At 40.6% G+C, this 72,089-nt stretch overlaps 1 protein-coding gene and 1 pseudogene across 8 annotated transcripts; one reads left to right on the top strand and one right to left on the bottom strand.

Annotated features, from left to right (window-relative positions):
* The first annotated feature begins 21,491 nt into the window (after positions 1-21,491).
* On the top strand, positions 21,492-68,484 carry LOC128577171 (KRAB domain-containing protein 4-like). 8 transcript variants are annotated; one of them, XR_008377511.1, is made up of 4 exons: positions 21,494-22,746; positions 23,450-23,559; positions 32,414-32,506; positions 42,355-45,268. XR_008377511.1 is itself a non-coding variant. In XM_053579250.1 (3 exons), the coding sequence occupies exons 1-3, from the start codon at positions 31,968-31,970 to the stop codon at positions 68,482-68,484; spliced, it is 360 nt and encodes a 119-aa protein (XP_053435225.1). In that variant the 5' UTR covers positions 31,651-31,967. The 8 variants fall into 8 exon arrangements, 1 of the variants encoding a protein (XP_053435225.1); XR_008377512.1 differs by having other exon boundaries at positions 21,495-22,579; XR_008377510.1 differs by lacking the exon at positions 42,355-45,268 and adding an exon at positions 68,354-68,421 and having other exon boundaries at positions 21,497-22,935.
* On the bottom strand, positions 45,836-60,289 carry LOC128577168 (KRAB domain-containing protein 4-like; annotated as a pseudogene).
* Positions 68,485-72,089: the final 3,605 nt, after the last annotated feature.

The raw sequence follows: 72,089 nt of genomic DNA, 5'->3' as shown, positions 1-72,089 counted from the left end.
GTGTAAATAGCCCACTTGCAGTTGAAACTCTCTCCTTGGGCAGCACCTGTGGCTCAAGGAGTAGGGCGCTGGTCCCATATGCCGGAGGTGGTGGGTTCAAACCTAGCCCCGGCCAAAAAAAAAAAAAAAAACTCTCTCCTTCCAGCAATTAAAGAGTTACTACAAAGTTTATTAAAAATTATTTCCCTCCATTTGGCTGCCAAAGAACTGTGGTTGCTATGTTACAAATAGTCTTGAGATAAGGTGCAGCAGAAAACCCAAGATTAATTTACTCGTTTGAAACTAAAGGAAAAAAAATGGTCCTCTTTACTTTAAAAAAAGAAAAACAGCAGCCGCTTGGCATTATTCTGCTGATCCTCAGGCGACCTTCAGGAGAAGGGCAGGCTGTGTCCCTCTGAGGGGAGGTACCCCCTCCTGGGAACATCCCAGGGTCCCCAGAGAACCTGGAGCCCCTCAGGAGACTGGCTGATAATCACTCCTAAATTCACCTTTAAGTCTACCTCCGGAGTTAAGAACATCTAATTTTAACTAGTGACTGCAGACATTAATATAATTATTCATGGTATTTTTATTATGCTTATTTATTGTGAATTGTTAGAAAAATATGTAATTGTTTTTTTAAATTCAATTGTTGTAATTTGTGTAGAACCTCTGAGGGAAAGCCAAAGAGACCGGGACCTCAGGTTGCCGGGCTATTGGCCTGTCAAAAGCTTTTGGAGGCATGAGAAGCCTCAGCCCTACTGGTCAGTCAGGGGCTCCCAGAAATGTGTGTTCGCACCCGTCACCAAAACACCATTAAAATGATGCGGACGTCCAATCAATCCCCAGGATATTAGATCACCCACAGGCCAGTTAAAAACTATATGAGAAAGTGTTCTGGTTCTGGTTTTGAAAATATGAGAGTATAAAAGTAAACTTTTAGACATTGTTCATGTCAGGCCCGTGTCTGCCGTACCATTTTATGTCATTTGTTCAATGTTTATTAAAAGATTGGTCTCGGCCTGAAACAATTTTGTATTAACTCACCTCTGGAAAATGAAGTTTAACTACTCTCCCCCACTGTTCATATGAAATCTTAAGGTTAAGTTAAACACCTAACTCCTCTAACATCACAGACTTTGTAATTTCATGTAAAAACCTTATGTCATAAATTTGTCCTGAAACAAAATAACTGTATAAAAAGTGAAAAGCAAGACAAAGATTAAAAGGTTCTAAAGTATTTGTAAAATGTCTATGCAGGTTAAATAAAACTTGTAAAGAAATTTACATGTAATTCAGTTAACTACGTATTTCCTTTAAATTATAAAGCATTGATCTGTCCTAATATATAAGACATTAGTCTGTCCTAACATATATTGTCAGTAATAATTTTAATTCATCTAAAAAGGACTGAATCCAAAGTTTATCCCTAAAAGGAAAAAGAAATATTATTCCTACTGTCTTTAGAACTTTCATTGGAAAGTTAACATGTCTATGAGTATTGCTGACCTAACTTTAAACAGAACAGAAATCAGTCATGTGGAACTGAGCTAGTTTATTATGGCTTTCTGTTTAAAATATTATTGATTCTTTCTATGTTCTGTTTTCCAGAAGTCAAATGTACTTATGAGCAGAATCTGAAACATGTATTTTTTCTCTCTTTAATTTCTCTGAAGTTTAAAAGCCATTTGTAAGTATTCTTAATTCCTGACAGTACAGTTATTTGCATAAGTTCAATAAGAATCTGTTTTATTCTATAGAATAATGAAGACACTGGTTATTTTACCAAGGCTTTGGCTGGAATAGCATTTCCAGAAGTATCCAGACTGCATTAAGGAATTGAAGTTGACTTTATAAAGTCAATGAAAAGCCCTTTGGAAAACTGGCCAGATACCCATCAGTAACATTTCCTGATCTGTGGTAAGTAATGAAGGTAACTTGCTGATGGGTCCAGGAATCAAAATATGCTTGGAGACCTCAAGAGAAGGGAAATTTACCCAATGCATATAGGTATCAAATGGCACAGATGAAACTTGGGCTCATGAAAGGTCCAACTGAGATTCCTTATAAAGAATTCCAGCAAAGCCAACTTAAAAAAAAAGCCTAGATGGCTAATAATTATTCTTACTGTACTTTATGCAAATAGTCAGACCCAGTATACTGAAAGTACAGTTTATTTTAGCAACTAAGTTAGTTTTGCTATATTTTGTTTTTAGTAAAGAGAAATATGAGAGAAAAATAATTCAAAAAAGGCTGTGACCCACCCAGCCTTATCTATAATGTTAACTCATAAAATGAGACATAACTGTTTTACTAAACTAATCTGTTAAATGGGACTAAAAGACTAGTCAAAGAGTATAAAATTATATACAGTAGTTACACTGGAAAATTTTTGCAGTATCAAATATTAATTTCCCAATGAATAATGTAACTGTATGCTCTGCTGAGTTTACTGCTGACAGAAGCCAAGTGGCCCACTTGCCTGGACCCAAAGAATGACATGTAGAGACAGTCAACATGCCCTGCTCCAGCCACATACCAGGAGCTGGCTGGTCAACGCACAGCTGAAGCCTGAGGAAACTCCTCGAGGGACTTGTCTTAATTAGACTTTTGAACTTTGAGAAAAAGGGGAAAAATATTACAGGGAAATGTATATTAGCCCACCACCATGGTACTATTAAGGCCTGAGTAGAGAACCTAAGAAGAATCATAGTCCCTAAGACCTCAGTGCTAAAATATCAGCACCTGCAGAGACAAGCTGATATTGAAACCCTAAATCAACTCCTTAGACATTAAATCACCAGCAGGTCTGTTAAAAAATATGTAAAAGTGTATAAGTATAATGTAACTAAGAGAACTCTGAGAATGAAATTAAACCTCCCTTCACAGGGTCAAGGGGAATGTTAGTTTACCTCCTATGACTAAGTGACAACTTGAGTGGGAAATTGAGGCTGCCCTGGTTAAAAAATGAGTTAAAATTATATACATGTGAGTGCTTAGAAAATAACTAAGACAGGTAACAATAAATGAGGCTTTGCCCCACCCCCACCCCATTCACAAGGTGAAACAAATGTATAAGTGTGCCCTTCTTCCCTGCTCCAACTTTGTCCCTTGGCTATTAGATCTTTGCTGCAATTTTTGCTGTCTAGGGAGGAGATTACAGTGTATGCTCCTTAATCGAGGTAGAGCCATCCAAAATGTTTAGAACTACTTTATTCATAACTTTGCTGAGACTCAGAGAATTTATACCTGGAAATGGAAGTCTGATACACACCAATTATCAGCCCTTTCCCAGCAACACAGATGAATCAAGGATTTGATTCCCCATAAGACCAATGGGGAATGTGGTAACCAACCCGGCAAGGACCCCTAAAGGCCCCCAAATGTCTCAGCCTGAGTCCCCGCACATCTCAACCCCTCCCCCTTGGGTTAATTCCTCAAACAGGTTTCAGAATAGAACAAGGAAGTTCCTTGAGTTCCCAAGAACTCCTAGCAACAGGTAAAACAATGGAAACGTTTACCCCCATAGAACAGGGAAGTTCTCCCAGTTACCCCAACTCCCTAGTCATAGGTAAAACAATGGTGAAAAGCTTATTCAAACTTAGTTTCCCAGGCCAAGTTTGTACCCATGCCAGCTGAACCCCCTGACTCACTGTAACCCCATCCTCATGCCAACCGCCACGCTGTAGCCCCCCTGAGCCAACACTGTAACCCCACCCCAGCTAACTGCCACATTTTTGCTTTTCTTTCTGCTTGCTTGCATGGCAACAAAAAGGTATAAAAGGCAACCTGCTTTTCTCTTCGGGGCCGTTGCCCCTTTGGGTGGCGACCCGCCTGCACAGGTATAATAAATCACTGCAGTCCCCTGCGCAGGTGTAATAAATCACCATCTGATTTATACTTGAAGTGGGGTCCGAGTCTTTCTTTCAGGTGGCAAATAATTACAACAACTTGCTTTGAGAATATACGGAGTTCTCTTAAGACAATGAGGAAACAACCCAACATAAAAATGGGCAAAAGATTTAAACAGACACTGCACAAAAGAGGATATTCAGATGCCTATAACAGCATGAATTAAGCTCAACATCAACAGTAAAATCCAAATTGGAGCTATAACGAAATACCACTGGTCCACTCCATTACTATGGCTTTAAAATGACAATACCAACTGCAGGCAAGGTTATAGAGCAACTGGAACATTAATACATTGCTGGTGGGAATGCAACAGTGGTTCAGCCACTTTGGAAAAATGGTTTAGCTGTTTTTTATGAAGTTAAAAATACACTTACCACATGTTCCATCAATTTCATGCGTATGTATTTCCCCCAAAGAGATGAAAAATTATGTTCACACAAAGTCCTATATGTGAATGTTTATAGCTGCTTTAGCCATAATTGCTAAAAATTGGGAACATTTAATGTCATTCAACTGGTGAATACGAAGACAAAATGTGGTGATCCATACAATGGCACATGACTCAGCAATAAAAGGAGTGCAGTACTCATTCATGCAACAACGTGGATGAACGTCAAAAGCATTATTCTGGGTGTAAGAAGCAGGCTCAAAAGTCTACATTCTGGGGCAGTGCCCATAGCTCAGTGGGTAGGGTGCTGGCCACAAACACCCAGGCCGGTGGGTTTGAATCCAGCCTGGGCCAGCTAAACAACAATGACAACTGCAACAGAAAAATAGCCAGGCATTATGGCGGGCACCTATAGTTCCAGCTACTTGGGAGGCTAAGGCAAGAGAATTGCTTAAGCCCAAGAGTTTGAGGTTGCTGTGAGCTATGATGCCATGACAGTCTACTGAGGGTGACACAGTGAGACTCTGTCTCAAAAAGAAAAAAAGTCTACATTCTGTATGATTCCATATGTAGGACATCCTAAGATATGCATAAGTATATTAACAGATTAGTGGTTGCGAGAGATTAAGAACAGAGTAATTAACTGTAAAGGGACAATATGAGGTTATTTTGTGGGGAGGGTAATTAGAATTATTCTGTGTATCTTGACTGGTAAAAGCTATATGACTGTGTTTGTCAAAACTCATAGAACTATACACCCAAAAGAGTGAATTTTACTGTAGGTAAATTAAAAAATATTGTACACAGCTATGATTTAATAAAAAAAAAAATCAAATTAAAAAAACCTACATATACCTGGCTCTTTCTTCCAATGAACAAATTGTCTTTAGCTCCTTGTGATAAAATGAATAAAAAAGTGGATATAGGATTTGCTTGCAACTGATTACCCCAAGCTCTATGGCTTCACTCCCATTATAGGTTGAGTTCTTTGGGAAGCAGACTCAGATGGAGAGTAGCATGCAGAAAATTTATTAGAGCAGGCCCTTGGGATCAATGCCTGTTGAAGGGAAAGGAAAGATGATTGTAGGATTTGGCAAAATGAGAAGTTGGGTTGCTATACAAACTCAGTAATTCTCTTGGTCTACCGCATGGTGATATTTAAAGATAGAATGGTGGTTATTCAGAGTTATTTCACATTGAATGGAGAGGGCCAGGTGCTGTGTCATTCAACTGTTAGATGCAGGCTGAATCCTAGAAGGATGTGACTTTGGGTGAAGTAGCTCTCTCCACCCAAGGCAATCCCTGAATTTGCTGACAGCTGAGGGTTGTTTTTTTTTTTACAGGCACCACTCCCAGCAGCTGAGGAACATTTCCTTTATTCCAGAAGGAGGATCTGGACAGCACTGACCCCACTTCCTGACTTCTTCAAAGGAGGAGGTATTCCAGACTTCTTTACTACCTCCCTGAGGGCAGAAATGGTGATTTCCTGTTGAGATCCAATGGCAACACATCAGGTCCCTTTAAGTTTTCTAATAAAAACAGAAATCAAAAAACAAACATAGGCTCCGCACCTGTAGCTCAAGTGGATAAGGCGCCAGCCACATACCCAAAAGCTGGTGGGTTCAAATCTAGCCTGGGCCTGCCAAACAACAATGACAACTACAACCCCAAAATAGCCAGGCATTGTGGTGGGTGCCTGTGGTCCCGGCTACCTGGGAGGCCGAGGCAAGGGAATTGCTTAAGCCCAGGAGTTGGAGGTTGCTGTGATGCCACAGCATTCTACCCAGGGTGACAGCTTCTGGGCAAAGAGTGATTTCTCACAGGAATTTTTCCAATTTTACACATTTTTCTTCCTTGTAATACGTGTATGTATCTTATGAGAAAGAAAACACAAATCGTTATGGAACTTAGTGAAGTCTGTTAATTTCAACTTTCTTAACATAAAAGAATTAATTACACGATGTAGGTAATTGATTTCATAATACTCTGATTTTTTTCACATTATTAAGATATTGCCTTCAAAAAATAAAATTAAATTAAAAAGGATATTGCCTTCTAGCATGGTGAAGACTGGATAGGCTTCCAAGTTGTGGCCAAAATGGGGCAAGGATTATTCTAGGAAGACAGTTAAGATATCACTGTATACTACTTCGTCTCCCATGAATATAGAGGTTGCACTGTGAGAAGCGTTACCGTCTTTTCTCCTTAAATGTGACTTCATCCTGTGTGGTTCCCTGCCTACCTCTTAAACCACTTCTTCTTAACCTCTGTCATAGATGTCACCTAACCTAAAATATTGGGAATCGAAGGTTCCATCCTGGGATTCCTCTTCTCATTGTAGTCAAACACCTGAGACTTTGAATTCCCATGGTTTCTACCAACAAGATTACATGGTTCATTCTTTTTTTTATTATTTATTTATTTATTTATTTATTGTTAAATCATAGCTGTGTACATTTGTGCAATCAAGGGGTACAATGGGCTGGTTTCATATACAATCTGAAATATTCTCATCAAACTGTTCAACGTACCTGAGTTTGATGAGAATATTTCAGATTGTATATGAAACCAACCCATTGTACCCCTTGATTGCACTAATGTACACAGCTATGATTTAACAATAAAAAAAAAAAACCTGTTCAACGTAGCCTTCATGGCATTTTCTTAGTTATTGTATGCAGACATTTGTATTCTGCATTTAGTAGGTTTTGCCTCTACCCATTCAGAGATGCACGGTAGGTGTGGCCTCACCCATTACCCTCCCTCCACCCTGACTTCCCCCCTCCCTTGCCCTCCCTTGGCCCTTGCCCCATATTCTTGTGCTATAGTTGGGTTAAAGACTTCATATGAAAGCTATAAATTAGCTTCATAGTAGGGCTGAGTACATTGGATACTTTTTCTTCCATTCTTGTTCCAGCTCCATCCATGTAAGCATGAAAGAGGTAAAGTCTCCATCTTTCTTTAAGGCGGCATAATATTCCATGGTATACATGTATCACAATTTGCTAGTCCATTCATGGGTTGATGGGCACTTGGGCTTCTTCCATGACTTAGCAATTATGAATTGGGCTGCAGTAAACATTCTGGTACAGATGTCTTTGTTACATTGTGATTTTTGGTCTTCTGGGTATATACCTAGTCAAGGAATTATAGGATCCAATGGCAGGTCTTTTTTTAGATCTCTAAGTATTCTCCAAACATCCTTCCAAAAGGAACGTATTAGTGTGCATTCCCACCAGCAGTGTAGAAGTATGCCCTTTTCTCTGCATCCAAGCCAACATCTCTGGTTTTGGGATTTTGTTATGTGGGCTACTCTTACTGGGGTTAGGTGATATCTCAGAGTAGTTTTGATTTGCATTTCTCTGATGATTAAGGATGATGAGCTTTGTTTCATGTGTCTGTAGATCATGCATCTGTCTTCTGTAGAGAAGTTTCTCTTCAAGTCCTTTGCCCACCCTGAGATGGGATCACTTGTTCTTTTCTTGCTAATACGTTTGAGTTCTCTGTGGATTCTGGTTATTAAACCTTTATCGGAGGTATAACCTGCAAATATTTTTTCCCATTCTGAGGGCTGTCTGCTTGCTTTACTTACTATGTTCTAGGCTGTGCAGAAGCTTTTTAGTTTGATCAGGTCCCAGTAATGTGTTTTTGATACTGCTTCAATTGCCTGGGGAGTCCTCCTCATAAAATAGGGCCGATTCCTTCAAGAGTTTTCCCTGCACTTTCTTCACGTATTTTTATAGTTTCATGTCTTAAGTTTAAATAATTTATCCAGGGAGAGTCTATCTTAGTTAATGGTGAAAGGTGTGGGTTCAATTTCAGTCTTTTACAGATCGCCAGCCAGTTCACCCAGCACCATAAGGAATCTTTTCCCCACTGAATGTTTTTAATTGGCTTGTCAAAGATCAAATAACTGTAAGTAGCTGGATTCATCTCTTGGTTCTCTATTCTGTTCCAGACATCTACTTCTCTGTTTTTGTGCCAGTATCATGCTGTTTTGATCACTATCAATTTATAGTACAGTCTCAGTCTGGTAGCATGATTCCTCCAGCTTTGTTTTTATTTCTGAGTAATGTTTTGGCTATTCGAGGTTTTTTTCTGATTCCATATAAAACAAAGTATTATTTTTTCAAGATCTTTAAAATATTACAATGAAGCTTTGATAGGAATTACATTAAAATTATATATTGCTTTGGGTAGTATAGACATTTTAACAATGTTGATTCTTCCCATCCATGACCATGGTATGTTTTTCCATTTGTTAACATCTTCAGCTATTTCTTTTCTTAAAGTTTCATAGTTCTCTTTATAGAGATCTTTCACGTCCTTTGTTAGATAAACTCCTAAATATTTCATCTTCTTTGGCACTACTGTGAAAGGAATGGAATAGAGTCTTTGACTGTTTTTTTTTTTGGCTTGGCTATTGTTGGTATATATAAAGGCTACAGATTTATGGGTGTTGATTTTGTAGCCTGAGACATTGCTGTATTCCTTGATCAGTTCTAAAACTTTTGTAGTAGAATCCCCAGTGTTTTCTAGATATACGATCATGTCATCTGCGAAGAGTGAAAGTTTGATCTCTTCTGACCCTATGTAGATACCTTTGATTGCCTTTTCTTCCCTAATTGCAATGGCTAAAACTTCCATTACAATGTTAAAGAGCAATGGAGACAATGGGCAACCTTGCCTGGCTCCTGATCTAAGTGGAAATGATTTCAATTTAGCTCCATTCAATACGATATTGGCTGTGGGTTTGCTGTAGATGGCCTCTATTAGTTTAAGAAATGTCCCTTCTATGCCAATTTTCTTAAGTGTTCTGATCATGAAGGGATGCTGGATATTATCAAAAGCTTTTTCTGCATCAATCGAGAGAATCATATGGTCTTTATTTTTTAGTTTGTTTATTTGCTGAATTACATTTATAGATTTACGTATATTGAACCAGCCTTGAGAGCCTGGGATAAATCCCACTTGGTCATGGTGTATAATTTTTTTGATGTGTTGTTGGATTCTGTTTGTTAGGATCTTATTGAGTATTTTTGCATTGATATTCATTAGTTATATTGGTCTATAATTTTCTTTTCTTGTTGGGTCTTTCCCTGGTTTAGGGATCAAGGTGATGTTTGCTTCGTAGAATGTGTTGGGCAGTAGTCCTTCTTTTTCTATATTTTGGAACAGGTTTAGTAATATAGGTACTAGTTCTTCTTTAAAGGTTTGGTAGAATTCTGACATAAAACCATCTGATCCTGGGCTTTTCTTTTTAGGGAGATTTTGCATTGTTGATGCTATCAGAACTTGATATAGGCCTCTTCAACATTTCCACTTCGTTCTGGCTAAGTCTTGGTAGGTGGCGTACTTCCAAGTATTAGTCGATTTCTTTCAGATTTTCATATTTCTGAGAGTAAAGTTTCTTGTAATATTCGTTAAGGATTTTTTGAATTTCTGAGGGGTCTGTTATTTCATCTTTATCATTTCTGATTGATGAAATTAGAGATTTTACTCTTTTTCCTGGTTAGGTTGGCCAAAGGTTTATCTATTTTGTTGACCTTTTCAAAAAACCAACTTTTGGATTTATCAATCTGTTGTATAATCTTTTTGTTTTCAATTTCATTTAGTTCTGCTCTGATTTTGGTTATTTCTTTTCTTCTGCTGAGTTTGGAGTTGGAATGTTCTTCCTTCTCCAGTTGCTTGAGATATCCCATTAAGTTATTAACTTTCTCTCTTTCCATTTGCTTGAGGAAGGCTTGCAGTGCTATAAATTTCCCTCTTAGGACTGCCTTTGCAGTATCGCAGAGGTTCTGATAATTCATGTCTTCATTGTTGTTTTCTTCCAAAAATTTGGTGATTTCCTTCTTAATCTTGTCTATAACCCATCTATCCTTCAGCATAAGGTTATTTAGCTTCCATGTTCTTGTATGGGTATGCAGATTCCTGTTGTTATTGAGTTCAACTTTTATTCTATGATGGTCTGAGAAGATGCAAGGGATAATTTCTAATTTTTAAATTTGCTGAGGTTAGATTTGTGGCCCAGGATGTGGTCGATTTTGGAGTATGTTTTGTGGGCTGATGAGAAGAATGTGTACTCAGTTTTGTTGGGATGAAATGTTCTGTAGATGACTGTTAAGTCCAGATGTTGAATGGTTAAGTTTAAATCTAAGATTTCTTTGCCTACCTTCTTTTTGGAGGATCTATCCAGCACTGCTAAAGGGGTGTTAAAATCTCCAACTACTATGGAACTGGAGGAAATCAAGTTGCTCATGTCTGTTAGAGTTTCTCTTATAAATTGAGGTGCGTTCTGGTTGGGTGCATAAATATTAATAATTGAAATCTCATTCATATTGAGTATTACCTTTAACAAATATGAAGTGTCCATCCTTATCCTTCCTTATTTCAGTTGGTTTAAAGCCTATTGCATCTGTGAACAGGATTGCAATGCCTGCTTTTTTCTGTTTTCCATTTGCCTGGAATATAGATGACCATCCCTTCACCTTGAGTCTGTATCTGTCTTTTAATGTAAGATGAGATTCTTGTATGCAGCAGATATCTGGCTTGAGTTTTTTTATCTAGTCAGCCAACCTGTGCCTCTTTAGAGGACAATTTAAACCATTCACATTAATTGAGAATATTGATAGCCTTTTGAGAGTCTGGTGGACATTTTTAATCCTCTTGTGACTGTGGAAGTTGGAATTTGATCAAAATTTTCTGGGTGGGTTTACTTTTGTGGTGGAGGATTATGCTGGTCTTTATGGAGAATATTCTTGAGAGCTGGTTTAGTTGTGGCAAATTTCTTTAACATGTGAATGTCATTAAGGTATTTAATTTCTCCATCATAAATGAAACTCAGTTTAGCTGGGTACAGGATCCTGGGTTGAAAGTTATTTTCTTTTAGGAGATTAAAAGTCGATGACCATCCTCTTCTAGCTTGAAAGGTTTTAGCAGAGAGATCTGCAGTTGTTCTAATATTCTTCCCCTTGTAGGTGATGGTTTTCTTTCGTCTGGCTGCTTTCAGAATTTTGTCCTTCATATTAACTTTAGTGAAATTGATTATGATGTGTCTGGGAGATGTCTTATTTGGGTTGACTCATGCTGGAGTTCTGAAACTGTCTGCTATCTGAAGTTCAGAATCTCTTGGCATGCCTGGAACGTTCTCCTTCATAATCTCATGGAGAAGAGACTCTGTGCCTTGTGAAGCCACTTCATCACTTTTGGGGATCCCTATAAGACAAATATTGGTTTTCTTTGAATTTTCCCCGAGGTCTCTGAGGGAGTGATCTGTTTTTGCCCTCCATTTCACTTCCTCTCTGAGAGTTTGGGAGCGTTCGAAAGCTTTGTCTTCAATGTCAGAAATCCTTTCTTCTGCTTGCTCCATTCTGTTACTGAGGGATTTTACTGTGTTTCTCAGATCTTTGAGAGCTGCAACTTCTTCTCTCAATGTGTCAAAATCTTTGGTCATTTGGTCTTTGAATTTGTTGAATTCTTGAGACTTCTTTTGGGTTACTGCTTGGAATTCTAATTTGATCTTATTTGGTATCCAGATTCTGAATTCAAATTTCTGACATCTCAGCTATTTGTGCATGGGATCTTGTGCTGTGTCTGCCCCATTGATCCTTGGGGGAGTTGATCTACTCTGATTATTCATATCGCCATAGTTTTTCTGTTGATTGCACCTCATGATTGTTTTTCACTGTTGCCTCTGGCCATCCTCAGAGTTGGGGTGGTGTCTCTCTGAGATTAGACCCAGGGGGATCACTCTATTGTTACTGGATCTTTGTAGGGAGTGACCCTGTGTAGCTCTTCTGGGGCTGCCCCAGCCAGGGAGTTCTGGTTGTGGGAGCAGCTCCAGAGTGTGACACCCATGGATCCAGCAACAGGGTAGGGGGTGGTGCACACGGTTCTGGGAGTGCCTGGCTCAATGACTTTGGCACAGAGGGCCCAAGGCTCCAGAAGTCTCTGGCCAAGAGAAGGGCTCTGCCAGAGGCAGGGAGGGCTCCGGAGGGCACGCGGTTACCAGAGTCCCTGGCCAGATGAGCAGGCGGTGTGGAGGCACTGAGGGTACAGGAGGGAGGACGTGGGGTTGCCCAGCTCTCAGAGTTCCTGGTCAGGGTGTGTGGAGGCTCAGGGGCTGGGTAGCTTGTCCCTGCGCAGCTCTTACTGGGGTCTGGGATGACTCAGCTCTTCCGGAGGTCCTGGAGGGTGCAGATCTCGGGTCCTGGCGCAGCTCTTCCAGAGGTCCGGGTGCAGCTCTTCCGGAGGTCCAGGAAGGTGCTGATCATGGGTCCCAGTGCAGCTCTTCCGGAGGTCCAGGAAGATGCTGATCGCTGGTCCCAGGTGCAGCTCTTCTGGAGGTCTGGGAGGGTACCGCTCACGGGTCCAGGGGCAGCTCTTCCCTACATGCTTCAGTCTTAAATATCATCTTTAGATTTATCTACTGCAGTTCACATGCTCTTATATTTCCAAATCTGTCTCAGCATTGCCATCTGGACTCTCCCTTACCCCTGCACCTCAAATGCACCTGGTCCTAAACCAAATTATCTACAAATATGCCATTCCTTATGGATTTTATGTTTTGAGTAATACTATCATTATACACCAAGATACCAGAATTAGAAACTTCGGAGTCATCTTTTGTGTATGCCTGCCCCATTCTCAGGTACCACATCTAATCAGTTACCCTAGCCCATGAATTCTACCATGTGAATGTCTCTTAATTATGCCGTCATCATCAATTCTCCCCTGCAACAAGATGTTACCATTCACCCATTCACACTGCTTTTCCACTCTAGCTTTATGAGTTCCATCATCTCTAAATTGGTCTTTTTGCTTTCATCTTCAATGCTTCCACACCTTTATAAGATGCTTCTCTCAATCCAACAGGATCATGTCCACACGCCTTAGCACACCTCATAAGAGTTTTCCCAGTGGTGTCCTTATTCCTTGGCATGCCTTCTAAGGTTTTTCACAATCTGGCCCCAATTTACTTCTACAGTCTCACTTTCAACCACTTCCTTCCCCTTCCTCCTTCATCTTCCTTTTTTTTTTTTTTTTGAGACAGAGCCTCAAGCTGTCCCCCTGGGTAGAGTGCTGTGGCATCACAGCTCACAGCAACCTCAAACTCGTAGGCTCAAGCAATTCTCCTGTCTCCTCCTCCCAAGAAGCTAGGACTACAGGCACCTGCCACAACGCCTAGCTAATTTTTGGTTGCAGCCGTCATTGTTGTTTGGTAGGCCCGGGCTGGATTCCAATCAGCCAGCTTAGGTATATGTGGCTGGTGCCTTAGCCACTTGAGCCACAGGTGCCGAGCCCCTCCTTCATCTTCTATTCCATCTCTGTTGGCACACTGTCTATTTAATACAGTGTGTTCTAGCCAGGCTGTTCTAGGTTCCATGAGAGTGCTGAAAGGTTGATGTTTCTAAATCTGAGCTCAAGTTGTTCCCTCTGCATGAAATACCTTTTGTTCACAACTCAGTCTGATATTCCATTCAGATTTCAAGCTCACATACAAAGTTCCTGCAACAAAATTAATGGTTCCTTTTCTGGATTTCCATGGAAATTTGTGTACCCCTGCATTAAAATACCTCTTACATACTGTTTTCAGTTCATTTCCTTTATTAGATTGACTGTGAGTTTGGCAAGAAAATCTGAAATATACTAGATGTTCAATTGATGTTTATTTTGAACTAGTGAATTTAATACCCTTGGTACAGTTGGCACATTAAGCTGGAAATATTCCATCCATCTAAGAATGAATTTTAATTATATGCTGTACTTTAGGTTAGAAAGAAGGAGAGTAAACATAATGTGTGGAGCCTAAAGGAGAGAAGAAGTAATTCTAAAGAATTAATTTGTGAAACAGAGAGGAATGAGAGAGTCTGCACATTTAAGAAAAGAGTGAAGAGGAACCAGAAGTGAACATGATTTAAAGACAAATTTGCCATTTTGGCATTTTGTCCTTGCTGTTCTATTTTTGTAAATAGGTAGGCTGAAGTGACCTGATGAGAAAATGTATGGTGGAAGAAACATTATACAAAGTAAGTATTGAAGAGGTTGAAAAATTCTACTTTAATATTAGCTATGATTTTTTTTTTTTTTTTGAGACAGAGTCTCACTTATTGCCCTTGGTAGAGTGCTGTGGCATTACAGTTCACAGCAACCTCAAACTTTTGGGCTCAGGTGATTCTCTTGCCTCAGCCTCTCAAGTGGCTGGGACTACAGGCACCCGCCACAACGCCCAGCTGTTTTTTTGTTGCAGTTTGGCCAAGGCTGGGTTTGAACCTGCCACCCTCGGTACATGGGACTGGCGCCCTACTCACTGAGCCACAGGCTCTGCCCTAGCTATGATTTTTTATTGTTCTTAGTCTCCTTTTATACGTGTTAATTCTTGATGAATGTCTTTTTGTAAGTGAATTTAAGATACGGATAAAAGAGAAATGAAATAGAGACCGTTCTATTTTCATTACTTAATTCACATGTCCATTTGGACAATTTATCCATATTTAATAAAATGTCACCATCTGCTGGAGGAAGAAAAGATGTACAATTCAATTTTGTTGTGTGAAGTGCTATTTTAAGTCAATATAATTATTTAGAACTGCAGAACTTTTTTTTTTAGAGACAGAGTCTCACTTTATCGCCCTCAGTAAAGTGCTTTGGCGTCACAGCTCACAGCAACCTCCAACTCCTGGGCTTAGGAGATTCTCTTGCCTCAGCCTCCTGAGTAGCTGGGACTATAGGCACTTGCCGCAATGCCTGGCTATTTTTCATTGCAGTTCAGCTGGGGCCGGATTTGAACCCACCACCCTTGGTACATGGGGCCGGCGCCCTACCCACTGAGCCACAGGCACCGCCCCCAGAACCTTTATATTAGCAAGATGTTTACACTAGTTCAGCTGGTGAAAAATTATCAGATCATACAGGCAAATATTACTCAATAGTCTTCTTTGTTTGAGGATATGCTTCTCCAATGGGCAATTCAGATCAAGCATCTAGTATGTTTTAACAAGCAGCTATTTCTCAGCACCATTCATCCTGTTTGCAGTTCTTTGCAGTTAGCACTTGATATGGAAATATTGGGTATTAAAATTGGCTACTGCAGAGGTGGGACTGGCAGGGAGAAGTGAGAGGCTTAGTGAGAGGCTCACAAATCTCTTCTTCAAAAAGCAATGAGAAAACCTACAAGATTGCAAAAACCAACCATGGAAGGGACTCTGGAAATTGACCAGAAGGAGAGGAAAGAGATGAAGGGGCAGGAAAAAAAATCAGAAATAATGGCTGAAAATAAGCCAAATTTGATGAAATGCATTAATCCACACATAATATTTCTTTCACTTCTCATAATGTTTTCAAGTTTCATCCATGGTGTAGCATGCTTCATTTTATTTCTTTTTATGGTTAAGTAATATTCCACTGTATGGATATGCCACATTTTATTTATCCATTCATCAGTTAATGAACCTTTGGTTTGTTTCTACTTTTTGTCTATTAGGAGTAATGCTACTATGAACCATTATGTATAAGTTTTTGTGTGAACATATGTTTCAAATTCTCTTGGTTATTCTAAGAAAGGAAACATCAAGGATTTTTTTTCTGTCTCTTACACAATCATTCAATATAAATACTCTGACACCAGATGTGTGGGGGTTTCTCTCTACATATCAAATAATCAATTCTCCAGCAGATACTCCAGTGGACATGAATTCAATTACATTCTGCCACTACCTACCTGGAGATAGCATCAGATCCCACTGGTTGAGGCCTCAGTCCTCAAGACTATCCCCCACTTCAGACACCAATTGCAAGTACAGATTGTGACTTGTGTTTCTGACCTAACAGCTGTAAATCAGGGGTTCCTACAACCCCTATTTACATTCAATTAATTTGCTAGAACAGCTCACAGAACCCAGGGAAGCACTTTACTTATGTTTACACACTTATTGTAAAGGATATTACACAGAATACAGATGAACAGCCAGATGGAAGAGATGAATATAGGCAAGGTATGGGAGAATGGGCACAGTGGAGTTTCCAGGCCTTCTGAGTACCTCTGCTGCTCAGCTATCCAGAAGCACTCTGAACCCTTTGGAATTTTATGGAGGTTTCATTATGTAGGCATGATTAAATTATTGGTCATTGGTAATCAACTTAACCTTTAGTGTAGCTTGATGGGTGGGGCTGAAAGTCCTAACCCTCAAACCAAGTCTTGTTTTTTTTAGCGACCAGGCTCATTCTAAAGGTATCTAGGGGATCCTGGCTACCAGTCATCTCATTAGCATATGAAAGACACCACTCCAGAGGAGATTCTAAGGCTGTTAGAAGATTTTTTAATTTTAATTTTTTGCCAGGAAACAAGGCAGGGAGGGATGAAGAAGAACAAATATATATATCACAATATCATAGTTATTTACCTAGGAGTGGAATTTCTGGGTCATATTGTTATACCCAAAGTGAGTGGAATAGAGAAACACCAGCACGCTGAATCCAAATTAAGCAAGGGTCCTTTATTGATCAACCGGGTGAGAGCAGGCTCATGCCTCAAAGACTCTCAACCCCTAGAAGCAGGGGTGGAAACGTTTTATAAGGGGCTTTCGGTAGGGGAAGGGGAATCCTTAATGCAAGCTGAATTTGACAAGAGCCAGCACCTGGTAAAAGGAATGCTTACAAGGGGAAGCTGGGGTTTCACAAGATTTTGCAGTTATTACTAAACTCTTTCAGCTGAGCTTCCTGTCTTTTTTTTTTTTTTTTTTTTTTGAGACAGAGCCTCAAGCTATCGCCCTGGGTAGAGTGCTGTGGCATCACAGCTCACAGCAACCTCCAACTCTTGGGCTTAAGAGATTCTCTTGCCTCAGCCTCCTGAGTAGCTGGGACTACAGGTGACCGCCACAACACCCGGCTGTTTTTTGGTTGTAGTTGTCATTGTTTGGCAGGCTGGGGTCAGATTTGAACCGCCAGCTCTGGTGTATATGGCTGGCTCCTTAGCTGCTTGAGCTACGGGCGCCGAGCCTGAGCTTCCTGTCTTAAAGGGGGAGTGTTGAAAGTCTTTAGCAAGATGGAGTTGGGGCATAACAATATGGTAATTCTATATTTATTTCTTTGAGGAACTTCCAAACTGTTTTCCTAAGCAGTAGTACTATTTCCTATCAGGAAAGTAGAAGGGTTCCAGTTTCTTGTCACTAATTTTAATGCAAAGATTGTGTGTTACTATATGATAAAAATATGATGAGTTTGTTTGACTCTTAAACAAAGATTTGAAGTGTGAATTAGATTTCCATGCATTAAAGCACGGTAGGCAATTAGGAATGTAGGATTAGAGCTTATGAAAAAGTCAAGGTTGACAATGTGGATTCATCATTCTTCCCCCTCATAAAAATGGACTTTGTTTTTACTGTTCAGAAACCATATCCTCATGATGTACCATGCAAATTAAGAAAAACAAAACTAGTTTTGAAATAGTTACAACTATTTTTCTTATTCTATAATTTACCTCTTCACATTCCTTGTCCATTTTTCTATTTGTATATTCATTGTTACATAGCAGTTTGTAGGGATTTTTAAATTATGGATATTAACTCTCTTAAGTGTTGCAAATATTTTTCCTCAACTATAGCTTGTCTTTTGATTTTTTATGGTGTGTATTATTTTGTGGGTTAAAAAAAGTTTAATGAGGTCTATGATTTACTTTATGGGTTTACTTCTTGTTTATACTTCATCATAATGTTATACAATACTCTCCTATACTTTATTTTTTATTATAATCCATCTAGAGTTTGTCATTGTGTATGATATGATGTAGGAGTCTAGATTGTTTTCCTTATAAATAGATTTACACTATATCAGTCCTATCAATCCCCACAAACTTAAAACAATATCTTTGTCATGTATTATTTTCCATATACACATAGATATACATGGGAGCTGTGCTTTTTTTTTTTCATTTTTTTTTATTAAATCATAACTGTATACAATGATATGATTATGGGGCATCATACACTCACTTCATAAGCCATTTGACACATTTTTATCACAGTGGTTAACATAGCCTTTCCGGCGTTATCTCAGTTACTGTGCCAAAACATTTACATTCTACATTTACCAAGTTTCGCAAATACCCCTGTAATATGCACCACAGGTGTGATCCCACCGATTCCCCTCCCTCTACCCACCCCCCCCTTCCCACTTCCCCCTATTGTTAAGTTGTAGCTGGGTTATAGCTTTCATGTGAGAGTCCCAAATTAGTTTCATAGTAGGGCTGTGTACATTGGGTATTTTTTCTTTTGGGAGCTGTGCTTTATACTGACATTTTTGTTAACCATTATAACCTAGCATTAAGTAGATTTATAATTACTTGTTATATATAAGACCAGTTCCCCTTTCAATTTTATGCTTTCTCATATTTTTCTTAACTAAATTTCATTTAGTCTTCTGTATAATTGATTCTAATTCTGGATTTTTTTGTTTCAGTGATCTCTTTATGGCACATTGTTTTATTTACTGTAGCTTATAATGCACTATAATATCCTGTAAGAAGAGTCTTCCCATGTTCCTCTATCTGCCAAATACTATTGGTTGTTCTGCCAATTAAACTGAATAATTATACTCTAGGCCCCTGATCCCATTTAGGATATTGATTAAAATTGCCTTAAATTGATCACATGTGGTAGCTCATGCCTGTAATCCCAGTACTTTGGGAGGCTGAGGGTGGGAGGATTGCTTGAGCCAGGAGTTCAAGAACAGCCTGGGCAACATAGTGAGACATCTCTACAAAATATAAAAAAAAATTAGCTGGTTAGTGTGTCTCACCCCTATAGTCTCAGCTACTCAGAAGGCTGAGGCAGGAGGATGCCTTGAACCTACAAGCTCAAAGTTGAAATGAGCTGTGATTACACCATTGCACTGAAGGCTGGGTGGTAGAGTGAGACCTTGTCTCTGAAAAAATAATAATAAAATAAAATTGCCTTAAATTCATGGATTAGGTCTACAGAAAAATTGAGTTTTACAGTATTGAGTCTGCATTAAGGAATACAGTTTATTTTCCTTTGTATAGATAGTGTGCAAGCTTCTTAGGGTTATTTATAGTTGTATTCCTGCTATTTGAAGTGCATCACTTTTCCTACTATATTTTACCAGTTATCATTGACATGCACATTATAGCTAATCCTGATTCTATGAAGTCCATAGTTGCTCTCTACCTAGTATATTCATGCATACTAACAATACCCTTTCCATTTCAGAAAAAAAAGTGAAAATGCAAATGTTGGCTTGAGATACAGAAGGAAAAAGGGACCTGGAGGACATTATGCTAAGTAAAATAAGACAAATACTGCTTATATATGGACTCTAAAGGTTGAACTCATAGAAGCAGAGAGTAGAACAATGGTTACCAGGGGCTGGAGGTCAGTGAAGTGGAGAGATGTTGGTCAACAGGTACAAACATTGTGTCATAAGATGAACACATTCTGGAGATCTAAGGTACAGCATGGGTGGTGATGGACGTGTTACTTAATTTGATTATTGTAATAATTTCACAATGTACATACATCAGATTTTAAAAATCCATTGTTTTACATATAAAAAACTAGAAACTACATATAAAAACTAGAAAAGGAGTAGGAAAATGTAAGAAACCTGGTGAAGGATTCCATATGGAGGTAGTGAGTTTTAAACAAGAACATTTTCATAAGAGGAATTAAATATATGATAAAAATTCACAAGTAAATTTAGTATAGTAAAACAAAGTTGCTTATGAAGAATGAAAACTCTTGAAATGTACTGAAAATGAACAGAATTTTACTATTGTGTTTAAGAACAGAGACTTTATTCTGAGAAACTATAAAGTTAAGAAAAGGCAAAAAATTTTAATTGTCAGACTTTATACAACTTCAGAAAATACACAGTACAGAGAACACCTACAATTTAAACCAGTTTGCGAATACATTTCATTCTGGATTACAACTTATTCAGCATTAGAAAATTCATATTGAATATAAATCTTATTAAAGTAACATACGTGTTGAATTAGCTAATTCTAATATTTTACTCAACATCATAGTATTTATAATTCATGCTGAAGAGAATCTGAAAAATGCATTGAATTTGGGAAATCTTTTAGACATGGCTGCACTATTGCCAAGTAAGAGATAATTCATACTGGAGAAAAACTCTCTCTGAGAGTAGTTTATAAGAATAGGAAGAAATATATTCCTTTCTTACTCAAATGAGCAAATTTTTATAAAATAGAAATACAGTAGAAATTCCACAGTTGACTACTTTCCTACATTGACCACCTCAAGTCAACCTAATTTTCATAGCCTGGACATGCACCACATATGCATATCAGTACAGTAGGTTGAGTTCCTTATGTTGACCACCTCTGTACATTGATCAGTTTGTTACACTCCTTTGGATGGTCAACTTACAGAGGTTTTACTCTAATAGTCATATTAAGGATAAAATAAATTTCAACTCAACAAGAAGCCTAAGTTCTGCATTAAAAAATGTTTGTAGCTGGATGTAAGTGGTGAACCTGGGCAAGGTTGCTGCCAGGAACAGGCACAATTGTGCAAGGAGATGGCAAAAGGGAAACCCACAATATGGAAAAGTACCAGCATGTGGTAAGTGTGTGGGAGAGGACAAAGGAAACTTGTCCTTTACCAGGTGCCTGCTATGGGCTATATTCCTGGGCTTAGAGCTCCAGAGATGTTCCTTTGGACAGTAAAAGTAACCATATAGGGGCTCCTTGGCTACCGCAGAGTGTGGACTGAAGCCCAATGTGCCAGTACATTGGTGACTTTAAGCCTTCTTCTCCAATGGATTAGTAGATCCCAAAAGCCTGGGCAGTGTGTGGATTGGAAGAATACTTTTGCGTGTTTCTTGATTTCTCAACACCATGTCATGACTGGCAAATGCTGGAATTGCAATTACGGCATGCTTTTCACCTTCTGTGTGCCCCATTCAAAGCATCAGCCCCTGCTCCTTTTGTGCACACCTGTTCCTCTAGAATTAGGACATAGAGAGAGAGGCTGGTCAAGGCCACAGACCAGGTGCTTCTGCAGCTTGGGATTTCTCTACTGTTCTCAGGACACAGTCACACTAACCCTATTATCTCTCTCTCTCTCTTTTTTTTTTTTTTTTGCAGTTTTGGACGGGGCTGGGTTTGAACCCGCCCTACTTCTTTAAGCCACAGGCGCCACCCAACACTATTAACTCTTGCTTAGTGATTGTGATCTCTGAAGAGGTTATCAGTTCAGCTCTAGTCTAGAAATAAATAGGTTGGTATCTCTAAACGTGGCTATCGTTTACACATACACCTGAAATCCTGAAAGGGTGATAATTGTCTCCAAACCCAAGGGAAAACAGGCTCTTTTCCTGAGATTTGTACAGAAGAGACAAAGTCACTTCTCACATGTCAGCCGAGTTTGCGGTTGGGCTGTGACTCACACAAACCACCTGGGGAATGAGTAACCTCAGAGAAGAAAGGAAAAAAAGAGAAGGAAACACGTTCAAGTTCTATGATCATCTTTGACACTGAGACCTATGAACAGGGTATGGCACAAGCTGGCTTCAGCACAGAAGGAACTGCATGTACCTGGGCTAAGACCCTGCCATGCCAGACCAGAGGAGGACTGCTTGGTGACCAGGCAGGCACAGTAAGCACAGAGAACACACTTGGCCTCTCTCCTTCAGACCCTGACAGGAAACAAAACACTTTCCTCCAGGCCACCACAGGCCTTTGTAGCAAGCCATGGTGCCACTGGCTGGCTTTCTCAGAGAGAACTGTTCTCTGCTACTTTACAATGCATTTCCCAAGAAGCAAAACCCAGATTTTCCCAGAGAGTCTGGAGTCCCTCCATTTGTTAGTGAAAAGTGGAGGGAGGGTTTCTTCCGACGGAGAGGTTGGTGGCCTGGAGGCCCAGCCCCAGAGCCCCTCCTTCAGGCCATTTTCCCTAATAAGCCAGACCCCCTGCTCTCACGACTGTCTGAGCCACGCCCAGGGCCCTGCTCCGTACGCCCCGCCCCGCCCATAGATGGCGGCGCCCTAGTGCCGCTAATGACGCCAGAGACGCGACTCTGTTTTACTATTCCTAGGAGCAGAAGACAGCGGAAAGCGTGGCTTTGGCAATTTAGGGGCGCAAACTCCCAGGGGCGTGGGACGATGAACTGGAAGAGGGGGCTTGGGCCTCGGTGCGGGCGCCAGGCAGGCCGCTGGAAAGTCCGCGCCAAGCCCGCTGGCCTCTCGTCGCCCAGGGACGCCGGTGGAAATGGTCGCACGTTCTTGTCGCACCTTCTTGCCTCTGAGCGAGCACTGTGAGAACCACACTACCTGAACGGCGCCACGTTGCCCATTGTCGCCGGTGTCCCTCGACCCCATGTCGTGTCACACGTGTGCGCCGTGCCGCGACCTCGCGTTCCCAGGGGCTGATCCAGAAGGGCCGCTTCTAGTTGGTTCTGAGGTCATCGAAACCGCCTCTGAGGTTTCGGGCTTTTGTCAGTGAAGTAAAGGGGAGGCAGAGATGGCGATGGGTTTGTTGACCGGATCGTGGCTGAGCGCCCTGTAGGGGTTGAGTGACACGGGCCGTGGGCGTGAGTGTTGGGGGCGAAGTTCTCGGACCAGCGAGTGATGGATTGATTGAGTCATTGAGGGACTGTTTCCCGAGTGCCCAGTAAGTACTGGGTGCCCGGGCGCCGTTGCAAGTATTTCCCATTAGTTTTCACAGGAGCCCTGTGAGGTGGTGCTATGGTTATCCTTCACTTGCTAGAAAAAACAGCACAGCATGGCTCGGCAGCGTGTCCAAAGTCACGTCGGTAGCAAACCTGAGGGATCCTTTACCTTTTCCTATGTTTATCATGTTCATTGTTCCTTGTCTGACTCCCCTGAGAGAATATAAGCTCCACCGTAGTGGGGAACACTGAGATTTTTTTCATCGAGGTTTCTCCCACAGGCAAGTGGAAAGTACTCATTTCTTAAATGAACAAAAATAGCACAACAGGCTATTAGTTGTAAGGCAATGTAGGTCATTGACGAGTAGTGAGCTCTGTATGAATGTTAACTCTTAAAACTAAAATGAGGCATTGTACCTTCTGTTGAATGAAAACCTTTGACTTTTACTGAACTTCACTCCATGGAAGGTAGCAAAGGGTTGCTAATGGAATCTCCTATGATCATTGTGTGTCCAGGCTCGAGTGCATAACTGAGACCACGGTTCACCAACTTCAGGCTCCAGTTTATCTGCGCCCACACTTCCTCATTTAGTCTGCGAAGACCCATTCTGAGGCTCCAGGAGGAGGTGAGTTCCCCGGGTCACAGGCAGAGATCTGGTGCTGCAGTGAAGGTCCCAGCTGAGGTGTGTTTGTCTCTGAATTTCTTGGTTCTGTCTCCTTGGGGACAAGAGAGAGGCTCTGAGGCAAATTGAAGAAGTCTGGGCACAGAGTGCAGGCCCACATGCTCAGGGCAGAGGGAAGAGGCTCACAGGACAGGGGTCCTAGAAGAGCTGGATATGCAGTGGTGTTTGTCTCTCACTGTCAGCTGAGAGAGGACAATGATGGCTCTATTTCAAGGGGCCATGAAGGACTTGTGACCATGGGCAGTTTGATCCCTGTTGGAGGGGAGAGAGATGAAAGTCACAGGTAGATCAAGGCATGGATATTCACCATGGGGGAAGGTCCCCTGCTGTAGTTCCTGCAAAGGCAGGATGAGGCTGGGAAGGATCATGACCAGCCACAGAAGACTTCATCCTCTCTTAGCACACCTGCATGTGTACCTTTGTGTTTTTTTCTCTTGCCATTGGCTGTTTTTGATTTCAGTCAGTGCCATGCCATCAACCCTGCAGCAGCTCGGGGGAAATGCTGAATCTTTGTATATTCTGACCAAGGTGCAAAAATATATTTTTAGTTTTTAGAATTTCAGGGTAGTGTACAAGTATGCTGTCATCCAGTCCATCTGGCTGATTTTGATGCATAATGAAACTGGGCCTGAGAATGTACTTAAGCTACATGGAGCTGAACTCTTTTGTCCTGATGCTATCACAGTTACTGCAGTATATCATGGTTACCTTGCCCAGAAGCTCCTTGCTGAAAGTTTCTTCTGAAGAACTTATAAACAAGGGAGAGCATGGCATTCAAAATGCAAATCATGAGAAAGGAGGAAGTGATAGGGCAGGAGCAGAGAAAGTCACCTGTAGGGGTAGAGGACACAGGGGGCAGGCACAGTGATTTTAAGCTCTACATAGGACTCACAGTGCTGGGTTGTTACCCACCCATCCCTATCCTTCCTTCCCTGCTGCCCTCTAAGCCCTTATTTGTCACCTTACACCAAACTGCATCAAGAGATCCTTCTTAAAGACACTTTACTGAGGGCTTTTTTTCTTTTTCTTTTCCTTTTTTTTTGGGGGGGGGGAGGGACAGAGTCTCACTGTGTCACCTTCAGTAGAGTGCTGTGGCCTCACAGCTCACAGCAACCTCAAATTCTTGGGCTTAAGTGATTCTCTTGCCTCAGCCTGCCAAGTAGCTGGGTCTATAGGTGCCTGCTACAATTCCTGGCTATTTTGTGGTTGTAGTTGTCATTGTTTGGCAGGCCTGGGCTGGGTTTGCACCCGCTAGCTCCGTATGTGGCTGGTGCCCTAGCTGCTGAGGTACAGGTGCCGAGGGCTTTTTATAAACTTCTCAGTTTAATAATAGGTAATTTTTAATAATTTTTAACTTTTATTTTACTAGTAACTAATGTTTATTATGAGAAAATGGAAATAAACAAAAGGAGAAAAATAAAATCACCATTCAAAGGTAACCAATGTCAGCGTTTTAGTAAATGAGACTTCATATATGGACATATTACTTAAAGAAATGAGATTACACTGCACTTTCCATAACCTGCTTTTAAAAACATTGAAAACAGAAGATAAACTTGCATAGCTTTCTTAAAGCCTGTGTAGTATTCCTATTTCTGCATGTGTCTTCTTATTTAACCTTGCCTCCTTTGCTGACATTTAGTTGTCCTAAATTTTTGAGTGGTGGGAATGACTGCAATTAACATCATTGCAGCTTTGTGCACATTTATGATTGTTTCATTATGTTAAATTTCTAGGAATAAGATTCTGGAGATGGTGGAGGTGTCAGGTTGTTAATGGGTTTTGAAGTAGGTGTCTTTAAATACAAATCATACATCTGTCCAGTAAGGGAACAAAATTTCATGTGTAAAATTCACATTATCTTGGAATAATCCCATCGGAACAAACTTGAGCTTTCAAGCCATGTTTCTAGATCATTCTGTCCAGTATGCAAGGGTGATTAATATAAAGGTGTTAAGATGTAATGACTATACCTACCCAGTGTACTTTCATAATTCTGCCTTTGTAGATCTGTGTCCTTTCTCCAGACCAAAAAAAGATGGACATGTCCCATGTGAGTTTCTAATTTACTCCTACTTTGTTTCCAGTTTTTTGAGGCAAGTTTTAGGAATCTATATAGTAAGCTTGAAAAAAACAGTTATCTCCTCTTCTCTGGCTATTTTCTATTCAACCTGTTACCAACCTCTAGTTTCTCTGGTCCTTCTCCTCACTAGGAGTGAATGAAAACAAAAGATGTCTCTGTCTACTTGTTCCTCTGGAAATTGCATCTTTTCTTTTCCTTTTCAGAGACGATTTTTTAATTAGATCGACTCATCTTGCTTTTTCCCCTTTCTATTAGGTGTTAGGTAATACATTCATGTGATATATATATTGCATTTTTTTGGCTACCTCCAGCATATGGGGCTAGCGCCCTACTCCTTTGAGCCACAGGCACTGCCCAATGTGTAATATTTTAATTTGCACATAAAAAGTAGTCGTCAAAAAATCTCTTTTTCTTCTCCCCCCAGTACCATGTTTCTCCTTAGAGATGTCCACTGTTAACAATTTGGTGAAAATCGTAGTGTAGCTGCATTTATGTCAATGAATATCAGTGTTAATGAACTAAAAACTTATGTATTGTTTTATATGTTTTTACACAAATGGCATCATACTCCCATATCCATCTTGCTTTTTTCACTTGATTATATTCTGGCTGGTGTTCCTTGTTAATATATAAAGATGATTTCAATTCCTGTTTCATAGCGTGGGTGTATCATTTAACTGTTTATTCAGGGAAATTTGGTATGTTAGTTCTTTTTGCATTGCTATGAAACAAGTATCTGAGATTGGGTAATTTATAAAGGAAAGTGGTTTATTTGGCTTGGGTTCTACAGACTGTACAAGGAGCATTTGTCTTCATCTGCTTCTGGTGAGGGCTTCAGGGAGCTTCCAATCAAGGCAGAAGGTGAAGGGAGGTCAGGCGTGTCACTTGAAGAGAGCAGGAGCAAGAGAAGGAGGAGCTAGTGCTTGGCTCTTTTAAATAACCATCTCTCCCACAAACTAATAAAGTAAGAACTTGCTCTTTTTTCTCACGGAGGACATCAAGCCCTCAGGAGGGATCTGCTCTCATGACGCAAACACCTTATACCAGGCTCCACATTCAACACTGGGGATCAAATTTCAATATGAGATTGGGGGGGGCGGGCAGACATCCAAACCATATCATTATTTTTTTTTTCTTTTTTACTATTATAAATAGTGCCTTATGAACCAGACTTTCTATGTATCTTCTCAGCAGTACAATTTTTCTGAAGCTTCTTGAAAGTTGGATTTTTTGACTAAAACATGTTCAGACTTCATTTATTTTTGAGACAGAGTCTCACTATGTCACCCTAGGTAGAGTGTTATGGTGTAACAGCTCATAGCAACCTCAAAGTCTTGGGCTTAAGTGATTCTTTTCCCTCAGTCTCCCAAGTAGCTGGGACGACAGGCGCTCCCCACAACGCCCGGCTGTTTTTTGTTGCAGGTGTCGTTGTTTAGCAGCTTGAACCTGCCACCCTCGGTGTATGTTGCCGGTGCTCTTACTCACTGAGCTACAGGTGCTGAGCCTATAAGAAACATTTTTTTTTTTTTAAGAGACAGAGTTTCATTCCGTTGCACTCCATAGAGTGCTGTGGAGTCACAGCTCACAGCAACCTCCAGCTCTTGGGCTTAGGTGATTCTCTTGCCTCAGCCTCCCAGTAGCTGGGACTATAGGCGCCCGCTACAATGTCCGGCTATTTTTTTGTTGTTGTTGCAGTTTGGCCGGGGCCGGGTTTGAACCCGCCACCCTCGGTATATGGGGCCGGCGCCCTACTCACTGAGCCACAGGTGCCGCCCATGAAACATTTTTAATGAAGATAGGAAACCACAAAGAGAAAGATGGTCAGATTAGACTGCGTTAAAATGTTAAAACCTATAAAGTTAGAAGACATGTTTGAGACTGAGAGAAAAATACAAGCAGTGCATATGATATACTGAGGATTTATATGTGAAAAATGCAAAATGATGATTAAAAAAGACAAATATTTGGTAGAAAAATAGTCATAAAGATAGGACAATTTATAAGATAAATGTAATGCCATATGAAAAGATGTTTACCTTCCCTAGTTTTGGAACCAGGAAAACAGGGCTCATTTTCATTCCTCATTTTCTGTTGTATTCTAACAAACGAAACCAGTCTTCTACTATTCATAGTTTGAAATATGCTGTTTTCATTTAGATAGAAGTATTCTAAACATCCTCACATGCCAGTCAGTTGTTTTCTTGGAAGTGTTAGAGTACAGATTTAGCAATTTATTTAACTACTCTAGTCCTCCCAGTCCAGATGCAGTTTTGTTTTTTCAGGGGTCATTTTTATGATAAGTAATGTCATCTGATAGTATAGCTGTTTTTCTATTATTATTGGGTTCCCAGAAACTGAATATTTACGGCTTTCTCTCTTACTTTGTGCAAATACAAATAATACTACCTTGAACATTTTTATGTCTATGTGAATATTTCAGGCTGAGTGTAGTGGCTCACGCCTGTAATTTTAGCACTTTGGAGGCTGAGATAGGAGGATGGTTTGAGGTCAGGAGTTCAAAACCAGCTTGAGTAAGAGCAAAACCTCATCTCTACAAAAAATAGAAAAAATTAGTCAGGCGTGATGGCATGTGCTTGTAGTCCCAGCTACTTAGGAGGCTGAGGCAGGAAGCTGGCTTCAACCCAGGATTTTGAGGTTACAGTGAGCTATGATGACGCTACTGCATTAATATCTGGGCAACAAAGTGAGATCCTATCTTCAAATAATAAATAAAATGATGAGTGTAGATTTTTAAAAGACTATGAAGGCTGAAACGTGATATACTATTACACATTTATTTCATATTCTATCAGTAATATATTGGGCTTTGGTCTTTTTCTTAACGATTTGTTAGAATTTTATTTGGCATATGAAGGAAATTAGCCCATTGTTATCATTTTTTCTCACTTTACTATTAATGTTTGATAATTTTTAAAGTTTGCATTCTGTTGTTTAGAATTTTCTAATATCTAGCTAGGCTTGGTGGCATGTGCTTGTAGTCCAGCTACTCAGGAGTAGTCCAGTTTAATCAGTTTGTAACTGTCTTCTGAATTTGGGGATTGCTTAGAAAGGCTTTCAGTTATTCCAAAATTATAAAGACTTTTAGGCTCGTTGCCTGTGGCTCAAGCGGCTAAGGCGCCAGCCACATACACCTGAGCTGGCAGGTTCAAATCCAGCCCAGGCTCGCCAAACAACTATGACGGCTGCAACCAAAAAATAGCCGGGCATTGTGGTGGGTGCCTGTAGTCCCAGCTACTTGGGAGGTGGAGGCAGGAGAATTGCTGGAGTCCAGGAGTTGGAGGTTGCTGTGAGCTGTGATGCCACAGCATTCTACCCAGGGTGACAGCTTGAGGCTTTGTCTCAAAAAAAAAAAAAAAAAGACTTTTAACTTAAAAATTTTACGATTATCTTGTAGATATTTAAATCTCTAATTCATCTGTAATTTATTTTGGAGTTCAGAGTTAGGTAATTCAGTTTTTTGTTGTTGTTGTTGCAGTTTTTTGACTGGGGCTGGGCTTGAACCTGTCACCCTGGGCATATGGGGCCGGAGCCCTACTCCTTGAGCCACAGGTGCCACCCCAGGTAATTCGGTTTTACAGAGTTTGTTTCCCTCCATAAATGCCTACCCAGATTTTCCTTATGACATCTTTTCTAAAGCAATTAAAGGGACTTTTATTGTGAAGTGTACATGTAGGATCAGTTGATGTATTTTAACTTTTGTCATCATCATCATTATCATTTTTGGCTTTCTGTTGCTGGAAACCTGATAATGGAATAACAGCTATATTGCCAGGCCTAAAAGATAGGAAAAAAACCAAAGCATTTTTCCTGTTTTCACATACCACTCAACACAACATTTCTGATGTATGGGGGTTGTTTCCCCACTTATCAACCAATTCTTCAGTGGACACCAGCTGGTTGTTTTCTAATTAAATTCAATTCTGGCACTGTCTACCTGGAGATAGTGTTAGATACCACAGGTTGAAGGCTTAGTCCCACAAGACTTCCCCTACTTTATTTATTTATTTTTTTTGAGACAGAGTCTCAGTATGTCTCCCTTGGTAGAGTACCGTAGTGTCACAGCTCACAGCAATCTCAAACTCTTGGGTTTAAGAGATTCTCTTGCCTCAGCCTTCCAAGTAGCTGGGTCTATAGGCGCCTGCTACAACGCTTGGCTATTTTGTTGTTGTTGTTATTTAGCAGGCCCGGGGCAGGTTAGAACTCACCAGCTCTAGTGCATGTGGCCAGCACCCTAACCACTGAGTTACGGGCGCCGAGCCTGCCCTTATTTTAGATTCCAGTCACAGTTGTAGGTTGTAAATCAGGAGTTCCCATGACCCCCTCCTCAGATTTAATTAATTTGGGTCACAGAACTCAGGGAAACACTTTACTTACATTTACCCACTTACTATAAAAAGATATTGCAAAGGATACCAATGAACAGCTAGATGGAATAGATGCACAGAGCAAGGTATGTGGGAAGGTGCACAGAATTCTCATGCATGGTGGTTGGACTCAGCCACCATCCAGGAACATTCAAGTGTTCAGCTGTCCAGAAGCTCTCTAAACCCTATTCTTTTAGATTTTTATTGATGCTTCATATGTAACCGTGATTGATTAAAATATTGGTCATTGGTGATCAACTCAACCTTCAGCTCCTCTCCTCTACTGGGAGGCTTTGGGGGGCTGAAAGTCCCAACCCTCTAATCCTGCCTTGGTTTTTCAGTGACCAGCTTTCACCCTGAAGCTAACTAGGGGTTGCTAGCCTTCAGTCAACTCATTAGCATACGAAAGACACTATTATCACTCTGGAGGGAATTCTAAGGGTTTTAAGAGCTTTTTGTCAGCAGATAGGACATGACCAAATATGTTTCATAGCATCACACCTGATAGCATTACTTCAGATAAAAAAATAACTCTTTATTGGGAAACTAACTGCATCTGGACTGGGGGTGTGTGTGTGTGCTGTGAATAAACTATAAATAGCTAGTAGGAAGCCACAGATTTGGGTTTCCTGAGTACATTGTTGCTTTTATAACTGGACATGTCATTTATCCTGGAAGCCATGGCAATGGAGCTATTATAAGAGGTACTGGTATATGGAGAAGTTTAGGGTTTCTAAACCATATGATCTCTGTGCTCAGCTGTATAGTTTTATTCCTGGGCATCTGAGCATTCGTGGGGAGGGCATTTGGGCTAAGAGCTCTGGTTGCTCTGAGAAGCCCTCCTACTGGAGAAACCTGCCTGTCACCACCCATTGGCACACTGACGTTCCTATCTCCTATCCTGTACAGCTGAGTAAACTAGTGCCTGATGTGGCTGATTTCGGCCTTGTGGGTGCAACATATCTCTGAACTTAAGATGACTAAGTGTGGACATGAGAGGATGAGATCCAGAGCATAAACAGGTGGCTTACTGGTCTTTGATAAGAATTAGGGCACTTTGAGGATTGAGTTCTTGTTTTATGGTGACAAGGAAAACAAACCTTTCCCCTTTTGCCTCAGTTGCCAAGGCCACAGACCCTCTGGCTTCCTATTCTTGTCTCATGATTGATGAGTTACTGTTAGGGCTGTTTGTTATGATTGATTACTTATGTTTAGAATGGTTTGTTCTAGCTCTATATGCCTTGAGTAGCTTGCTCTGTCAGCCCCCAGTAGAAGTGACTTCCTCCTCTCTGGGCCATATGGACCCTGTTTTACATCTGTCATTGTCCCTATAAGGGAGGCCCCCTTCCTCCTTCCCTTTGATCTATCAGTCTGTAAGTGATATTTTTCTTTCTCTACCATGCTGAAGCTCTTTGAATTCAAGAGACATTTTTTTTTTATTAGTCTTTAGATCCACAGGACTTACCAGCTTGGTTTCCATTCAATATGTGTTGAATGAATGTATTTCTAGGGTAAGGTATTTCTAAACAGGCTGTCTGTTTCTCCTATAAAGTTTAAAATAATTTTAGTCATAAATGCTTTATGTGATGTGCTATGACAAATTATGACAAGCGAATAGCATAACAACAGTTATATAGAGAAAGGCAGATGTTGAAGCCAGACTGGGTGGATTTGAATCCCTCTTTCTAGGCCGTGTGACCTGTGCTAGTTACTTTAGGCTCTGTGCTCCTCATGTTCCTCAAGTTTCTCCTAGGGGGGAAGTGAGGATCAAAATCTTCAGTACTTGTAAAGGACTTAGAACAGGCACAGAATAAGCCCTCCATGTGCTGAGGTGTCACATCCCAGTCCTCTGGGATGATCCCTTTGTGTTAAGGAGGAATGTGATGTTACAGGAATCATTGACTTTCAAGGATGTGTTTGTGGACTTCACCTTGGAGGAGTGGCAGGAACTGGACTCTGCTCAGAAGAACCTCTACAGGGATGTCATGCTTGAGAACTACAGCCACTTGGTGTCTATGGGTGAGGGACCACTGTACAGTGTGATGTAGAATGTACCAAGTAGTGTCTCCCTTTCTGAGCTGCTGTGGGCTCAGGGGCATTGGAAACCCTCTATGAGTTTGGGCCAAGGGCCCTCTGTCAGGTATTCGTAGTCCCATTTGGATGCTGGACAGGATGCTTGTGTCTTCACCTGCTACATACTGAGGGGCAAATACCTGTGTGCATGGGGCATTCATTGAGACTGGGCCATCTTCAGCCTCTGGGGAAGGGTTTCAGTTTTAGAGTATCTTTAGCATTCATAACAAAGTCCTCTGCCATTTCCTCTGAACAGGGTATCTAGTTTCCAAACCAGATGGGATCTTCAGGTTGGGACCAGAAGAGTCCAAGATGACAGACAGAGGAACCCTGATGCAGAGCCGTCTAGGTGAGTCAGGCCAGGGAAAAGGGAACTAGCTTGGCTAGTAAGGGGTTGGCCTCTGGTAGGTGCCCAGGAGCAATTCTTAGAGCCCCCAAGACATGTGAACATGCCTCAGGTCTGATGACATGCTGTTATATACATATGAGGCTTCCTGCTGGCAGCCTTTTCCACCGTGTTCTTTACTTGGCTTTGAGACACTGACTGTTCTTGTTCTTAGATCCATTTTGGCCTTCCAACCTCCTGGCTTGCTAGTGAGAAGTGCTAAGCCCATTCTCATTCCTTTCAGGAAGTTTTTAGGACTTATTTTTCCCCTCTCTTGGGCTTTTGTATTTTCACCAGAATAGATGTAAGTGTGGGTGTTTCCTCTTTATTGGGCGTACTGTGGGCCTTTTCAGCCTGAAATTTGGACTCTTTTTTATTTTTTTAACCTCAGGGAGATTATCCTACCTGGTTTACTGGACTCAGTACAGACAACAAAGCTTTGCTAATGACCTTTAACTTTACCCAGCCACGTACCCAACATGTTCTCATCTGCCCTCACTTTGTGGTAAACACTGTAAATCTTCACACGGTTTTCTGTTTTCTTATTTCTTCTCAGAATCTTACAAATCTGCCTCGATATTGCCTATTATCAGATTCCTCCTCTTATCAGTACTTAATTCCTATTCAACTCTTGTTTTTTTGTATTTATTTATTCAGAAAATAAATAAACTTGAGAGGACTTTACTCCCAGGGTCAAATACTTTACAAGACACTACTAAACTGTGTTCTAACATGGCTGAACTATTTTGTTTCCCCATCAGCAATGTATGAGTTCTAGGTGTTTCTACTCACTTCGTATGGTCTTTCTTTCTAGTAGGTAAGTAAGGGGATCTCACTGTGATTTTAGTTTGCATTTCTCTAATGATGAACATTGTTGAACATCATTCCATGTTATTTTTTCTCATCTGCATGTATTCTTTCACCAAAGAATACATGCAGATGATTGTAATTGTAATTGATTACTGTTGTAATATTTTGTCATTTTGTTACTAAACTGAAAGAGTTCTTTATATATTCTTGATGCAGGACTTTTTGTTAGCTATGTGTTTTCCAAGTATCTACTCTTAGGTTGTGTTCTTGTTTTTATCTTTTTATTTTATTATTAAATCATAGCTGTGTACATTAATGCGATCATGGGGCACCATACACTGGTTTTATAGACCATTTGACATATTTTCATCACACTGGTTAACAGCTTTCCTGGCATTTTCTTACTTATTGTGTAAGACATTTATATTCTACATTTACTAAGTTTCACATGTACCCTTGTAAGATGCACTGTAGGTGTGATCACACCAATCACACTCCCTCTTCCCATCCTCCCCCTCCCCTCCCTCTCCCTTTTCCCCATACTCTTAGGTTATAACTGGGTTATAGCTTTCATATGAAAGCCATAAATTAGTTTAATAGTACGGCTGAGTACATTGGATACTTTTTCTTCCATTCTTGAGATACTTTACTAAGAAGAATATGTTCCAGCTCTATCCATGTAAACATGAAAGAGGTAAAGTCTCCATCTTTCTTTAAGGCTGTGTAATATTCCATGGTGTACATATACCACAATTTATTAAACCATTTGTGGATTGATGGGCACTTGGGCTTTTTCCATGACTTAGCAATTATGAGTTGGGCTGTAAAAAACATTCTGGTACAAATATCTTTGTTATAATGTGATTTTTGGTCTTCTGGGTAAATACCAGGAATTATAGGATTGAATGGCAGATCTATTTTTAGATCTCTAAGTGTTCTCCAAACATCTTTCCAAAAGGAATGTATTAGTTTGCATTCCCACCAGCAGTGTAGAAGTGTTCCCTTTTCTCCACATCCACGCAAACATCTCTGGTTTGGGGATTTTGTGATATAGGCTAATCTTACTGGAGTTAGATGGTATCTCAAAGTAGTTTTGATTTGCATTTCTCTGATGATTAAGGATGATGAGCATTTTTTCATATGTCTGTAGGCTGTACGCCTGTCTTCTTCAGAGAAGTTTTTGCCCAGCAAAAACTTGCCCAGCCTGTGGTGGGGTCACTTGTTCTTTTCTTCAAGTCCCTTGCCCAGCCCGAGGTGGGGTCACTTGTTCTTTTCTTGCTTATATGTTTGAATTCCCTCTGGATTCTGATTATTAAACCTTTGTCTGAGACAAAATGTGCAAATATCTTCTCCCATTCTGAGGGCTGTCTGCTTGCTTTACTTACTGTGTTTTTGGCTATGCAGAAACTTTTTAGTTTGATCAGGTCCCAGTAGTGTATTTTTGAAGCTGCTTCAATTGCCCGGGGGTTCCTCCTCATAAAATATTTGCCCAGGCTAATTTCTTCAAGAGTTTTCTCTGCACTTTCTTCTAGTATTTTTATAGTTTCATGTTTTAAGTTTAAATCTTTAATCCAGTGAGAGTCTATCTTAGTTAATGGTGAAAAGTGTAGGTTGAGTTACAGTCTTCTACAGGTTGCCAGCCAGTTCACCCAGCACCATTTGTTAAATAGGGAATCTTGTCCCCACTGAATGTTTTTAATTGGCTTGTCAAAGATCAACTAATGGTAAGTAGCTGGATTCATCTCTTGGTTCTCTATTGTGTTCCAGACATCTGCTGCTCTGTTTTTGTGCCAGTACCACGCTGTTTTGATCACTATTGATTTATAGTATAGTCTGAGGTGTGGTAGCATGATTCCTCCAGCTTTGTTTTTATTTCTCAGTAATGTCTTGGCTATTCGAGGTTCTTTCTGATTCAATATAAAACAAAGTATTATTTTTTCAAGATCATTAAAGTATGACAGTGGAGCTTTAATAGGGATTGCATTAAAATTGTATATTGCTTTGGGTAGTATGGACATTTTAACAATGTTGATTTTTTTCCCAGCCATGACCGTGGTATGTTTTTCCATTTGTTAACATTTTCAGCTATTTCTTTTCTTAGAGTTTCATAGTTCTGTTTATAGAGATCTTTCACGTCCTTTGTTAGATAAACTCCCAAATATTTCATCTTCTTTGGCACTACTGTGAATGGAATAGAGTCCTTAACTGTTTTTTCAGCTTGACTATTGCTGGTATATATAAAGGCTACTGATTTATGAATGTTGATTTTGTAACCTGAGATGCTGCTGTATTCCTTGATCACTTCTAAGAGTTTTGTAGTAGAATCCCTGGTGTTTTCCAGATATACAGTCATATCATTTGCGAAGGGCAAAAGTTTGATCTCTTCTGACCCTGTATGGATACCCTTGATCACCTTTTCTTCTCTAATTGCGATGGCTAAACCTTCCATTACAATGTTAAAGAGCAGTGGAGACAATGGGCAACCTTGCTTGGTTCCTGATCTGAGTGGAAATGATTTCAATTTAACTCCATTCAATACGATATTGGCTGTGGGTTTGCTGTAGATGGCCTCTATCAGTTTAAGAAATGTCCCTTCTATACCAATTTTCTTAGGTGTTCTGATCATGAAGGGATGCTGAATATTATCAAAAGCTTTTTATGTATCAATTGAGAGAATCATATGGTCTTTGTTTTTTAATTTGTTTATGTGCTGAATTATACTTATAGATTTACGGTTACTGAACCAGCCTTGAGACCCTCGGATAAAACCAACTTGGTCATGATGTTTAATTTGTTTGATGTGTTGTTGGATTCTGTTTGTTAGAATCTTGTTGAATATTTTTGCATCTATATTCATTAGTGATATTGGTCAATAATTTTCTTTTTTTGTTGGGTCTTTTCCTGGTTTGGGGATCAGGGTGATGTTTACTTCATAGAACGTGTTGTGTAGTCTTCCTTCTTTTTCTACATTTTGGAACAGGTTGAGTAATATAGGTACTAGTTCCTCTTTAAAGGTTTGGTAGAATTCTGATGTGAAGCCATCTGGTCCTGGGCTTTTCTTTTTAGAGAGATTTTGTATGGTTGATGCTATTTCCGAACTTGATATGGGCTTGTTCAACATTTCTACTTGATTCTGGCTAAGTCTTTGAAGGTGATGTGCTTCCAAGTATTGGTCAGTTTCCTTTAGATTTTCATATTTCTGAAATAAAGTTTTTTATAATATTCATTAAGGATTTTTTTAATTTCTGAGGAGTCTTTTGTTATTTCCTCTTTGTCATTTCTGATTGATGAAATTAAAGATTTTACTCTTGTTTTTTTTTCCTGGTTAGGTTAGCCAAAGGTTTATCTATTTCATTGACCTTTTCAAAAAACCAACTTTTTGAGTTATTCATCTGTTGTATAATCCTTTTGTTTTCAATTTCATTTAATTCTGCTGTAATTTTAGTTATTTCTTTTCTTCTACTGGGTTTGGGGTTAGAATGTTCTTCCTTTTCCAGTTGCTTGAGATGTCCCATTAAGTTGTTAACTTCCTGTCTTTCTGTTCTCTTGAGGAAGGCTTGCAGTGCTATAAATTTCCCTCTTAGGACTGCCTTTGCAGTATCGCAGAGGTTCTGATAATTTGGGTCTTCATTGTCGTTTTCTTCCAAAAATTTGGCAATTTCCTTTTTAATCTCATCTCTGACCCAGCTATCATACAGCATAAGGTTATTTAACTTCCATGTTTTTGTATGAATATGCAGATTCCAGTTGTTACTGAGTTCGATTTTTATTCCATGGTGGTCCGAGAAGATGCAAGGAACAATTTCTATTCCTTTAAATTTACTGATGTTAGACTTGTGATCTAAGATGTGATTGATTTTGGAGTATGTTCCGTGGGCTGATGAGAAGTATGTGTATTCAGTTTTGTGGGGATGAAATGTTCTGTAGATGTCTGATAAATCCAAATTTTGGATGGTTAGGTTTAAATCTAAAATTTCTTTGCTCAGTTTTTTTCTTGGAGGATCTGTCCAACACTGCCAATGGAGTGTTGAAATCTCCAACTATTATAGAGCTGGAGGAACTCAAGTTGCTCATGTCTGTTAGAGTTGCTCTTGTAAATTGAGGTGCATTCTGGTTGGGTGCATAAATATTAATAATTGAAATCTCATCATATTGAATGTTACCCTTAAGAAATATGAAGTGACCATTCTTATCCTTCCTTAACTTTTGTTGGTTTAAAGCCTGTTGTATCTACAAATAGAATTGCAACACCTGCTTCTTTGTGATTTCCATTTGCCTGAAGCATGGACGACCATCTTTTCACCCTGAGTCTATATTTATCTTTTAAGGTAAGATGAGATTCTTTTATGCAGCAAATATCTGGCCTGAGTTTTTGTATCCTTTCAGCCAACCTGTGCCTATTTAGAGAACAGTTTAAGCTGTTCACATTAATGGAGAATATTGATAAGTCTGGTAAAATTTTGGGTATTGAGTTTTTCCAAAGTCCAGTGGACATTTTTAATCCTTTCGCCACTGTGGAAGTTGGAGTTTGATCAAAAGTTTCTGATTGAGTTTACTTTTGTGGTAGAGGATTGGGCTGGTTATTATGGAGGATAGGTCTGAGAATATCCTGAAGAGCTGGTTTGGTTATGGCAAATTTCTTCAACATGTGAATGTCATTAAAGTATTTAATTTCTCCATCATAAATGAAACTCAGTTTAGCTGTATGCAGGATCCTGGGTTGAAAGTTACTTTGTTTTAGGCGATTAAAAGTCGATGACCACCCTCTTCTGGCTTGAAAATTTTCAGCAGAGAGATCTGCAGTCATTCTAATATTCTTCCCTTTGTAGGTCATGGTTTTCTTACGTCTGGCTGCTTTCAGAATTTTCTCCTTCATATTAACTTTAGTGAAGTTAATTATGATGTGCCTGGGGGATGTCTTATTCGGGTTGAGTCGTGCTGGGGTTCTGAAACTGTCTGCTATCTGATTTCAGAATCTCTTGGCATGTCTGGAAAATTCTCTTTCATAATTTTATGGAGAAGAGCCTCTGTGCCTTGCGAAGCCACTTCATCGCTTTCAGGGATTGCAATGAGGCGGATATCAGCCTTCTGAGAGAATGATCCGTTTTTGCTCTCCATTTCTCTTCCTGTTTGAGATTTTGGGAGCGTTCCAAAGCTTTGTCTTCAATGTTATAAATCTTTTCTTCTCCTTGCTCCACTCTGTTACTGAGGGATTCTACTGTATTTTTCAGATCTTTAAGGGCTGCAGAGTCTCGTTTCAGTGTGTTAAAATCTTTGGTGATCTTGTGTTTAAATTTGTTAAATTCTTGAGAGAACTTTTGAATTTCTTCTTGAATTTCCAATTCCCACTTTTCCTCCATTCTATTAATCTTGTTTGCAATCCAAACCCTGAACTCGATTTCTGACATCTCGGCCATCTATTTATGAATAGGATCTCAGTTACATCTGGCATATCTTTTGTTGGGGGGGGGGTTGATCTACTCTGGTTATTTATATTACCAGAGCTTTTCTGCTTATTTCACCTCATAATTATTTTACACTATTTGACTAGATGACTAGATAAAGAAAAGTTGGGTTCGGGGCTCTAGGAGTAGTGATTAACCAGCCCTTTGCCCAAAAGCTGGGACTGGTGTCTGTACCTTTTCCCCTGGATCTTTGCCAGGATCTGTACAGTGTTATGGCCTGAGAAACTGGGCACCTTCTTGGTGTGGTGGTGCTAAGTGGCTCTGTCTTGTTTTCATCTGGTCTCTGTCCGACCCTAGTAAATCAGTTACTCTGGGTTGAAGTCTCAGCTGTGGAGAAATACCAGCAATTAAGTCACCCCGCCCCCGCACAGGCAACAATTGGAAACGGAAAATCAAACCCTCCTACAATCACACACCCGGGGTACCACTTGGATAGTCCTCGGGCAATTGGCCCAGTTAAAGAGGTCCAAATCAATTGTCTCAGTCAGCACCTGTCTCAGGTGGGAGACTTTAAGTGGTCTCTGGCAACTAGATTCCAGGGGTCTCTGACAACTCAAATATGAGTGGCTTTGGTGCTCTGTGAGGTCAGAAGGACCCACCCAGCAGATAGATTTGTCTGGGAAGGATGATGCCTCGTTCTCCACCTTGCACCTCTGTCACACCCAGTCACTGATAACCCCGCAGGGCTGTGACCCAGTTGCCTCCAATGAGCAGATACTACAGGGGGTTGCACCTGCCTAAATTACAGGGAGATCTATGTCTCCTCAGCCAGGCCACTGCTCTCTATCACTATCTGGCAGGGGGAGGTGAGGCCTGACAACCTTATTAGGTTGCTTGATGGAGGCTGGGGCTGTTCACTCAGTTCCAGCGCTTTCCCTGATTGATGTTACTGACAGAACAGAACAACTTTGCAGAATTTGTTTCTGTCCGGGCTAAATTCCCCTGCAGAAGAGAAGCTGTTTTGAGTTCACAGAACCTGCGCCTTAGGCCCTGTCTTTGCTGCTGCTTGGTAGTTTGTATTTGCAGCACGGTTAGCTGTCAGTTCTAGCTTCCTGGCCTCCTTTGTCTAGCCTGATGATCCTGAGGGCCGTGTGCGTCTTAGACTCAGTAAAGCGGTCCTCTGGGTCAGCTCCACCCTGGGAATCTGCCAGCTCTGCATGTGTGTTTTCTATTCCCTGTGCTCCACCCAGGCCGGTACCACCTCAGGCAAATCCTTTACTCATGGGGCCTGCGTTTCCGTCCCAGATCTTTTCGGCCAGTGGCTGCCGCCGAAGAAGATGCCCAGCCTCCTCTGGTTGCCCAGAGAGTGACTCCGGAATATCCAGGTGTGAGCCCTATTGTTGCCAAAAACGGCTGCTGATGTGTGACTCGGGGCACCGCCGCTTCGGTGTGGGTCCCTCTCAGCCGACTGTCCTCTCCTCGCTCCCGTGCTGCAGAATCAGCATGGACCAGCAGCAGTCCATGCCCTGTCCGTACCTCTCGAGATAATACCTAAGAATCTAGACTCCTAGGGGACAGGCTTCCAGACCTCAGAGTGAGAGTGTAGGGGAGTGCTGGCAGCTCAGAATTGCAGGTAGAAGATATGTACAGTTTTATATAGTTTTATGCCTGGCAGGAGAGTGCCATGGCACTCTAGTAGGGAAAGTAGGTCCAGTTTTTAGAGGGTCTCTCCCGTGGGATATAATGGGAGGACTTTTGAACTCTGCTCATTTGTTTATGGGGTACTGTGAGCCGTTTTCATGGGGGAGGGGACTCCCATCTGCTTGGTGATGGATTTTGTACTTTTTCTTTGTATCCTTGGGGTCGCAGCTCACCTCAGCAGGGTTGATGTGCGTTTTTCAATCTTCTCTCTTGGCGCATCTCTAATCTGCCAGGTTACTTGCTAAATTTCTGTCCTTTAACTCTTCTTCTGGACAGGAGCCTCTGTGGAAAGCTGGCTTCAGTCAGCCATCTTGTCTCCACCCCGCTCATTTTCTAACTTGTTTTCGTCCAGGGTCTGCTCTTTGATCCTGGAAGTCACTCATGGTTCCTTGCCATGAGCTTTCTTTGTATCAGAAAGAGAGAATCTTCCTTGTATTAGATTCTTCCCATACTTCACATCTGTGACTCTCTTTTATCACCCAACTAGAGAAAACTCCTTTTAAGGGCCCATGTGGCTCAGCACTCATAGCACAGTGGCCAGCGCCGGCCATATGCACTGAGCCTGGCGGGTTCAATCCTGGCCCAGGCCAGCTAAACAACAACGATGACTGCAACAAAAAAATAGCCGGGTGTTGTGACAGGCACCTGTAGTCCCAGCTACTTGGGAGGCTGAGGCAAGAGAATCTCTTACACCCAAGTGTTTGAGGTTGCTGTGAGCTGTGATGCCACATCACTCTACTGAGGGTGACATAGTGAGACTCTGTCTCAAAAAAAAAAAAAAAGGACCCCATGTGAAAAGATTAGGTTCACTCTGATATTCTGCCTTTGGCCATTTAAAGTAACATAATCACAGAAGTTATATATGATCATATTCACAGTTTCCACCAGCACTCAAAGACTGGAGAGAATTTTACAAGGAAGAAGGTCCTTGAAGGTCCTTCTTAAAGTTCCATCTACAAGTGTTGTTCGTTTTCTATCTTAACAGCTGCATTTCTCTGCCTTTTCATATCTAGTAATGTCTTATTTTTGGAATCAAAAATTTTTATAGTAAAAAACAGTAAAGGCTGCAGTTGACTGGGATTACCTTTTCCTTTAATTACAAGAGATAAGATAAAGGATTGATCACTTCAAACCAAACAGGGCTGGTCTGTAGTGTTATTAAAACTCAGTTCTTGCTCATCACCATTCCTTAGGTGTTTCCTTCCCGCAGTTTTGTTTGAGAGCCTGTTGGGTCTGTCTCCTCAGACAACTTGAGATTTAGTTCAACCCTTCACAGACTTTGAGCTGAGCTCTTTCATCTCCTTCCTCATGAGTGTGGTAGGCCTCTTCTTTTATTGGGACTCTTTCCAAAGGTGAGACAGCTTTTCTGATCTAGTCCTCTCCCCTGTCACACCATCACAAACTCAGAAAATGTCCTGTGGATAAAACTACTCATGTCTGAAGCTCTTCTAGTTTCTAAATCAGCCCTGTATAGCTTCCAAAAGCTCTTCTCAACCTCTTTTCCCTTGTAAAGTATCAGTCTGGAACAAGCCCTGCCCTCAGCTTATATGAAGAATCAGTAAATGCCCCCAGATAAGAGACAATTGTCAGGTCACCTAGAAAAAGGACTTCACTTACTGGAATTTTAATTCATCTAGACCTCATTATTTCCACAATATTTTAAAAATATTTTTGTATCTGCAATATCTTTAAAATATTTTTCTGAGCTTATCCTTTTCGTCCCTAAGGGTTGCAGCATGATTGATGGCTGGTAAGACCAACTACCATATACATGGAAATGGAAATCTGCTCATTACTTTCTCATTATACATTTAAATCCAAAACAAAAATGAGAGGATATTAAATAACATAGGATGTTCCATTCTGACTTCCATGTTTCTTCCTTTCTTCCACTAGGTGAAATCTGGAGGAACAAAGGACACTGTAGAAGCGCACAGATTGGCTTCATAAAGGAATGTGAACTATGAAATGTAAATCAGAGTAGTGGCTAATGCTTGCTATACTGGTTGTTCTATTTACACTTTAAGAAAATAATCTCCTGGCTCGGCACTGGTAGCTCAGTGAGTAAGGGCGCCAGCCACATACACTGAGGCTGGTGGGTTTGAGCCTGGCTGGGCCTGCTAAACAACAATGACAACTCCAACCAAAAAATAGCCAGGCATTGTGGTGGGCACCTGTAGTCCCAGTTACTCGGGAGGCTGAGGCAAGAGAATCTCTTAAGAGTTTGAGGTTGCTGTGAGCTGTGATGCCATGGCATTCTACTGAGGGTGACATAATGAGACTCTGTCTCAACAACAACAACAAAAGAAAGAAAAGAAACTCCTTATGATTTAGTTTTATCATCTATAAAATATCAGGAGGTGTGTATGGAGACTGTCATCTTCCCTACTTAATAGTGTTGCCATGAGAATCAGAGGAATTCATCAGTGTAATGTTTTTATAAAATAAAACCCCTTTACTTAAAGAATCAATATTAAAACAGTGAATTTTAAGAACTGATGGCAAGGATTAAGGGAAATGGAGGAAAAGAAAAAATGAATATCCAATAGCAATCACTGGGATCAGAATAAGCACTGTTTTGTATTTGGTTTCTGGAGGTTTGTGTTTGCATCAGTTTGTTCTTATTATCCACGGGACCTCAAGTTACTCACTGTAGTGCTTTCTCATCTGTAAAATCTGGATGAGGATGGAGTGTAAAAGCAAGTAGGAAGATGTTTTAATTCTCATTATATATTTTAAGACAGAGTGTCACTTTGTCACCCCTGATAGAGTGTCAAGGCATCATAGCTCACAGCAATGTCAAACTCTTGGGCTCAAGTGATTCTCTTGCCTCAGCCTCCCAAGTAGTTGGGACTACAGGTGCCCACCACAACGCCCAGCTATTTTTAGAGATGAGGTCTTGCGCTGGCTCAAGCTGGTCTCAAACCTGTGAGCTCAGGCAATCCACCTGCCTCATCCTCCCAGAGTGTTATGATTACAGGCGTGAGCCACTGCATCCAGCTCAAGAGACACCCACATGGATAATAGAAAATATGTGTAGATATATCAATGTGGAATGATCTGGGCAGAATATAAAGTAGTGTCATATGTTGAAAATACGGCTAAACAGAAAAATGTGTGAAGAGAAAGAAAAATCAGAAAACTATGCAAAAGATTTTAAATACTTACTGATAATTACTGGAAATTTGAGACTATAATCAGAGGAATTTAAAAATCATAAATTCCAATGTCCAAATTTAGCCATTATTAATAGTAAGGTATATTTTATTCCTCGTTTTTTTTTTTTTGAGACAGAGCCTCAAGCTGTCACCCTGGGTAGAGTGCTGTGGCATCATAGCTCACAGCAACCTCCAACTCCTTGGCTCAAGTAATTCTCCTGCCTCCGCCTGCCACAATGCCCGGCTATTTTTTTGGTTGCAGCCATCATTGTTGTTTGGCGGGCCTGGGTTGGATTCGAACCCGCCAACTCAGGTGTATGTGGCTGGCACCTTAAGCTGCTTGAGCCACAGGCACTGAGCCTCTTCCTCACTTTTATTCTGTATATGTCTCTCTCTACATGAGATCAACACATAGATAAAATAGATACTGAAATCAAATGTTAGATATCCTTTTTTTTTTTTTTTTTTTGAGACAGAGTCTCAAGCTGTCGCCCTGGGTAGAGTGCCATGGCATCACAGCTCATAGCAACCTCCAACTCCTGGGCTTAAACGATCCTCTTGTCTCAGCATCCCAAGTAGCTGGGACAACAGGCGCCTGCCACAATGCCTGGCCATTTTTTGGTTGTAGTTGTCATTGTTGTTTGGCAGGCCCAGGCTGGATTTGAACCTGTCAGCTCTGGTGTATGTGGTTGGCGCCTTAGCTGCTTGAGCTACAGGCGCTGAGCCAGATATCCTTCTTGTGTTATTTTATAACACAGATCATAAAATACAGTATTATACCATTCTTTACCATGAATATTTCCGAAAATTCTTAAATATGAATTCATTATTGACAGCGTATTATTCCAACTTATGAATAAATCAAGCTATTCATTCACCTAACAATGTTTATTCAAGTTGCTTATTTCAATTAATACTGCTCTTATAGGATCTTCCCTGGAAATAGGGACCTCCCATTGCCCTACCATAATTATTTAAGAGAGAATATATTAATAAAGAAGAGTATAGCCTTTCTCCATAGATGTTTGCACTTCTGTACTGATGTTAGGTAAAATGTACGTGCAAAGTCTCCTGTGTGGGTTTCTTTTGTTTGGGTATCTGCTGGTATATCTTTTCTCAAATGAATTAATATTTAAGGATTATCTATTTCAGATTCATTTGGGAGATTGGCTTAGTAATTATTGATGTTTTTTCTCTGTCCTCCTGCTTACAAATGTATAATTTATATTTTAAAGCCTTATAACCTATTCTGCAGAGAATATGTATACAATTTATAATTGCTTGATTTTAACTTTTCTTACCTTTTGTATAATGGCATATCTGTAACATGATTTTGATCATAATATAGTATCTAGGAAAACTGGGTTCTGCAACTTATTAAATTGATAGCATCTTCTTAACTAAATGCTCTGATATAAAGTGACACTTCTTTCCAAAGGATTTTCATTTGCTATATTCATGCTTTTGGACTTTCATGAATTATTTGATGTATAATATATTAAAATTCATTGGTGCTGGGCAGTTTGGGAGGCCGAGGCAGGAGGACTGCTTGGGGCCGTAAGCTTGAGACCAGCCTGGGCAATGTAGCAAGACCCTATTTCTAAAAAACAAACAAACAAAAAAACAAATGAATAAAAAATTTTGCCACATTAGCTAAGTGTACTGGTGTATACTTATAGTCCCACCTACTTGGGAGGCCAAGGTGAAACAATTGTTTGAGCCCAGGAGTTTGAGGCTGCAGTGAGCCATGATCATACCACTGCATTCCAGCCTTGTTGTTCTCAGAATTAGATGCTCGGAGACACAAAGGAAAGCACGGCAAGCAAAATGAATATTATAAAGGGAGACAGAGGCTTGCTTAGGCTCTCAGTGACTACCCACATTTATTAGGTGTTTTTATACACAAAACTAATCAAAAGAAAAAAAGTGGTATAGAAATAGAAAAGGGAGCAAATAATGGTGAAATCATAGAGATTGCCAAAAAATTCTTCGTTCAGCACATATGCTGCTAGACACATACATAATTAATCTAAATCGAGAACACTTTGCTCAAGGTTTAACCACAATGGCGCTTAGCTGTCTGTTCTGTTTGATTAGTTACCTAAAACTTAAGAAAGGATAATTTGCTAAAAGGAGAACAGAACAGAACAGAGTACTACTTCCCGTAGTAACCTCTGCAGGTGCCCAGCCCACCCCCCCTCACCCCTCCACCCCCTGCTGCAACCAGGCAAAGCCCTCCGGTAACTTTCCTTTCTGTAAATATTTAACTGATTGTTCTTACTAGCCCGGGCATGTCCACAAAGAAAGAAGTTTTCCATCTTAGGGCAATGTTCCTCAGGGAGCACATGAGGCCATGTCACTTGTTTTGGTTGGGGGGCCCATACCCCTCCACAGCCTGGGTGATAGAGACTGTCTCAAAAAAATATAAAAACAAAAAATTCATACATAAAAAGGTATCCCATTCATTGCATGCTTTGAATATTATAACTTTGATTTTTAAATCTAATGAAGGCTAAGTGATATTTGAAGGCTTTCTGCTGTATATTAATAGATTTACATGATTACCCAGTGAATTCTTTGATGCGCAGTATAACAATGCACAGATGCCTGAAATTGTGGATAGCACTGAATCTGACTGCTATCAGTTGGAAGATGTTTCTATCCATGTCTTGCATTACAAATTTCATGCCTTTTTCATTTTAAATAAGCAATTCTCATGTACTGTAGCCATAACTTTTGCAGTTTGAGGTTTGACAGCAAAATAAGCACACAATTTCTTTTTCCTTCTTCATAATTTCATGGATAGATTCATTCTTACCATCTTAGCATATAAATTTTTTTCCTGTAAGTCAAGAACTTTCACATTTTCACTTTGAGGAAGCACTTTATGGCTTCTCTTTGGCATATCCAGATTGTCAGCATCACTACTCCTCTGCTTTGGTTCCATTATTAAGGGTGATGTGAATATAAGTATTATGATTCCATGACAGTTGATCTGATAACTGAGATAGCCACCAAGTGACTAGTAAGCAGATAGGGCATACAGCATGGATATGTTGGACAAACGAATGATTCACATCCGGGTAGGATGGACCAAGATGTTTGAGATTTCATTACACTACTCAGAATGGTATATGATTTAAACCTTAGGAATTATGTCTGGAATCTTCAATATTTTTGGATCATGGGTAACTAAAAGCATGGAAAGGGAAACTAGGTAAAGGAGCACTATTCTATAAATGCTGGACATAGTTATCCCACTTGAAGATTTATCATAGATTTTAACTTTTATCTTCTGAAATGTCTTCTCTGTTTAATGAGAGATGTTTTCCCACCAAAGGATTTTCCACAGTCTCTGCATTCATAGTTTCTCTCTTGAACAAGTTCTGTCATGTACAGCAAAACTTGATTTCACACTGAAAGGTTTTCCACATTCATTGCATTCACAAGGTTTCTCCCTTGTCTGAATCCTCTGAAGTTTAATGAGATTTGACTTCCTGTAGAAATCTTTCTCAGTCACAGCATTTCTAATGTCTGTGTTTAGTGAGTGATGCCTTCTGGATAAAGGTCTTCCCACATTCACCACACCCATTGGGCTTCTCTCCTAAATGAGTTCTCTGGTGTGCTATGAGGATTGACTTCTGGCTGAAGGCTTTTGTGCACACACAGCATTCATACTTCTCCAATATACAACAAGGTTTGCTTTCTGGATAAATACTTTTCCACATTCAGTACATTCATAGAGTTTTTACCCAGTCTGAATTCCTTTATCAGGGGCTCACTTAGGGTGGAAGGGTTTTCCTTGTTGATTAGGGTTCAAAACTTTCTTTGCAGGCTGAGATTTATCATGATTAAGATGGAGACATAATTTCCAATATGTCCTCTTTCTTTCTTACATAATTTCTATTTTGACAAAGTTTAAATTATGTTTTGAACACCTTCCCCATGAATAATATTTGGGGAGTCTTTGTCTTATAGAAACAAAGTCTGGGCTCAGATAAATGATTTTTTTCTATGACCATTTTCATCTTTCAGTGTTGCCTTATCTATGAATGTAGCTTGCCACAGAGGTCTGTCTTGGCTTTCCTTGTAGTAATCTATCTGCTCATCAACTTGCCAGACTTCTAGAAAAAAATGCAATGAATCAGCAAACTTATTATAAATCTTTCTACTATAATGTTATGGCATAACATTAACCCCTAAATGCCTTGTGGTGAACTCCTATCAACATAGCTTGAGCTGATGTGGATGTATCCTCCCTATATCCACCACCACTGCCTCCAGTGAATGCAGGTACAAAGAAATGCTGGCCCAAGTATAACAAAAATAATTTAATATGCAGCCAAGCTTAAAACAAAAGAAATTTATTATGTGACAAAAATGAAGAAGGAATTTAAAGGGGGGGGGTGAACAGAAATTGAAGCTCTGTGGCTTTGCAGTTGGAGGATTAAGGTGCAAATCACGAGTACAGGTTGAATTCTAGGCCACAGGGCACAATTGTGCAGAGAACTAGTACTGAGCTATCTGCTTAAAGCTAGCAGTCACAAAGGACATCTTGGTTTATAAAATAGAAAGATGCTATCCACTGGCTAATGAAAATGGTAAGAAGCATCAGGGATTTCTTCCAAGAAATCAGAACCATCAGTCCTGTATCACACACAGGAGTGCATTCCAAATGGACATTTGAGATATAATACAAAACTCCCCAAATTGAAAAGTTCACCTAAAAACTGGTCCTGCATTAGTGAAAAATTGGTCCCCAGCAGTGGCACTGTCTAAACAGTTCAGTTTCAGTGATGCTTGGTCCCCAGCAGTGGCACTGTCTAAACAGTTCAGTTTCAGTGATGCTTGGGGTACACAGAATTTACATGGAAAAGAACTCTCACTGAAAAAGAGTTCAAAGTAAAAAATCACAACCTTCAAAAGGAAATGAACCACAATGAATTGAAAACTTATGTCCACAGAAAAGCCTAAGCATGGATGCTTACAGCAGCTTTATTCATAATGGCCCCAACTTGGAAGCAACCAAGATGTTCTGTAGTAGATGAATGAACAAACTCTACATCCAGACAATGAAATATTATTCAGCAATAAAAAGAAATGAGCTATCAAGCTATAGGCATGGAGGAAATATAAAGGTACATTGCTATGTGAAAGAAGCCAGTCTGAAAAAGGTTATATACTATATGATTCCAACTATATGATATTCTGGAAAAGGCAAAACTATAGTTAGTAAAAAGAGCAGTACTTGCTAGGAGGTTGGAGAAAGGATGAAAAAGTGAAGCACAGGGAAATTCTTAGGGCAGTGAAAGTATTCTGCATGATAGAATAATGGGGGGGGGGGGAAGGTTATACATTTGCCAAAACCCATAGAACTGAATAATGTAAAGAGTGAAACAATGTAAAATGTGGACTTTAGTTAGTAATAATTTATCAAGGCTGGGTACAGTGGCTGGCTCATGCCTGTAATCCTAGCACTCTGGGAGGCCGAGGTGGGTAGAATGCTTGAGCTCAGGAGTTTGAGATCAGCCTGAGCAAGAGTGAGACCTCGTCTCTACTAAAAACGCAAAAACTAGCTGCCCATTCTCAGCTACTTGGGAGTCTGAGGCAAGAGGATTACTTTAGCTCAGGAGTTTGGAGGTAGCTCTGAGCTATGATGCTATGGCACTCTAGCCAGGGCAACAGAGTGAGACTTTGTCTCTAATAATAATAATTATTATTATTTATCGATACTCATTAATTGTAACCAATGTACCACACTAATGCAAGATGTTACCATTAGGGGAAACAGGGGAGAGGGGTAGATGGTGGTATAAGAAAATTCTTGTACTAGTTGGTCTATTTTTCTGTAAATCTAAAAGTACACTAAAAGTCTATTCATTAAAGAAAATAAAGGATGGAGATAAACATCACCAAAAGAAAGCTGGAGTAATGACTTTTACAATGACTTCAGAACAAGAAAGATTTTCTGGGACAAAGAGAGAAATTAAATGATAAAACAGTTAATTCTCTGAGAAGAAATAAAAATTCTAAAAGTGTATGTACCTAATAACAGCACTTCAAAATACATGAAGCAAAAATGGATACATCTGAAAAAGAAACAGACAAATCCACAATTACTGTTGGAGACTTCAGCATTCTTTCTCTCAATAATTGATAGAACAAGGAGACAGAAAACCAGCAAGGATATAGATAATCTGAACAGAACCATCAACCAACTTCACCTATTGACATTCATAGAACACTGCATCCAACAACAGCAGAATATACATTCTTTTCAAGTGCATATGAAACATTCACTAAGATAGACCATATTCTGAGTCTTAAACTGTACATTTTTTTTTTTATGAAAATCTCACCTTGTCGCCCTCAGTAGAGTACCATAGCGTCACAGCTCACAGCAACCTCCAGCTCTTGGGCTTAGGCGATTCTCTTGCCTCAGCCTCCTGAGTAGCTGGGACTACAGGGGCTCACCACAACGCCCGGCTATTTTTTTGTTGCAATTTGGCCAGGGCCGGGTTTGAACCCACCATCCTTGGTATATGGGGCTGGCACCCTACTCACTGAGCCACAGGAACTACCCAACTATATAACATTTTTAAGAAATAAAAATCATTAAGAGAAAGATACTTGGAAAATCCCAAATATTTGGAAATTTAAACATATACTTACATCTAAATAAGTCTTAAGGGAAATTTAAAAATATTTTTAATTAAACAAAAATGCAACATCTCATAATTTGTGAGACAAAAAGCATTTGGAGGTATATTTACAGCACTGACTGCATATATTAGAAATGAAGAAAGATCAAGCAAAAGAAAAGGAATAAAAATTAGAGCAGAGATCAATGAAGTTGACAACAGGAATGTTCTTCAGTGGGTGAATGGTTATCCAAACTGTCTTATATCCACTTGGTTGAATACTACTCAGTGACAAAAAGGAAAAAACAATTGGTACGCACAACAGGATGAATCTCTAGACTCAGAGAATTATGCCGAGTGAAAAGAACCAATCCCATAAGGTATAATACTGTATGACAACATTTATATATTCTTAAAATGACAAAATTATACAAATGGAGAACAAATTAGTAGTTTCCAGGGTTTAAGGAAGGGGTAGGAGTGGGAAGGAATGGGTATGGCTATAAAATGGCAATAGGAAGGATCCTTGTGCTAATGTAAATGTTTTGTATCTTGATTTTATCAATGTCAATATCCTTGTGATTTGCAATATATTTTGCAAGATGTCAACATTGGTGGAAATTTTGTAAAGGGTACATGGGATCTCTCTATTATTTCTTACAAGTACCTGGGATCTCTCTGTATTATTTCTTTTTTTTTATTAAATCATAGCTGTGTACATTGATATGATCATGGGGCATCATACACTAGCTTCATATAAGTGCACATATGTTTTCAAATACATACCTGAAAGGATGCCATGGTAAATTAATTTCAATTATCTTAAAATAGAATTTAAAAACAGTCAAATATTCAGGAGAAGAATGATGAAGCAGAACAAGAATAAACCCCTAAAATGTGAGGTAGGGTGGAAACAGAAAAGAAATAATAAAATGGTAGGCCTAAATAATAATATCAGTAATTACATAAGATGCAATAGTCTAAAGGAGAAAAAACACAATCATATAAATTGATTCATATAAAGCATTTGCAACACTCATTCATGATAAAACTCTCAGAAACCATGATTAGAAAGAAACAGACTCAATTTTTATCAGGCCATCTATGAAAAACCTACAGGTAAATTTATTCCTAATAGAGAGTAAATGCTTTTGTCCTAAGATCAGGATCAAAGCAATATGTTGCCCTCCTACTCCTAGTATTCATTATACTGAAGACCCTACATTAAATACAGTAAGGCAAGTAAAAGAAGTAAAGGCATTCAGATTGGAAAAAAAGAAATAAATTGCCCTTTTTCACAATTATGTGATTGTTTACATACAAAATGCCAAACTATAACAGAGCTATTAGCACTAATATGTGAATTTACAAAGGTCCCAGGATATAAAACCAATATATAAAAATCAATTACATTTCTATAAACTAGCAGTGACCAATGGAAAAATGGAGTGCAAAACAACTATGTGATACGCACCTACCTACCACTTACATTACCTTGTAAGAACATAAAATGAGTAAATGAAACAAAGTATGTGGAAGACCTGTCCCTTTAAAACTATAAAACATTACTGAAATTAAAATTTTAAAACCTAAATAAATGGAGAGATAAACTATATTTAGAAGACTCAATATTGTTAGCATATTGATGATGAATAGGTAAAAAAATACCCTGCAGGCTTTTTCATAGAAATTGAAAAGCTGATTCTAAAATGTATAGAAAAATACCAAAGACCTAGAATAACCAAAACATGAAAAAGAAGAACAAAGCTGGAAGATTCACACTACCTGATTTGAGCACTTACTATGTTACAGTAATTAAGACAGGGTGGTATAGGTTGAGTATCACATATCCAAAGTGCTGGAAAACAGAAGTATTTCAGAGTTTTTTGGATTCTGGAATTTTACCTTATATATTTACTGGGTCAGCATCTCTAATCCAAAAATCCAAAATGTGAAATGCTTCAATGAGCATTTCCTTTGAACTTCATGTTGGAGCTCTAAAAGCTTTCATTTTGGAACATGTCAGATTTTATTTTTATTTATTTTTATTTTTGGGGGGGGCTTTATTTTTTTTTATTGAACCATAACTGTATACATTGATATGATCATGGGGCATCATACACTCTAGGTTAGGGATACTCAAACTGTACTTGTGTGTAGACTGACACATATGTTTTCAAGTACATATCTGAAAGGATGCCATGGTAAATTAATTTCAAAAGAACAGTCTTTTAAAAAAACGTAACTGGTGCAACAGGAAATAAATATTCAAGAAATAATATATAAGAACTAAAATTAGGTGGGTATGGTGGTTCATGCCTGTAATCCTAGCATTTTGGGAGATCAAGGTGGGAGGATTGCTTGTGGCCAGAACTTCAAGACCAGCCTGAGTGAGAGCAAGACCCTAGCTCTACAAACAATATGAAAATTCACTATAGGGTCATGCCTATAGTCTCAGCTACTCAGGAAGCTAAGAGGCAGGAGGATTGCTTGAACCCAGGAGTTTGAGGTTACAGTGAATTACAATGATGCCCCTGCACTCTAGCATGGGTGACAGAGCAAGAGCATGTCTCAAAAAAATAAAAAAAAGAAAGAAACTAAAATTATAACTCTCCTAGAAGAGAGATTTGGTAAATAGGACACAAAAAGCATGAGTTATAAAAGAACTGGACTTTATAAAAAATAAGACCATCTGGTTGGGCATGGTGGCTCATACTTGTATTCCTAGTACTCTGGGAAGCTGAGGTAGGTGGATTGTCTGAGCTCAGGAGTTCAAAACCAGCCTAAGCAAGAGTGAGATCCCATCTCTAAAACTAGCTGGGCATGATGGCAGGTGTCTGTAGTCCCAGTTATTTGTGAGACTGAGGCAAGAGGATCACTTGAGCCCAGAAGTTTGAGGTTGCTGTGACCTGTGATGCCATAGCACTCTACCCAGGCAGCAGAGTAAGACTCTGTCTCAAAAAAACAATTATTCTGGCTTGGCACCTGCAGCACAGTGGTTACGGTGCCAGCCACATACACCAAAGCTGGCAGGTTCGAACCCAGCCTGGGCCGGCTAAACAATGACAACTGCAACAAAAACTAGCCAGGTGTTGTGGTGGGTACCTGTGGTCCCAGCTTCCTGGGAGGCTGAGGCAAGAGAATCACTTAAGCCCAAGAGTTGGAGGTTGCTGTGAGCTGGGACGCCACGCACTCTAACCCGGCCCCGGCCAAACTGCAACAACAACAAAAAAAAAAAATAGCCGGGCGTTGTGGCGGGCGCCTGTAATCCCAGCTACTTGGGAGGCTGAGGCAAGAGAATCGCCTAAGCCTAGGAGTTGGAGGTTGCTGTGAGCTGTGTGACGCCACGGCACTCTACCAAGGGTGATAAAGTGAGACTCTGTCTCTACAAAAAAAAAAAAAAAAAAAAAAATTATTCTTCAAAAGGTACTGTTAAGAACAAAACAAGACACAGCCTGGGAATAAATACTTGGAAAACACATAGTTGGTAAGGACTTATATCCAGAATATATAATGAATTCTCATAATAACAAAAATGCAAAAGATTATATGTAGACACTTCACCATGGAAGATATACAGATAGCAAATAAGCATATGAAAACATGCTTGACATCCTTAATCATTATAGAAATGAATATTTAAATCACAATCAGGTCTATCTACATACCTATGAGAAAGGTATGTTGTTGGTGGGGAAACAAAATGGTATAGATACAACAGAAAACAGTTTGGCAACATATTATAAAGAATTTAACTGTACGCTTACCATTTAACCAAGTAATTCTACTCCAGACATTTTACCCAAGAGACATGAAAACACAGGTCCATACAAGTGCCTCTACAAGAATGTTCACCAATTCATTCATAATAACCAACAACCAGAATAATTCAAATATGCATTAACTGGTCCATTAATAAACAAACTGGAACACTACTTGTCTGTAAAAAGGAACAAACTGCTGATATCTGCCGCAACATGGATGAACCTAAAAAGCATGAAGGTAAATGAAAGAACCAGACACATAAGGCTACATGCTCTGTGCTACACATATATGGTGTTCTAGAAAGAACCAAACTAGAAGGAAAAGAGATCAAGTCTGCGGTGGGGAGAGATTTAATTATAAAAGGAAATAAGAGATTTATTTGGGGAGATGAAAATGTCCAATACCTTGATTGTGGCAGTGGATACATAACTATATATTTTTCAAAACTATACAACTGTATACCTAAGAAAGGTAAGCTTCATGGTATGTGCATTATGCCTTAATAAATCTAATTAAAAAAAAAGAAGAATGCACTCACATTAGCAAGAATATATAATGACTACATATGGAAAATATATACAGAAAATGATGTTAAACAGTACCACATACAGCCGAAGATCACACAGTCCCATTAATGTATTTCCTTTAGCACAATAACTAAGAAAATGCCAAGTAGGCTATGTTAACCAGAGTGATAAAAATGTGTCAAACGGTCTATGAAACTAGTGTATGATGCCCCATGATCACATTAATGTACACAGCTATGATTTAATAAAAAAAATATATATATACCTCATAAGGCTCGGTACCCATAGCTCAGTGGTTATGGTGCCGGCCACATGCACCTGGGCTGGTGGTTCAAACCCGGCCAGGGCCTACTAAACAACAATGACAATAACAAAAAAATGGCCGGGTGTTGTGGTGGGCACCTGTAGTCCCAGCTACTAGGAGGCTGAGGCAAGAGAATTGCTCAAGTCCAAGAGTTTGAGGTTGCTGTGAGCTGTGACGCTATGGCACTCTACTGTGAGTGACTTAGTGAGACTCTGTCTCGAAAAAAAAAAAAACCAAAAAAAAAAACCAAACCAAACAAAAAACAAAAAAAACAAAACCTCGTAAGTATGAATGATAAAATACTAACAAACATTGAACTCTAATTAATGATATGCCTGTGGAGGTATTCAGGGGTGAAACATACCAAATTCTGCAACTTACTTTGAAAGGGACTACCAAGACAAGGTGAACTGACAGTACAAAAGAATTGGCAAAGAGATATAGGAGATAAATGAAACAGCAAAATGTTCACTGTTGAATCGAGGTGGAGGTATTACATGGGTGTTCATGATTCTTTTACTTGTTCTGTGAAAAAAAATTCATATTGTTGAGGGAAAATGCTAGATAAAGAACAGCAAAGTGAACCCAAATGAAGTAGGAAAAAAGGAAATAAAAGGAGAAATCAACAAAGTTAAAAATTCTTTCTGTGACAAGATCAACAAACTTTAAACATAAGAGTTTGCACTACTAAATGGGTGGGATTGGATAGGTTTTATTACTACAATGAGGCTGCACCTAAGACTAACAGTTCCTACATTTTTACTATCGCAGAATGACCTGAAAAGTTATGGGACATGCTAGAGATTTCATCTGGGGGCAGGGAAAAATACATTCCCAGAAATAGATTTAAATATGGAGGCATGGGGAAGAAATTCAAGTTGCATTCTGATCCCAATCCAGGGAGTATGGAGAGCTGTTCAGCAATCAGACTAGTGATCCTGTCTTCTCATCCCATCCTGCCCCTCATGCTCCTGGATGACAGCTTTGCTATATCTCCTATTTCCCTGGAAGCCTTCTCAGCAGATATTTCAAGCAGTGGGTATTAACTAGACATTAAATATCAGAACCCTCTGGCGTGTTACAGTACATAGATGTAGGCCCATCCCAGGCTTTCTGACACAATTTCTAGAGTGGGTACTACTCATGACTATTCTGAAAGAACCACAGGTAACTATATGATTCATCTCTGGTTAACTACTACATTAAAAACAATTCCTGTGTGGATAATAACAATAAAAATAGTGATAACATTTGTTGAGAGTTTCTTTTATGCTAGCAACCATTTTAAGTGTTTTTTTTTTTTCTTTTTAGACAAGGTCTTGGTCTGTCAACTGGTCTGGAGTGCAATGGTGTCATCATAACTCATTGTATCCTCAAACTCCTGGGCTCAAGTGATCCTCGTGCCTCAGCCTCCCCGAGTAGCTGAGACTAAAGGCCTGCACCACCATACCTAGCTAGTTTTTGTATTTGTTGTAGAGATAGGGTTTGGCTATATTGCTCAGGCTGGTCTCCAACTCCTAGTCTTAAGCAATCTTCCAGTCTTGGAAGATGCATGGCTCCCTTTTAGATACTTTACATGCATCGACTCATTAACTTCTGACAATCACTAAGTTCATCATTAATTTCATTCTACAACAGGATAAGAAAGGCTAAGTGACATGTATACAGTGATAGCAAATGAGGGAAGTAGTCAGAATTTGTACCCAGGCTATATGGCTCCCAACCTCCTTCCTCTGTGTAAGTCCAAAACAATGAATGGCATATTTACCGAATGTCTTCCACCAGTTCTATGCTGGGATAAGTCAGAGAAAGACACAGGCTCTTTTCTCTAGGGGTTTGTGTTTTAGTTAGAGAAATAAGCCATTGGCAATTAGCTAGATTTTTTTAAAAAGTTACTGTATGGAACAGAAGCTTAGATATATTAAAGTCACAAATGTAATCAATACAGGAATTAAAAATAAGAATTTTAACAAACATTGTGAAGCGTTAAGGAGCAAAAGCCAAAGAGCTAAATCCTTATTTCCACAGAGGGGAGGAACTCAAAAAATGGAGGTATAAAGATATTCTCTATCCAGGGGTCCTCAAACTTTTTAAACAGGGGGCCAGTTCACTGTCCCTCAGACCGTTGGAGGGCCGGACTATAGTTAAAAAAAAAAAAAAAAAAAAAAAAAAACAACTATGAACAAATTCCTATGTACACTGCACATATCTTATTTTGAAGTAAAAAAAAAAAAACAGGAACAAATACAATCACACCGCCTCATGTGGTCTGCGGGCCGCAGTTTGAGGACCCCTGCATACCTATGGAGATACCTGCCAGAAGAATTGAAAACAGAAATCTTTCAAAGAGGCTGCCCTTGGGAAATGTGGTTACAAATGCATATATGATTACTTTTTATCCTATACCACTTTTGTATTCTTAGACTGAACGTGTGACTGTCTACATTTTAATATAATGCAGTTTTAATTGTAAGGGAATTGCGATTAAGGAGGGTGGATTGTGCCTGAGTTTGCTTTTCCTCCCTTCCAAGATACCACTGAAATGAGAAAAAGACACACAATCATTATAATTCTAGAAATCACTATAAGTAAGGAAGCATGCCATCAGCACAGCAGAGATCCTGATTAATCTCTACCAGGCAGTGGATATAGAATTATACTAAGCAATAAGGAGGATATTATAGCTGAAAACCCTTCGGGGAGAAGCTACAGAGTGGTGGGAGCCACATTTGCCAGCACAAGAGGGTCTGAGAGAGTGGGTGTGTTTGCTGAGCAGGAGCAGGCTCTGGGGAGTCATCTGTAAACCCATGGTGTGGGGGGGGGTCAGCATCTGCACACAGCTGAACTAATCTGTAAAACACAGTTCTTATCAAGCTTTACTGTGCTAATGGATTCCCCTGGAGAGCTTGTTGAAGCGCACATCCTGATTCAGAAAACGTGGAGTTGGGCCTCAGATCCTAGATTTCTATTTATAGCTGAGCAAAGCCCAGGCTGCTGGTCCATAGACCACACTCTGAACAGTAGGAGTGTTCTAAACAGACTTCTTTTAGATGGGCCAATGGAAGGGGAACTATGAATGGAAGAGAAAGAGGAAAACAATATATCTGAGGAGTTTCTGGATCCCCACAACAGGCTACAGTAAAAGCCACCAAAAAAAGCAGTTCTGCTCAGGACTGAAATGCACTTTGCTGAAGTATTCCTCCCTGGTAATGAAGTCCTCTCAAGTTTATTTATTTTCTGAATAAATAAAGAGATAATACACAAAAACAAGAGTTGAATGGGAAACAAGTATTGATAAGAGGAAGAATCTGGTAACAGGCAGTATCGAGGCAGATTTGTAAGATTCTGAGAAGAAATAAGAAAACAGTGTGAAGATTTACAGTGTTTACCACAAAGTGAAGGCAGATGAGAACATGGTGGGTACATGGCTGGGTAGAGTTAAAGGTCACTAGCAAAGCTTTGTTGTCTGTATTGAGTTCAGTAAACCAGATAAGATAATTTTCCTGAAGGTAAAAAAAAGGAGCCCAAATTTTAGGCTGCAAGGGCCCACAGTATGCCCAATAAAGAGGAAATACCAACACTTACATCTATTCTGGAAAAATACAAAAAAGCCCAAGAGGGGAAAGAAAAAATCCTAAGTTTCCAGAAAGTAGGAAAGAAAGGAATGAGACCAGGACTGGATCTAAGAATGGGAATGGCCATAGTGTCTGAACACCAAGCAAAGAACATGACAACTGGAAAACAATGCCAGGCAGAAGCCTCATTTGGATATAACAACAGCACATGTCATCAGACCTGAGGCATGTTCATAAGTCTGGAGGCTCTAAAAATGGCTCTTGGGTGCCTTCCAGAGGCCAAGATCTCACAGGCCAAGCTGATTCCCTTTCGTTGGCCTAACTCACCTGGACAGTTCCGCATTGGGGTTCTCTGTTTGTCACCCAGGACTTTTCTCCTGGTCCCAAACTGAAGATCTTATCTGGTTTGGTGACTAGATACCCTGTTCAGAGGAAATGACATAGAACTTTGTTATGAACACTGAAGACATTCCACAATGGAGGCCTTTCCTTATAAGATGAACATGGCTCGGTCTTGGTGACTGCCCCATACACACAGGTATTTGTCCCTCAGTACAGAACATTCATGTAGCAGGTGAAGACACAAGCATCTTGTCCAGTATCTAAATGGGACTATGGGGTTTCCAATGCCCCCGAGCCTGCAGCAGCTCAGAAAGGGAGACACTACTAGGTGCATTCTACATCACACTGTACAGTAATTGCTCACCCACAAACACCAGGTGGCTGTAGTTCTCAAGCATAACATCCCTGTAGAGGTTCTTCTGAGCAGAGTCTAGTTGCTGCCACTCCTCCAGGGTGAAGACCACAAACACATCTTTGAAGGTCAATGATTCCTGGAACATCACATTCCTTTTTAGCAAAAAGAGATCATCCTGGGGGACAGGGACATGACACCTCACACACATGGAGGGCTTATTCTGTGCCTGTTCTAAGTCTGTTACATGTACTGAAGATTGTCCGTCACCACCACCCTAGGAGAAACTTGACAGCTGAGGAACATGAGGTGCACAGAGCCTAAAGTAACTAGCCAAGGTCACACAGCCTGGAAAGAGGGATTCAAATCTACCCGGTCTGGCTTCAACATCTGCCTTTCTCTATATAATTGTTCTTATGCTATTCACTTGTCATAATTTGTCATAGTGCATCACATAAAGGATTTATATGACTCAAATTATTTTAAACATTTTAGGAAAAACAGATAGGCTGTTTAGAAATTCATTCATTCAACACATATTTATTGAATAAAGACCAAGCTGGTAAGTTCTGTGGATATAAAGATAAAGACTAATATAAAAAAAAATGCCTCTTGGTCGCAAAGAGCTTCAGTTTGATAGAGAAAGAAAAACATCACTTACAGACTGGTAGATGAAATGGAGGGAGGGCCTTACAGGAACAATGACAAATGTAGAACAGGGTCCATGTGGCCCAGAGAGGAGGAAGTCAGTTCTGCTGGGGTCTGACAGAGCAAGCTGCTCAGGGCATACAGAGCTAGAACAAACAATTCTAAACATAGTAATCAATCATGACAAACAGTCCTAACGGTAGCACATCAATCATGAGACAAGAACAGGAAGCCAGAGGGTCTGTGGCCTTGGCAGCTGACTGAGGCAAAAGGGGAAAGGTCTGTGTTTTCCAATAAACAAGAACTCATTTATAGAAGTGGTCTAATTCCTATCTTCTAGAAGTATTCTAAGACTGATCAGGTGCGGTGCCTGTGGCTCAGTGGGGTAGGGCAGTAGTCCCATATACCAAGGGTGGTGGGTTTGAACTCAGCCCCGGCCAAACTGCAACAAAAAATAGTTGGGCGGGTGGCTCCTGTGGCTCAAAGGAGTAGGGCGCTGGCCCCATATGCTGGAGGTGGTGGGTTCCAAACCCAGCCCAGGCCAAAAACTGCAAGAAAAAAAAAAAAAATAGCTGGGTGTTGTTGGCGGGTGCCTGTAGTCCCAGCTACTTGGGAGGCTGAGGCAAGAAAATTGCCCAAGCCCAGGAGTTGGAGGTTGCTGTGAGCTGTGATGCCACAGCACTCTACTGATGGCAATAAAGTGAGACTCTGTCTTTAAAAAAAAAGACTGATCAGGTGTGGTGGCATTCACCTATAGTTCAAAGTTACTTGGGAGGCTGAGGCAGGAGGGTCGCTTGAGCCCAGGAGTTTGAGGTTGCTGTGAGGTATGATGATACCACTGCATTCTAGCATGGGCAACTGAGTGAGACTCTGTCTCAACAACAACAGAAGGCCAGTAAGCCACCTGTTTATGCTCTGAACCCCATCCTCTTTTGTCTACACGTGATGATCTTAAAGAGACATGTTACACCAACAAGGCCCAAATTGGCCACAGTGAGCACCAGTTTACTTATCTGTGCACAAGGACAGGAGACAGGAAAACCAGTATACCAGAGGGTAATGATAGGCAAATTTTTCCAGCAGGAGGTCTTCTCAGGGCAGCCTAACACCACCACCACCCCCCTTCCCAGTGATAAATGAGGTGCTAGGGACCATGCCCACACTGGAGAGTGTAGGGTCTACCTGGTTTAGAAGCCCTAAATGTCAAAATTCACTGTGCACATAGATAGGTATGAATTATCAACTCCAGAAAGTTATCTTACAGACCAGATGTATTCAGGTACATACAAACTAGGATATACATGGATATTCATGACTATGTTATTTATAGCATCAAAAGACTCGAAATATCCTAAATGTACAACCTTGGCAGAAAGGTAAATAATGGTATTTCCAGCCAGAAGAATATTGAGCAGCCATTTTTGTAAATGAGGTACCCAAATGGTTTTCAAAACAGGGTGATTTTTGTCCCCCCCCCCCCAGGAACATTTTTTTTTTTTTGGAATCTTTTTTTTTTTTTTAATTTTTTTTATTAAATCATAACTGTATACAATGATATGATTATGGGGCATCATACACTCACTTCATAAACCATTTGACACATTTTTATCACAGTGGTTAACATAGCCTTTCCGGCGTTATCTCAGTTACTGTGCCAAAACATTTACATTCTACATTTACCAAGTTTCGCAAATACCCCTATAATATGCACCACAGGTGTGATCCCACCGATTCCCCTCCCTCTACCCACCCCCCCCTTTCCCACTTCCCCCTATTGTTAAGTTGTAGCTGGGTTATAGCTTTCATGTGAGAGTCCCAAATTAGTTTCATAGTAGGGCTGTGTACATTGGGTATTTTTTCTTCCATTCTTGGGATACTTTACTAAGAAGAATATGTTCCAGCTCCATCCACGTAAACATGAAAGAGGTAAAGTCTCCATCTTTCTTTAAGGCTGCATAGTATTCCATGGTATACATATACCACAATTTATTAATCCATTCGTGGATCGATGGACACTTGGGCTTTTTCCATGACTTAGCTATTATGAATTGGGCTGCAATAAATATTCTGGTACAAATATCTTTGTTATGTTGTGATTTTTGGTCTTCTGGGTATATGCCCAGCAGAGGAATTACAGGATTGAATGGCAGATCTATTTTTAGATCTCTGAGTGTTCTCCATATATCTTTCCAAAAGGAATGTATTAATTTGCATTCCCACCAGCAGTGCAGAAGTGTTCCCTTTTCTCCGCATCCACGCCAGCATCTCTGGTCTTGAGATTTTGTGATATAGGCTAGTCTCATTGGAGTTAGATGATATCTCAAAGTAGTTTTGATTTGCATTTCTCTGATGATTAAAGATGATGAGCATTTTTTCATATGTCTGAAGGCCTTGCGCCTGTCTTCTTCAGAGAAGTTTCTCTTCAAATCCCTTGCCCAGCCTGCGATGGGATCCCTTGTTTTTTTCTTGCTGATGCATTTGAGTTCTCTGTGGATTCTGGTTATTAAACCTTTGTCAGAGTTATACCCTGCAAATATCTTCTCCCATTCTGAGGGCTGTCTGCTTGCTCTGCTTACTGTGTTCTTAGCTGTGCAGAAGCTTTTTAGTTTGATCAAGTCCCAGTAGTGTATTTTTGAAGCTGCTTCAATTGCCCGGGGGGTTCTCCTCATGAAATACTCACCCAGACCAATTTCTTCAAGGGTTTTCCCTGCATTCTCCTCTAGTATTTTTATAGTTTCATGTCTTAAGTTTAAATCTTTAATCCAATGAGAGTCTATCTTAGTTAATGGTGAAAGGTGTGGGTCCAATTTCAGTCTTCTGCAGGTTGCCAGCCAGTTCAACCAGCACCATTTGTTAAATAGGGTATCTTTTCCCCACTGAATGTTTTTAATTGGCTTGTCAAAAATCAAATAGCGGTAAGTAGCTGGATTCATCTCTTGGTTCTCTATTCTGTTCCAGATATCTACTTCTCTGTTTTTGTGCCAATACCATGCTGTTTTGATCACTATCGATTTGTAGTAAAGTCTGAGGTCTGGTAGTGTGATTCCTCCTGTTTTGTTTTTATTTCTGAGTAATGTCTTGGCTATTCGAGGTTTTTTCTGATTCCATATAAAACGAAGTAATGTTTTTTCAAGATCTTTAAAATATGACAGTGGAGCTTTAATAGGGAGTGCGTTGAAATTATATATTGCTTTGGGTAGTATGGACATTTTGATAATGTTGATTCTTCCTAGCCATGAGCATGGTATGTTTTTCCATTTGTTAACATTTTCAGCTATTTCTTTTCTTAGAGTTTCATAGTTCTCTTTATAGAGATCTTTCACGTCTTTTGTTAGGTAAATTCCCAAATATTTCATCTTCTTTGGCACTACTGTGAATGGGATAGAGTCCTTAACTGCTTTTTCAATTTGACTGTTGTTGGTGTATATAAAGGCTACCGATTTATGAATGTTGATTTTGTAACCTGAGACGCTGCTGTATTCCTTGATCACTTCTAGGAGTTTTGTAGTAGAGTCCCTAGTGTTTTCCAGATACACAATCATATCATCTGCGAAGAGCGAGAGTTTGATCTCTTCTGACCCTATATGGATACCCTTGATCGCCTTTTCTTCCCTAATTGCAGTGGCTAAAACTTCCATTACAATGTTGAAAAGCAATGGAGACAATGGGCAGCCTTGTCTGGTTCCTGATCTGAGTGGAAATGATTCTCCCCCCAGGAACATTTGACAATGTTAGTAGAAATTTTTTATTGTCATGGCAAGGGAGGTAGGATAGAGGTACTGGTGTCTAGAGGGTAGAGGCCAGCAGTGTTGTTTAATATCCTCCAATGGACAGGATAGCTGTCTATAACAAAGAATTACCTGGCCTAAAATGTCAGTAGTTATGAGGTTAACAAAACTTGGGGTTAAAAAAAAAAAAAAAAAAAGAAAACTTAGGGTAGACCAATATGTAGTGAAATGGAATGATCATTAACTTATGGAAAGGACCATAATGTATACTACTTTGTTAGCAAAAAAAGAAACAAGGGAAAGAAAAAAGATTCACATATTTAGATAGTTGTATATGATCTCTAGAAGAATATATGAAAACCTGGAAGAGGAAAAGACTTTGGTTGGGGATAGAGCAAGAGGGAACATGATGTTTCTCCTTTTTTTGAGCAAAGCTTTTATTTGGCCAGGCATGGTTGCACATGCCTGTAATCCTAGCACTTTGGGAAGCTAAGACAGGAGTTCACTTGAAGCTGGAGTTAAGAGACCAGCATGAGCAAGAGCAAGAACTTGCCTTCACCAAAAAAAAAAAAAAAGTAAAAAAGAAAAATTAGTCAGGCCTGCTGGTGTGTGCCTGTAATCCTGATTACTTAGGAGGCTGAGGCAGAAGGATCACTTGAGCCCAGGAGTTCAAGGTTACAGTGAGCTATGATGAGGCACTCCAATCTGCGAACAGAGTGGAAAGCTTTTTTTTTTAGAGACAGAGTGTCACTTTATCCCCCTTGGTAGAGTGCCGTGGCGTCACAGCTCACAGCAACCTCCAACTCCTGGGCTTAGGTGATTCTCTTGCCTCCACCTCCCAAGTAGCTGGGACTACAGGCGCCCGCCACAATGCCTGGCTATTTTTTGTTGTTGTTCCAGTTTGGCTGGGGCTGGGTTTGAACCCACTACCCTCAGTATATGGGGCCGGCGCCCTACCCACTGAGCCACAGGCACCTCCTGAGTGGAAAGCTTTTTTAAAAAAAATTTAGTATGTGTAAAAATTACTTTAAAACATGTTCAATTCAATTGATTAATGCTTTATTCAGAATATGGTTTTAGAATCTTGGCATCTATATCCTTAACTAAAGCTGGTATATAATTTTCTTTTTTGTAGTATCTTCATCACATTTAAGGTTAGGTAGATTTATAAAAGGAATTGGATTCCTCTTTGCTTTCATTAGCCTGGAAACCTTAAATATAAAAATTACCTGGGGTTTACAATTTCTGGAAAGTAGTAATTAGCACAGACTTAGAGAAGGCAAATTTAAGAAAATGTACATGTAAGGCAAAGAAGAAATGAGGTACAGGTCCCAAAAGAATACATAGGGCATCTGGGTATATACCTAGTAGAGGAATTATAGGATTGAATGGCAGATCTATTTTTAGATCTCTAAGTGTTCTCCAAACATCTTTCCAAAAGGAATGTATTAATTTGCATTCCCCCCAAATCACATTATAACATAGATATTTGTACCAGAATGTTTATTGCAGCCCAATTCACAATTGCTAAGTCATGGAAAAAGCCCAGGTGCCCATCGATCCACGAATGGATCAATAAATTGTGGTATATGTACACCATGGAATATTATGCAGCTTTAAAGAAAGATGGAGACTTTACCTCTTTCATGTTTACATGGATGGAGCTGGAACATATTCTTCTTAGTAAAGTATCTCAAGAATGGAAGAAAAGGTATCCAATATACTCAGCCCTACTATGAAACTAAATTATGGCTTTCATAGGAAAGCTATAACCCAGTTATAACCTAAGAATATGAGGAAGGGGGAGAGGGAGTGGAGGAAGGAGGGAGGTTGGGCAGAGGGAGGGTGATTGGTGAGATTACACCTGCGGTGCATCTTACAAGGGTACATGTGAAACTTAGTGAATGCAGAATATGATTGTCTTAACACAATAACTAAGAAAATGCCAGGAATGCTATGTTAACCAGTGTGATGAAAATGTGTCGAAATGTTTATAAAAGCAGTGCATGGTGCCCCATGATCGCATTAATGTACACAGCTATGATCTAATACTAATAATAAAAAGAGAATACATAGGGCAGCAGTTCTCAACCTGTGGGTCGCAACCCACAGGAACTGTATTAAAGGGCCGCGGCATTAGGAAGGTTGAGAACCACTGACATAGGGAATTGTCTTTCTTTCTTTGCTCCTTTGTTCTCTTTCTTTCTCTGTCTCTTTCTGTTTGAGGGTAAGGATTAGAGAAACCTATAGTAGATGACAGGTTGAATAGAAAACAGAGGAAATTGACAGATTTTTTTCAAGGCTACAATATAGATTCCTAAAAGCTGCTTCAACTTCATTGGAAAAAATAGGGGTAAATTAGGAACTCACCCATCCTGTTCTGCTCTGTACAAAGGATGGAGATCTATAAAAGTAGAGTTAAGAGGGTTGAGATCAGTGGATACAGACATGAGACTAACATAATTAGCCTAATAATAATCACCCATGCATCCTGAGAAGAATGATGTGGAAACATGGCCTGGTAGCTCCAGCCATTCCTGTAGGATTCTGCTAAGATCATGTGCCCTGTGTATATGTTTGACTTCTTACTAAAGACATCCACTTCAGAAATCATTAACAATTTGACACCTTTATCTCTAGAATTCTGCTAGAAATTTGTCATAATAAAGCAATTATAAATGTGCACAATGTAGTAATTCCCATTACTCAAAATTTGGAATCGTTGAAATAAAAAAATCAAAATTTGTAATCAACCAAATGTCCAACAAACTCAAAAAATATGATACATGCATATGGAATGGGATTTAAAAATGCTATAGAGGGCTCGGCGCCTGTGGCTCAAGTGGCTAAAGCGCCAGGCACATACACCTGAGCTGACGGGTTCAAATCCAGCCCGGGCCCACCAAACAACAATGATGGCTGCAACCAAAAAATAGCCAGGTGTTGTGGCAGGCGCCTGTAGTCCCAGCTACTTGGGAGTCGGAGACAGGAGACTCACTTGAGCCCAGGAGCTGGAGGTTGCTGTGAACTGTGATGCCATGGCACTCTACCCAGGGCGACAGCATGAGGCTCTGCCTCAAAAAAAAAAAAAAAAAATGCTACAGAGGCAGGTAAGGTGACAAGCACTTTTAGTCCCAGCTACTTAGGAGGTTAAGGTGGGAGGATCACTTGAGCCCAGAAGTCCAAGGCCAGCCCAAGCAACACAGCAAGACCCTATCTTTTAAAATAAAAATGCTATGGAAATTTGTTTTCAGTTCTTAAGGTACTTAAAAGTGGGTACCAAAAAGTGCAGGATGATCTCATTTTTGTTAAGCAGTATGATCATATATGATGTACTGAAGAACATTTATTCAAATGTTGACACTGGTTACTATTCATGGTGATTTAAATGTCCTTCCCTTATTTATTTCAATGTTCTCACTTTTTGACAATATTAATGAAATAAAAATGAAAAATTATTAAAAATCACCTATTATCAAACAGAACCCTAGAGATAAAAAGACTTTAGCAAAGCATGTATAAGAAGGATTTCCTGATGTAGTTTGCTGACAGAAGACAAACCAGGGCTCAGAGGAATGCAGGGAGGGAGGGATGGGGGCAGGTGAGTAATAGTACAGCATTCCTTAGTTCTAGGTGGAGCTGAAAACCACTGTGCCTGCCCTCCTCTGTCTTCCATACATCATAGGCTGTTGCATCACCCTGTTCCTGACCATCACTTCTTCTTTTCCAACAATTTGCATTTTGATTGCCATTTTCTCTTGTTTGGCAGTTTTTCAAAAAGTTTTTGCAAGGAGCTTTTAGGCAGAGTAACCATCATATACTGAAGCAACCACTGTGACAGCATCAACATGGTAAGGTTTAGCTCCATGTAACTTAACAAGTCATGTTCTCAGGCCTGGTTTCATTAAGCATGAAAATAAGGCAACAGGCTTGGCGTCCATAGCTCAGTGGTAAGAGTGCCAGCCACATGCACTGGGGCTGGTGGGTTCGAACCCCACCCAGGCCTGCTAAACAACAATAACAACAACAACATAGCTGGGCATTGTGGCGGGTGCCTGTAGTCCCAGCTACTTGGGAGGCTGAGGCAAGAGAATTGCTTAAGTCCAAGAGTTTGAGGTTGCTGTGAGCTGCAATGCCACAGCACTCTACCTAGAGTAACATAGTGAGCCTCTGTCTCAAAAACAAACAAACAAACAAAAAAACAAAAGAAAAAGCAACAGAAGTGGATGACAGGATACTTGTACACTACTATGCAAATCTACACATATAAACTAAAAATGTGTTTTCAGGCTCGATGTGGTGACTCATGCCTATAATCCTAGCACTCTGGGAGGCTGAGGTGGGTGGAATGCCTGAGGTCAGGAGTTTGAGACCAGTTTGAGCCAGAGTGAGACCCCATGTCTATTAAAAATAGACAAACTAGCTGGGTGCTGTTTGCAGGTACTTGTGGTTCCAGCTACTTGAGAGACTGAGGCAGGAGGATAGCTTGAGCCCAAGAGTTTGAAGTTGCTGTGAGCTAGGCTAATGCCGCAGCACTCTAGTCTGGTGAACAGTCTGTCTCGAAACAAATTTTCAGCACCTTAGTGAGAACAAAGGGAGATTCAGCATTTCCCCTGAGCAGCTGTAGGATTGATTACATGGCACAGACTCAAATCCAAAAATAGCTATGGCAAGAGAAGGGGGCACTAAGGTGAACAAGCAGGTGTGCTAGGAGAGATAAAGTCTTCTGTGGATGGTCATGATCCTTCCCAGCCTCATCCTGCCTTTGCAGGCATTACAGCAGGGGACCTTCCCACTATGGTGGATATCCTTGCCTTGATCTACCTGTGACTTTCATCTCTCTCCCCTCCAACAGGGATCAAACTGCCCATGGTCACAAGGTTCTTCATGGCACCTGGAAATAGAGCTATCATTGTCCTCTCTCAGCTGACAGTGACAGACAAACACCAATGCATGTCCAGCTCTTCTAGGACCCCTGTCCTGTGAGCCTCTTCCCTCTGCCCTGAGCATGTGGGCCTGGGCTCTGTGCCCAGACTTCTCCTTCAATTTGCCCCAGAGCCTCTCTTTTGTCCCCAAGGAGACAGAACCAAGAAATTCAGAGACAAACACACCTCAACTGGGACCTTCACTGCAGCACCAGATCTCTGCCTATAACCCGGGGAACTCACCTCCTCCTGGAGCCTCAGAATGGTTCTTCTCAGACTAAGTGAGGAAGAGTGGGCACAGATAGGCTGGAGCCTGCAGTTGGTGAGCTGTGGTCTCAGTTATGCACTCTGAGCCTGGACACACAATGATCACAGGAGATTCCATTAGCAACCCTTTGCTCACTTCCATGGAGTGAAGTTCAGTAAAAGTCAAAGGTTTTCACTCAACAGAAGGTACAATGCCTCATTTTACTTTTAAGAGTTAACATTCATACAGAGCTCATTACTTGTCAATGAGTTACAAATTGCCTTACAAAGAGTCTCATCTTTGGAACCAGCTGATAGCCTGCTGTGCTATGTTAATTCATTTAAGAAATGAGTGCCTTCTATGTGTACATGTCCTCTGTGTTGGAGATACATCGGTCAATAAAATCTCAGTTTCCCGCTACGGTGGCGTCAGACAAGGAACAATAAACGTGATAAACATAGGAAAAGGTAAAGGATCCCTCGGGTTTGCTACCGACGTGACTTTGGACACGCTGCCGAGCTATGCTGTGCTGTTTTCTCTAGCAAGTGAAGATAACCATAGCACCACCTCACAGGGCTCCTGTGAAGACTAATGTGAAACACTTGCAGCGGCGCTCGGTACTTATTGGGCACTCGGGAAAGTCTCTGAATGACTCAATCAATTCATCACTCGCTGGTCCGAGAACTTCGCCCCCAACACTCACGCCCACAGGCCGTGTCACTCAACCCCTACAGGGCGCTCAGCCACGATCCGGCCAACAAACCCATTGCCATCTCTGTCTCCCCCTTACTTCACCGACAAAAGCCCGAAACCTCAGGGGCGGATGACAACTGCCAGCACCGACTACAAGCAGCCCTTCCGGGTCAGCCGAGCATTTCCGCCTCCTGTCAGCCCCTGTGAACGCTAGGTCGCGGGGCGCACACGTGACACGATATGGGGTCAAGGGGCACCAGCGACAATGGGTAACATGGCGCCGTTCAGGGAGTGTGGTTCTCACAGTGCTGGCTCAGAGGCAAGAAGGTGAGACGAGAACGTACGACCATTTCCACCAGCGTTCCTGGGCGGCGAGAGGCCAGCGGGCTTGGCGCGGACTTTCCAGCGGCCTGACTGGCGCCCTCTCTCCCAGTTTGTTGTCCTACGCTCCTGGGAGTTTACGCCCCTAAATTGCCAAAGCCACACTTTCCACTGTCTTCTGCTCCTAGGAATAGTAAAACAGAGTCGCGTCTCTGGCGTCATTAGCGGCACTAGGGCGCCGCCATCTATGGGCGGGGCGGGGCGTACGGAGCAGGGCCCTGGGCGTGGCTCAGACAGTCGTGAGAGCAGGGGGTCTGGCTTATTAGGGAAAATGGCCTGAAGGAGGGGCTCTGGGGCTGGGCCTCCAGGCCACCAACCTCTCCGTCGGAAGAAACCCTCCCTCCACTTTTCACTAACAAATGGAGGGACTCCAGACTCTCTGGGAAAATCTGGGTTTTGCTTCTTGGGAAATGCATTGTAAAGTAGCAGAGAACAGTTCTCTCTGAGAAAGCCAGCCAGTGGCAACATGGCTTGCTACAAAGGCCTGTGGTGGCCTGGAGGAAAGTGTTTTGTTTCCTGTCAGGGTCTGAAGGAGAGAGGCCAAGTGTGTTCTCTGTGCTTACTGTGCCTGCCTGGTCACCAAGCAGTCCTCCTCTGGTCAGGCATGGCAGGGTCTTAGCCCAGGTACATGCAATTCTTTCTGCACTTTCTGTTCTTGAAAGACACTTTAGGAAGCCAGCTTGTGCCAGACACAGTTCATAGACATCCCTGTCAAAGATGATTGTGAAATGTAGCAGACCTTTCTTAATTTCCACTTGAACGTGTTTCTTTCTCCTCTTTCCCTTTCTCCTCCGAGTTTAACTCACATTCCTCAGGTGTTTTGTCTGAGTCACAGCCCAAATCTTTAAACTCCAGACATGTGGGAAGTGACACTTTCTCAGTCACCTGTGGAAATTCTAGGGAAAGGGGCTTTTTCCCCTTGGGCTTCTCTACAATAAATTATCTCTCATTTAGGATTTCAAGTGTCTGTGTAAAGAGTCCAGTTTTGAGATACCAAGCTATTTATTTCTATAGGAGAGTTGACCTGATAACTTTCTCTTCACACATCACGTCACTAGACAGGCAAGGGCTAATAGTTTGGTATTTCAGTGTCCTGGAGACAATAGAGAAATCCCAAGATGCAGAAGTACCTGGTCTGTGGCCTCCTCCAGATTCGCTCCCACATCCTTATTCTACAGAAACAGGTGCTTGCACAGAAGAAGTGGCTGTTGCTTTGGATGGGGCCTGGTGAAAAGCATGCCTTAATTATGATGCCAACATTTGCCAGGGGTGACATCGGCATCGAGGAATTAATATAGCCACAAAAGTGTTCTTCCATTCTACACCTGTGCTGATGGAATCTACTAATGCATTGGAGAAGAAGGGTTTAATCCACTATTACTCACCTCTTGGGCCTTAGTCCTCTCTTACCCGTTACAGTGAAGGCTCCCCTGTCCTAGACAGCAGTTTTCTTTTTCTTTTTTCTTTCTTTGCAATTTTGGCCTGGGGCGGGCTTGGACCCGCCACCCCCGGTATATGGGGCCAGCACCCTATTCCTTGAGCCACAGGCACTGCCCCCTAGATGGCCATTTTTATTGTTCAAAGGAACATCTCTAGAACCCTAAAGCCCAGAAATAACCCAAGGAAGATACCTAGTAAATGGTATTAGTTTCCATTGTCCTCTCTCACACACTATGTAATATGCTGAAGCCCTCGATGAGCCTTTCCATACTATAGGCTTCCCTTTTGCCATCTTCTTGCACAATTGTGCCTGTGCTTGGCACCAGCCTTGCCCAGAATCAACACTGATACTCAGGGTGGTGCCTGTAACTTGGTGGGGTGTCAGCCACATACAACTAGGCTGGCAGGTTCGGACCCAGCCCGGACCAGCTAAACAAAAATGACATCTACAACAAAAAATAGCTGGGTGTTGTGACGGGCACCTGTGGTCCCAGCTACTTGGGAGGCTGAGGCAGGAGAATGGCTTAAGCCCAGAAGTTTGAGGTTGCTGTGAGCTGTGACACCACGGCACTCTACCCAGGGTGACATAGTGACACTCTGTCTTATAGGCGAAAAGCCTATATGCCTCTGTGCCCACCATTCTGAGAGTGAGCAGAGACAAATTCTTACTTTGCACAGTCAGGCTGAAACCAGGCTGAACCCTGACTAGGCCGTTAAGCCTGGGTTCTTGGGAGGTAAAAGTCCAGTGCTCAGAAGCTGGCCCTGGGGCTGGGACGTGCAAACACATCACCTGTAAGTCCTACAAATCTCCGGGTTGTGGTTTTGTAAAATAAGGTCTCTGTCTCCAAGTGATTTGGGCCTCCACAGAACAGGAGAACAATCAACCTTTTCCCCACAGTGGTCTT

This window comes from Nycticebus coucang, chromosome X, assembly GCF_027406575.1.
Source record: "Nycticebus coucang isolate mNycCou1 chromosome X, mNycCou1.pri, whole genome shotgun sequence".
In the NCBI taxonomy this organism is placed as follows: Eukaryota; Metazoa; Chordata; class Mammalia; order Primates; family Lorisidae; genus Nycticebus; species Nycticebus coucang.
Note: the sequence above shows the minus strand (reverse complement) of the source record. Positions and strands in the feature narration are given on the sequence as shown.

Coding starts and splice junctions, on each gene's coding strand:
- LOC128577171 (XM_053579250.1), top strand. CDS start 31,968: ATGTTACAGGAATCATTGACTTTCAAGGATGTGTTTGTGGACTTCACC. Junction 32,104..32,413: donor CAGCCACTTGGTGTCTATGG/GTGAGGGACCAC, acceptor TCCTCTGAACAG/GGTATCTAGTTTCCAAACCA. Junction 32,507..68,353: donor CCTGATGCAGAGCCGTCTAG/GTGAGTCAGGCC, acceptor CCCCTCCAACAG/GGATCAAACTGCCCATGGTC.